General features: G+C 32.9%; 3 protein-coding genes across 3 annotated transcripts in view; all 3 read right to left on the bottom strand.

The window, feature by feature from the left end:
* Positions 1–42,293: 42,293 nt before the first annotated feature.
* Positions 42,294–44,090, bottom strand: LOC139499338 (uncharacterized). Its single transcript, XM_071288007.1, has one exon. The coding sequence runs from the start codon at positions 44,088–44,090 to the stop codon at positions 42,294–42,296; it is 1,797 nt and encodes a 598-aa protein (XP_071144108.1).
* A 6,366-nt stretch (positions 44,091–50,456) lies between these two features.
* LOC139499457 (uncharacterized) lies at positions 50,457–54,945 on the bottom strand. The gene is made up of 2 exons (XM_071288136.1): positions 54,836–54,945; positions 50,457–54,287 (listed from the first exon to the last, which is right to left on the bottom strand). The coding sequence occupies exon 2, from the start codon at positions 54,181–54,183 to the stop codon at positions 51,211–51,213; it is 2,973 nt and encodes a 990-aa protein (XP_071144237.1). The 5' UTR covers positions 54,184–54,287; positions 54,836–54,945; the 3' UTR covers positions 50,457–51,210.
* Positions 54,946–69,878: 14,933 nt separating this feature from the next.
* LOC139499337 (uncharacterized) overlaps positions 69,879–72,089 on the bottom strand; it is a 5,786-nt gene continuing 3,575 nt past the window's right edge. Inside the window, exon 4 of the mRNA XM_071288006.1 lies at positions 69,879–70,004. Within this exon, the coding sequence (XP_071144107.1) occupies positions 69,879–70,004 (126 nt within the window). The remainder of the gene's footprint in view (positions 70,005–72,089) is intronic.

The raw sequence follows: 72,089 nt of genomic DNA, 5'->3' as shown, positions 1-72,089 counted from the left end.
TGTTTTTCCTTCGCTGTTTTTTTGTTTCGCAAGATGTCGCTTTGATATTTGGAATATGATATCGAACAGGTAATACGCTTTTTGAAACCAACTCTGCTTAACTAAATACTTTCCCATATAAGAGTTATCTCCCCAAACACTGTTTTTCTTGTGGCCACTTCTACTTCGCAACCGTGAAAGATTATGACAAATTTATTTTACCAAATTGTTCGTTATATCCTCAGGATGTTCTGTTTTATTTTGACCGAAGCCGTATAGAGATTCCATATGAGAGTTAGTTCCCCTTTTGTATTTGAAATTTTGAAATGTATTTTAAACTGGAAAACCATAAGTGATAGAGACCTAGCGTCTTTTGATTTGAGATCCATGGTCCAAAAAAATGAAAATTAGGTCAAGGTCAAAGGTCAAGGTCATATTCTAAAATTTTGATTTTGGCTTATTTTCACTCATTTTCATTAACCTTATAAGATATCAACAAATTATTTTTACTAAATTGTTAGTTGCGACATGTCGTTACTTAATAATTTTGGTTGAAAGGGTGCGTAGTCAATAAACAGGAGTTTTAGCCCCTATCATATCTAAAATTATGCGTAAAGTGATATAACTTATTTACCATACATATTAGAGACCTAGGGTCTTTTGATTTGAGATCCTCAAATTGTGACCTTGAAATTGAGGTCAAGGTCAGAGGTAAATTTGACGTTCTAGATTATGACCTTTGCTTAAAATTCATATCTACATGTATACATCATAAAGCCATAGGAACTTACATTTTAGACTGATTTTTAATATTTTATTATCAAAATAGATATTTACTGGTGGAAAGACCTTCAATTGTTCTCTGAACAATTGGTTTTTAATTTTCTTTTTCTTTCTTGACAGAAGCACTAATTGTCCCTTTTTGAAATATTTTAATATTTGACAATATATTGAGTTCAGCACCTCAATATGATGTGTTGTGCACCATGTGAAGTGACCTTGATATTTGACCTTCAAGGTAAAATAAAAAGTCATGGTCAAATATATAATTCTATATGTCAGCCTAAAACAAAACATGTTTTCTCGATATGGGTGGGGGTTATGTCCCGCCCTTCATATAATGATATTGCTTTTAAGATTGATAAAAAAAAGGTTCAAAACACCATCCCACCCCAAATTGAATCTTTATTGCAGTTCCAGTTCATCAAAGGAATCATACCCTGTCCCTACATTTGATTGATGGTAATATAGCTTGAAATAATTATGTTCAAACTTAGAACTTGTGTACTAAAAGACTATTGATATAGGTGTGTATTTATGCTGAAAGTGACCGTCAAAAATGTAAGATTAATAAAAGCAAATTTAAATTATACTGTACTTAAATATTGTTTAAAAATAAAAATGCAACTAATGGTATGTCACAATTTGGTCCATTAGACCTTACTATATGGTGTGGGTTACCCAGAATGTTGCAGATCGTGTGGCGACCTATGGGTACCTATGGGTTTCCTTTCTGATTAGTTAACTTTTGAGATGAAATGTTGTATCATTGATATATACCTGATAACCATTCTTGATGTTCCCCTCAGCATTTCATTATAATTAAGGATTCATAAATGCTATTCGTTCATCTGTCCCTCTGACCATCGGTTTCGGATTGTTAACTTATTAGCATAATTAATCGTTTTCTAATTTTGATAAAATGTATGCATTAGCTTTCTAAAGATAACCGAACATGGCTGAAAAAGAGTTCTGTACGTGGAGGAAATTGACACTCAGTTGTGTTATTCGTATTGCAATACTTTTTTGAATTTAAAAAAATATATTTTGAAGGCCTCAATCAAAAAGTTCTGACACATATTGGACATGTAAAGGCCTAAGGAAGTTGTAAAAATACCTCAAAATGTGAAAGATAACTTATTATTATACCACATCACCTTGTTTGTATAGTGTTTGTACCCCCCCTTTCCCCACACACATACACTTTCCATCCACCATTTTTTTTCCAACCACCTTGGCTTAAAATAATTACTGATGTTTAGTTTGAATATAGACCCATTGGTTGCCTTCGGCTGTTTTCAGCTTTTTGACATATTTTTTCATTTCCTTTCTCAATTTTATTTACATGTTTTTATGAAAAAGTAGGATATACAACTGATGATGTGCAACGTTATATTCGTCGTAATTGTTACATTTGATGTTATTGCTGACACGTGAAGCTAAATTGAAACATTCATATTTACTAATTTGATGACAGTAAGCTTTGAAGATATAAAAAAGTAAATGAAGTTGTAAATAAAATATATATTTTTGATTTCTGATTACATTTACAATAATGCGATAAAATTGACATTAATTTCAAAAGAGATACATTTACAGTTGTTTTAAACCCTGCCCATAACACCACTTCTATGATTTTATGCTGCAGTTTTTGGGAGAGGAAAACAAAAGAAGAAAAACTTCCTGCTGGAAATTTACAATTCTTGTCCCTAGAGAAACTTTCATTGGCCTTTAATTTAATAAGTAGATAGAAAGATACCTATCACAAGTATTTGATACTAGTTTAACTGTACAGTAAGGAAATAGAACGAAGTAAAATAGGGGTTAAAATTATGATTACTTTATTTTGCGATGTTTTAAATTTTCATTCTGTTCATAGTATGATGCTATTTTTTTTTCGAGTTGAGCATAAACACCGGTTTGATACAGAAACTCAAAACAGCATAATACTTTCATCAAATCAATCTAGGGAAAACGCATGAAGATAAAAAATAAGATTGGAGTTAACAGTTCTAAAAAGTTTTCAAAAACATACAAATATGTAGTATGAAAGTTAATGAAATATGTCTCCACCCGAGACCACATGCCATAGAATGTTAACAAAAAAGGAAACCGTATTGCCTTTAAAATTGATTAAACACTCACCGCGTTAGTAAACTAAATAAGACCCCGAAAATATAAATGTAAAACAATTTTAAGGAAAACCCTCATTGGAGTCCTCCTATACATGTGTTGCTTTTAACCTCTATATCACTTGAAATATTTACAGCAGGCTTTTAAGGAATCTGTATCAGAAAGAAAAAACACCTTCTTGTTTAAGAACTGCGAACTCGTGTTAAGATGATATCTGTAATTGTTTTTATTAAAGCAAACATATTAAAATCCTGATTAACAGCGTAAAACACCTATATCAATGGACTTTTACGTTTAGTGATACATAACTTTATGAATCATCTTTCAAAACTCCTGTCTGTTACATACATTTCTCGAAACCCCACTACATTTAGACAAACATTTCTCAAAACCAAACACATTTGTTTTTATTTATACATTTTCAAAAGCCCCATTTTAATTTGAAATGTATACATGCATTTCACAACCCCCACTCCATTTTTACGTATTAACATACATTTCCCTTACCCCACTTCATTCTTACTTTGATACACACATTTCCCGAAATCCCATTCCAGTTTTACATGTATACATACATTTCCCGTAACACCACTACGTTCTTACCTTTCTACATACATTACCAGAAACACCACTTTATTCTTACTTTCAGACATACATTTCCAAAAAAACACAAGAAACAGTCCAACGAAAGCTTTATATTCCATCATTGTTATCCGATTAGCTTTATGCAACAATACACGTGTAATACACTTTGAAGTAGATTTCGTTCATGTTCAAACCAAGAACAAAGATTTGACAAAAATGCATTATGGTTATGACATACATGAGAATTCAAAGTAAAATAAGAGTTAGAAAAATGATTGTGCATTTGGGATTACTCGCCTCTTACATCTTGATTCTTGAGAAAAACAATCACCAGAAGAACAGTTGTATATATTATCGGGTTTTCTACACAGTGATATCCTAAAATATCAGCCGCGAGCCACAATGTGAACTTTATTTGCGAATGAGCGCACTCAACAAGCTGAAAATATTCCTATTGAATCGAGCGCCTGATATTCTACGATATCTATACTGGTCTGTTCACTCTCCCTAAGACAACTTACGCTTGACGAAAGCAAGCTTGATAATGTCTCCTTTCACATTGTGACGTCGCTGATAATGCCTGGTTTCGTTTTAAAGCCTTGATACGAGAATTACGGAGCGACAGAGCAGGGAGATATAGGCTTAGGGAAGGATGATAAAATAAAGTTACCAGTCACATAGACAACATAATGTGGAATTTAACCAAAACAACGGTGGCACTTTTCATGTTAGTACCAAACGTAGTGAAAATTAAGAGTGGGAACAATTAATAGAGCCTCACATAATTTAAATCATACAAGAAGAGGATATAACTTTTGAGTTGATTAATCTTTTTCCTGGTGTTATCCTTATCTATAACCGTAGAGGCTGAATATCTAAACGATGTACAGACATAACATGCATAACACACACTACAATTGAAAGGTCAAACACGTATTATACCATTACTGATGCTTAGTTTTGATGTTGACTTCTTATACTTATATGTAACTTTTAAAAAAAGAATATTCCTCTGGAGATGATAAACGTTAAATATTTCTTAATTATTACGTTTGTATATAATGGAGATATGAAGTAACACTAACATATTAACATGTTATTATTATTTTAATGCCAGTAGATTTTAACGTGTTTAAATGTTTTGAAAGAAACGAGTTTTGTTCTGAGATAACATGGAAATCTACAATTGTCTACGTAAAAATATATTCATCAACCAATTCCGGAATATTACAACAGTTAATTAATTTGATGTGCTTCAGTTTGGGACTTTGGCATTTATTCAGAGAATTTGTTTAGTTTTCCGTGGATTTAAGTATTTTGATTTTCCCCTCTTGAATAAGAGAAATCTTACCTTCCGTTCAATGAAGACACATTTATAGTGTTAACCCCTGACCACCACACCACTTCTATGATATAACGCTGTAGATATAGTAGTTGATGCTGCAGTTATAAGATGATGACTCCTAACCACTACACCACTTCTATGATTTTGCCCAGTAATTGTAGGATGATGAAAACGAGAGAAGAAAAACTTCCGGCTGGAAATTCACAAAACTTGTTTTGGAACAATTTTCATTGGACCAAATTTTAACAAAAACATAATTTTTTTTTATCATAATTATATTTATCTGTACAGTGAGAAAATCAAATTACGTGACGTCAGACTAACATATGTTACAATTATTTTTTTTTGTTTGTTTTATTTTCCTCGTACTGAAACCTGGACATGTCAAAGGATAATTTTATTTATATTTTGCTCTTAGTTTTTTTCATGGTATACATCCAACATATTTTTTAGAGAGTTGAACTTCAAATTTTTATATTACTGTTACGGAAAGTAGTAAATGTTTCTCATCAGTCAAATAAATCTATGTTCTAGCTAAATAAACTCATCATATATACCAGGACTAAATTTAGTATAAATGCCAGACGCATTAAAGACTCATTAGTGACGCTCGATTAAAAAAAAGTTAAAAAGGTCAAATATAGTACGTAGTTGAAGTGCATTGAGGACCAAAATTCCTAAAACAAATGCCAAATACGGCTTCGTAATCTATGCAGATACATATAATATTCAATTAAACAGTTTTTACAGTGTTTTGAACATAAAAGAGGGACGGAAGATACCAAAGGGACTCATAAATCGAAAATAAACTGACAACGCCATGGCTAAAAATGAAAAAGATAAACAGACAAACATTAGTACACACGTAAGACTAAGCAACAGGAACCCTACCAAAAACTAGGGATGATCTCAGGTGCTCCGGAAGGGTAAACAGATTTTGCTCCAAATGTGGCACCCGATGTGTTGCTAATGAGATAACAAATCCGAAAAATAGTCAATATTATTCCTTACCGGTCAACCAACTCGTGATGGCGTCCGTCAAATTTACGAAGGGATGATTTCGACTTCAAGATTTGGAACTCTTGGTTTAATAGCTTCCTTGTGAGCACTAACCTTCTATAAGAAAATCATGATAGGTAATGCAAGCATTGGAATATTTTATCAATTTGGAGATATATATATATATATATACCCCGTATACAGGTGCTGCTGGAATATTGCTAGTAAGAAATGAAAAGTTCACAATTTTGTCGTAAAGTTTTGTTTTTAACCGACCCTCATTGTCAATTTCTAGATGTGAGTCAAAATATGAGGCCGACTTAATTGTATCTAAAGTATCTGTTAACTCTAGTTCGATGGGATTGATGCGTTCCGCAAAGTCACCATATTTTGAATTATATAGTGAATTAACATTATCTCTATAGCGGAAAGTAGAGTTAAAGGATAGCGCTAATATTATCATTCTTTCTAAGAAGTTCCTACATGAAGTCAGTCTCATAAGAATAAAAAAAACAAGTTGGCAAGTAGAGGGTTACAATTTGTTTCCATTGGAATTTCGACAGTTTGTTGAAAAACACGTCCTTTAAACGTAACAAATGTTGTCAATCAAGAAATCAAGCATATTGATAATATCAGTTTCAGAGAATTTTTTGTTTGAATCAGAGTGATCTTTTACAGAGTAGGATTTGACCATCCCTAAAACCAGATACTTGTATCTACGTTGGTCATTTTTTTTTTTGTGAAGCAAAGCAATACCAACTCTTTCAATGTGTCTTTTAGTTTGGTTTGTGGAATACTTGTGTAAAGAGTAGAAAAGTCAATTATTTAAATACTATTATAAGATGAAAGAGAGTTAGATTGTATGTACTCTAAAAGATCTTTGGAATTTTTAAGTATCCACACCTAATTCACGCCACCTCCAGAATAGGCAGTTTCACTATAACTTTTAAGCCCGTCTTTGATTGCTGATAAAATAGATGAAAGATAAAAAAGAGTTTCCGTGGAGCACTTGGAAGACCCAGGAAAATACCGTTGTTTGTATGGACACTTATGTAGTTTAGGTATCCAATACAGTGATGGAAGAACCAGTTCTTCATCGTTGGTTGAAATTCTAAAGGAACACAGAACAGACCTATGATTATCCGGGATTTCCTCTTTGGTAAGTGTTGTGAGGGTATATGTTGAGTTTCCAGGTGAATTATCAATACATAATACGTTTATCAAGCAGGTAATGTAATGAGTTTTACACACAACAACGATGTTGTTTGGGTCTTTATCTGAGGGGACACCAATATATTTGTCATGGAGGCAGGATAAGTGTGTTGCAATAGTTGGGTCTTTAAAGATTAAAGTAGTATGGGCATTGATAGACCCATTCAGTTTCTTAATTCTGATTTGTATCAACGACCTCATTGCCTTAATTCATTCGGAAAGACTGTCTACAACATCTTTTTTGCGCTTAGCCCATTGCCTGGCATAATCCCCGACTGAATTCAACAGAATTTTTAAGTTGTATTTTTAATTAATGGATTTAGGCTCATGATATTTCGAACCTTTCAATAACACATTTCGTAGAGAAGTGTTATTAACAATGTTGAGGTCACCGGATTATATGTGAATTTGGAACTAGCGTAAGTGCAATTAGGAGGTTTAGACTTGAAGTCGTCAATATCGAGATCCTGCAAAATGGTTTGTAATTAAGAATTGTAATTACAATAGGTGTAACACCACTTATTCGGGCACGGCCAGAAAGGACATACCAGAAAGTTGTACATATATAACGCAAAATAGTTCATAACATGAGTGTAACTTTCAAAATATGTAGGATATTTAGGTATTCTTGGCATCAAAGGAAAGCTTAAGGACTGGTGATCATTGTAAAACACCTTTTGCTTTTAAATATTAAAAAATACTGCACCAAATTTTAAAAAAGGGGTACACTTTGTCTGGTTGTTAGATCTGAAGTTTCGGGAACCAGTTCTTTCTTATATGCCTTTAAAGGTATGATGATTTTTTCAGTACAAGGCACCATAAAGTGTTGTTTTGATATGCAATGATTGCCACTTTATTTGAACATAAAATGAAAGAGGTGTGCTCTTTAAAATGGAGGAATTTAACATATAAAGCAATGGGACCATGCATTAGTGGTGTACTTCTAATAGGTTTGGGATAGGTATACGAAATGATTGGCACAGACTGGTCTTTAATATAAGGAGATATTTTCGATTGAACTAATTTATGATGAAGAAAGTGGCCTAAGTTGACGCCATCGATACCTGTGTTGGCAAAGGAAAGATTCGGGAAAGATCTTTTTTTCTTTTTCATCTTTTCCAATGCGGACTGGCTGGAAAAGTCTGTGACTTGCAATATCCGAAATGAATGCTTCAAGTTTGTACTGATTCAAATGAGTGGTTGTAACAGCGGATTCCAAACATAAATTGATCAGAGAAAGACATTTTGAAAGGGTTAATGAATAAAGTTTCGTGCGAATGTGATGTATACGTAAGAGTTTTTGTATAAATGGCAGCAAGTCATTTAAAAAGACATCATGCAGAGAAGGTGATGTATAATAACGATGACCATGACTGCGTCTTCGTCGAGGAGTGAAAATATTCATCACATTCACCGAGTTACACGAAGGACTAGATTGAATATCTATCCCATCAATTGTGTCATTGCAACCATCAGGTGTCGCAGTTTTGTTTTTAAAAGCTTTTACAGATTTTAGAAACATAAACTGATGTGTCTATGAAACGCCTTTCCAACAGTGATTACATGACATACAAATATAGGTCACCATGAGGCCTTCGACAATGAGCAAATGAATAACGAGATAGTAAGCAAGCCACGGTACCAAAAATATAAATGTACAAAAATTGAAAGATAGAAGAAACCTTTTTTGAATTATGGATTAATATTTGTTTCTTACTTACTCAATATCGCATGAATTACTTAAAGTCGTCATTTAAAGATGTTGAAACAAAAACAGAAAACAAACTTCCTGATTTGAAACTGTAAGTAAACATGTTAATATAAGATATGCGCAGATTGTTTTCGAATCCTTTTTTAATTATGTTTTTTGTATGATGATATCTTTGCAATGATGACGAATAAATATGTTTAAACTAACGGAGGAACACATTTTACAGATTCCTAGATATTAAACAACTAAAAGATTAAAAAAATGATAGCTTTTACAGTGTTTAGAATCATACACAGGTGTGGTATGATTTTCAATGAAACAACTGGCCAACTCGCCAACAGTGACTATTATGTGTAATTCACCGATCAAGTATGCTATAAAAGGACCCGAAAATCAATATAGATAAGAATTGAGAGAAAAGAAAAAAAAACGTCCTTGTATTATGGATGAGTATTTTTTTCTTACCAACACAATATCGAAGGAATAACTTAAACAGTGATTTAAGGAAGCTAAAACGAACTATTCAGAGCAGTCGTTTATAGAAACTGAAACAAACTATTCATGCAGTCGTCTAAAGATACTGAAACTAATTATTTAAAGCAGCCGTTTAACGATACTGAAACGAATTATCTAAAGCAGTCGTTTAAAGAAGCTGAAGCAAAAAGAGGCAAATAAACCACCCTGGTTAACAAATTTTCAATCTCTTGTTCATATTATATATTTTTATTGTTTTTGTTAAAACAAAGAAATGAAGAGCTACTGATTAACAGTGATGTAAAACACTACATCAACAGAAATTCATAATTTACTTTATGTATTAAACGATATAAGCGAATCATCCTTTATGGTGACTTGAGTAACACCGGTATCACTCAGATTACAATTCTATCTTGACAGGTAAGTTTGTATTTAGCCTATACAATAATTGTTGTGCGTTTGGTTTTCATACATTGGCTAGAGGTATTGGTTGGGAGGGTTGCAATCTTATAAAAAGATAATTAACCCCGCCGCAATGTTGTGCCTGTCCAAATTCAGGAGCCTCTAGCCTTTGTTATGCTTGTATGATTTTAATTTAAGTTTCTTGTGTATAACTTGGAGTTTAGTATGACGTCCATTATCACTGATAAATAAAGGCAACAGTAGTATACCGCTGTTCAAAACTCATAAATCCATGGACAAAAAACAAAATCGGGGTAACAAACTAAAACCGAGGGAAACGCATTAAATATAAGAGGAGAACAACGACACAACACCGAAACGCAACACACACAGAAACGGATCAAGCATCAGACAAAACTGAACTAGTATACATATTGGTTTAGGGGTCAGCTGAAGAACGCATCCTGGTGCTGTAGTTTCTCGCTCTTGTAATTGGAATAATGAATTGGAAAATATGATTTAAGGAACGGCTTTTCTTGCAACAAAATAGATAAGTACATTGAAAGAGTTTTGCTGTTTACAAAAACAAAAGATAGTGAATCAAGAGTCATAAGTGGGGAGGATCACTAGTTGTTTGACCGTTATTAAATATTTGTTTCACAAATTACAACGGACATGTTTTAACAACAATCCCGTCCTCTTGGTCACGAATGTGATTGACATAGCTAGACTAGCCAAGTTTACACTTACAAGAGCAATATCGTTGGTACCACTTGCGGAGCAGATTGTGCTTACAATTCCGGATTACCTGAAATCGCACAATTTTTTTGTCTGTTTGTGTTGATAATGTCCTTTTTTTCTATGTTGTGTTGTTGTAGTTTTTAATCGTCTATCGGTCGTTTTCGTTTTTTGTCATGTCAATGTCATTCGGTTTTTGTTTTAAGAGTTTGACTATCCGTTTAGTATCTAACGCCTCTTTTTGTATCTACATAGACGATGGAATGTTAGCTTTTCTATTGCTAGAATGATATAATCTACTTGAGTTTTATTTGCGCAGGGGTTTTCTTGTATTTCCTATTGCCTTTCGAAATGAGAAGCATTTTCCATTTAGCTGTTTTAACCTTAAAACATATATATATAAAATGCCCTTCGATTTTTTATGTATAAAGGTGATTCTTTCAATGTGTTGTGTGCTGTTTGTTATCTGAGTTGTTTTAAGTTTAGCATTGGCTACGTGCTAAAGTGATGAGAATATTTAGACATAAGTTATGTACAACATGCTTGTGGTATCTTCATATGTTTCACCTGTTCAGTCATTTTCGATTTTTCTATTAATCGAAGGTTAACAATTTAGATATCCTTTTGTGTGTTTAGTCAGGAATTTCTTTTGTAAAGAATGAAAATAAAAACGAACAAGAAACCAAAACAATGTTTGGATTCGAAGTCAAATAAATAACTAAGTATTTTTTGGAAAATATGTCCTGATTGAGGAGTAAAGGATATATATTTTTTGATAATATGAAATGAGATGAAATATATTCTTTGAGGTATTTATGTTTGATAAACACATCACACTTTTAAAAATAATCTGGTTATCGGAATACAATTGTGTTGGCATTCATGTATGTACTAGATTTGTAGATATCTACAAGTACAAAGAAGTATCCAAATATAGCTTGTGATAATATTTATAAAGCGTATGATAAGCTAAAGCCACATACTAAGAAAAAAAAACCTTTGCAGAAATCGATTAATTATCATTATGTTTTTTAAGAGGTTACATTCATTTATTTTCATCCTGAAAGCTTACATGTCCAGTTTCGTCCACATTGTATCAATATATTATTGTACCGTGATGTAATTTAAATTTGAATTTTTAAAAACTAGCATCTATTATATAATTCAGCTCGATAACACATAAAAGACTAACACCCCATAAATAGTGCAACTTCATAGCACACGTATATTTAGTTTATCCTCAACGGTGGTAGTAATCTAGAAGACATTCTCACTGTAGTGAACTTTTGTTAGATGTTTAAAAGTCTTGACTTCCTTTTTTCGGCTGAAAGACATATACAATCATCACCTTGCAAAGCTTTATCATAACAATGAAAAGCTGAGTCTTTATCACCGGATATCTCATAACATACTCCAATTAGTGTTAATGAATTAGATACGTCACTAATTGACATATATTGTGGTAAACATAAATGACGTAATGTTTGTTGTCTGTTGTAAGTATCCCCAATATGATGATAGCATAGAAATCTGAGACAGTGAGACATCATCACCGGTGATATATCGAAAACAGTGTCTTCTACCTCCAGCTTTAGTTCTTTAGGTATTAATGATGAGTGCCGTACGTACCTGAGATTATTTACAACAGCTGTTTTCATCTTTGCATTCAATGACATTGATGAATGTACACGATGTCTATAATTATCTATATCTGATTCACTGTAGTACGATTGTCTTAAACACACCATATGGGGTAAATATATTCATATAATATATTCCGTAAGTCTGAGTGTTACATTGTACTGTTCTGTTACATAATAAAACGACGCGTATAACAACCAACCTGTCACAGCATCCCTCTGTAAACCGTCATGTAAATGTCTATGATAACTTGTGCGTATTTTATAATTTGTATTAATTTGTTTTAGTGTCGGTAATAGTTGTACAGCTTGTTGACTGATGGCTGCATAATGACTCTTACAAACACCAATAATAAATGTAGACGATTCAGAATTTTGTATAGATTCAATATATTTTAGTAATTTATATTTTTTTGTAAGATTTGACATCATTCCCGAACCATCCATCAACATATGAGAAATTCTGTAAAACAGGAAGTCTAACATTAGTATTGATTGTTCACTGGTTTCACTATATGGTGGATTACAGCTTTTTTTACAAGGATAAGAATGAAATAAATTCTGCATCAATCCACTGATCCCACTATACTTTATACTATTGAGTACACAGAGTAGTGAGTTATTGTTATATTTATTGATTTTTCCCAAGAACATGTTGTGTTCAGGTAAGAAATAGTTCGGACAGTAACAGTTGTTTACCCATGATATCAGCTTATTCAGGCAGAGGGAAAAACAAATAAACAATTTACTAGGTAATTGAAATGTGTCGATATCCACTTCCTCTGAGACCCAGATTAAAGCCGTCTTCACAAAGTAAGAACACAACAAATCTTTGACCACGTCGTTTGTGTTTACGATACGCTTTAATGTTAATTTAAGAAGACCGTAACACAAGAGTTGGGTGAAATTAAACGAATGTACAAGTTGTTTTTCTGCAACTGAGAAAGATATTCTCCATAATAAATTACAATTTGCCATAATCCTGGGTCCTATAGGTACTAATAAACAACCGTAATTTATTATCCTGTCAATTATTGCATTAGGGGGCCATTGCCTTCGATAACGCAATTTCCATGGCATGGCATGGTATGGTAAATATTTACTTCTAAGGCAGAATGCAATATCCACAGTTTGATCTTGATCTGATATGCAGGGACCGTGTGTTAAGACATTCTGCCTTTGTATATTTAACTGCTTCATACGATTTACAAAGTTAGTCGTTGATAAATATAGACCTGTTTGTGTATAGAGAATACTTTCTTTAGATACATATGCATTTGCTCTTTTTCCTGCTGCTATCAATCTGAGTCTAGTAAATCCAGGATGATCAGTATCTGTCTCCATAAATACTTCAGTACGTTGTACCGGATGTTTGATATTCCTTTCAATCTGTGTAACGTTTACCACTTCATCGAGAAGCATTATATCTACGTCACTTCCTGGTAAATCCAATCCTTCTGCTAAACTCCCACTTGATATTTTTGTTATATTTTCTTCATGTGCATTGTATATTTTATCATGTAAGATAAACAGCATTTGTCTTTTACGTATGTCTATTTCAGTACCTATTGTTCTTATAAGGTGGTTAACCAAGTGGTTTTCTATAGAATCATTTTCAGTCCAAGACAAATACTCTATAAAATAAATAAAGATATGTAAATATATTTCGCCATATTTAAATCGTATAATGACGTTCGTAAAATATAGGTACATACCCCGACATAGGTTACATAATAAAAAAATGACATCTTACAACCGATTGAACAAAACAGTATTGTTGGATATGTCACCCCTCGACCTATTACTTAATTTGAAGATGAAGAACTACCATTCGGTAGTTTATGGTAAATTTCAGTGTGATACAATGTAAATGTTATTTGAAACGGACGCTTTTCTGCTAAAAGAACATGTACTTCTATTGGCATCATTGAATAAACATGTCTCAAGCAGTACAATGTATTATGTCAAACCACTGTTTTGATTCAAATACTACCTAGCAGATGTATAATAGAGACGAAAATCTCGTTTTGAGTTTCCTTCCAAGTCGCAAATTTTAGTGATATTCAGATTAGTTTTCATGGGGAGTTTTTTTTTTATTTGTACACATATATAAGAAGATGTGGTATTAGTGTCAATGAGCCAACTTTTAATTCAAGTCACAATTTGCAAAAGTAAACTATTATAGTTTAAAATACGGTCTTCAACACATCGGACAGGAAGCCGTAAAAGACCCCAGCACATATTAGTGTAAAACCATGCAAACAAGAAAACCAACAGTCCATCTATACAAAAAAAAAGGAGAAACAGGTCATGGTGTTGTCAATTTAAAAGAAGATATTGTATGATTATAAATGAGACAACTATCCAACATAGATTAATTACGGTTGATGTTTTGAAGCTAAAGGTCGCAGTATGAGTCACCAAATGAACAGAACCTATTACAATAAGCAAGCGTTTGATGGCTTTGCCATAATAAGCGAAACAATCGATTGTTTGTGAAGAAAAAATAAACAAACACACATAAATAAATATGATGATATACAAAACAAAAAACAACGTCTGAATGATATGGTCCTGACTCTGTTTGTCTATAGCTATGACTTATGGTTCTAGACACATGTTTTTTCCATCTTATCAAATCTCAACATTATTGCTATATTTGTTCTACATCAAAATTTACGACACAACTCTCTATTTTGTGACAAAAAAAAGTAATTACCTTTATTGCAGTCTGTTCAATTATTTAAGTATTCCAGATATTCATTTGAAGCTTTGTCAGGATATCTAAGATTCATTATCCAGCTTTCGTGTGTTTTTTCTTTTATCTAAACAATCTTTATACATTCGTTCGAACTGTCTGATTGTCAATCCGAAAACATCATTTGAGATTATGATTCCTCCATCATCAGATTGGTAAATCACGGGCGTGTATTTCCGTTTTTCACGGTAAGGAAAACGTTTAACGCCATATTTCTCCCAGTATGTAATTTTGCTTGTGCTATACATATGTTGTCTGTCGTCATTTTCCCGGTTTGTATTATTTGTGTCCATAATAAATTTAAAAATAGAATTTTCCAAGATTTTAAATTATAAACTTATATGATTTTATAAGAGCAGTGTATTAATAGTTATCAAAAGTACCAGGATTAAAAGTATGCATAAGAAAAAGCCAATTGAATAAACATGGTTCTATACGTTAATGAATACAGTCATAACTTCAAAGACATAGTCCAAAACTCAACCAAACTGATCTGTTTTTAAAACAAATGTTAATTCTAAAAGCGGTATTAATCTTAATAAGGACTGACAAATGTACAATATTCAGAGATAGTCAAACAGTTTGTGCAGTATTAAGGGGCATTCAAATTATCATATTAGATTTATATCTATGTAAAAACTTTTATCCAAATTATAAAAAGTCCAAATGAAACAATTTACAGGGTATGGGGCTCCAGTATATGTAGCATCGTTTCATATGAATTTTTATCTAGATTCCAACAAATTAACTATCGAGTTACCAATGAAAACAACCGACGGTAACATATAACAATACAAACATTAACACATACATATATATAAAAATGTTAAATCACAAAAATACTGAACTCAGAGAAGAATTCAAAACGGAAAGTCTCTTATCAAATTGGAAAATCAAATCAAATGATAAAACACATTAAACGAATGGACAGTATAGATAGAAGACCTCGTGTAAATGGATTTTACTATGTTTGTTTGATTTCAATTTTAAGGTTAGAAAAAAATCACTCATCATCCATATTTCTTGGCTTATTTGAAAAAAAAATAACGATACCGGCTGCTAATCGTTAATTGTATTTCACTTTTTTTATCTTCATTGATAATTAAACGAAAAAACATCATACTTTTAAATTTTTATGCATCTCGTAGCTAGTGCCCCTTTAACAAAGGACAGATATATAATAAATGCAGTAATTCTGTCTCGCTAAATATTGATTCCTTTCGATCTTGTTCCCTTTATCATTACGAAGTTCAGATTACATAATCGTGCCATCCTAAGCACACTAAAGGTACTCGAAAATCAAAAGAACTGTTATTGTAAGGCACAGAACATTATTTGTTTTTGTGTTTGACTCTGATAAAACACAAAAATTTGTTTGATGACACGAAACTAACTGTAAACAGGTTAATAGTATGAAACATCTAGTGTGAACACAGCCTTCAGTTTGTTTAGGCATTTTAAAAATCTGACAATTAAACAAAATAGAATAAGAACCTTTGCAATAGTATGACTGTTTGTGTTGTCCCTACATCGTTGTCAATGTTGAAGAGGTTGCCTGGACTTTATTTTAGTTCATTTATATGTTTTAGAGTTAAGTGTAACATCCATTTTTACTGAACTAGTACACAATTTTGTATAGGGACCAGCTGAGGATCATCCGCGCGTGCGGGAATTTCTCGCTGCATTGAACATCCATTGGTTGCATTCGGCTGTTGTCTGCTCTTTAATCAGTTGGTTGTCTCTTTGACCTATTCCCCATTTCCATTCTCAATGTTAAATGTATAATTTGTCAACATATGACAGACGAATAGCTGCTATGCCCTACACCCGCAAAGTGTATCAATATTTGTGCCGGATATGTAACTTTGGCGAAAAAAATCGTTTAAAACAAAAAACTTCCATGTTTACCATTTACGACCAATCTGTTTGATAGCAGTGGTCTTCATCGTACTATGCACAAAAAAAAAACAGTAAGACCTGCCATCTGAACACAGAACTAAAATGAGCTAAAATAAGACATCGAAAGCATACAGATGCTATGTAAAATAAACCAGGCAATCGGAAACTCACCCGCACCAGCTTACCATGAACAGTAGCAATGAAAAAATGTATATCTTACTTTTGTTGTTCGTATACATCAGATTAAAACCTCCACGAATAAATAACAAGTAATGGTGATATCCCCTTTTCGGCAATGTGTACTAAAGCTTCAGTACACAACTTTATAAGAGAAGATTAATGCTGGGGACTTTATTATACAAGAAACGAAATGTCATGTCCAATGACTTGCTAATCTTTATCGGCAGGCATCAAGAGTTTCTAGTGAAGATGAGACAGAATAAGGAAGAGACACACGAATAAGCCATGGAATCGCATTAGCTGAGTTCATCAGCTACATTGAAGATTCCATAACCGATGAAGATTTTGCACTAGTATTCAAGATGTCGGGTTTTTGTCTAGGCGAATAAGGAATTTAGGTGTCGACATTGAAGACAGAGTTCATTGTACAAGATAACAGAAAAAACTTCTTACATTTTACAAGTATGGGTTGTTTGCCTGTGTGAGAGCTTTCACATGTTTCACTTGGATGGATAGTTGTCTCAATGACACTATACAACAACTTCTTATATATAATGCTTGCTTATTTACCTGGTATTAGAAATAAAAACAAGGGAGAGATAATTAACTTGCCTCAAAGATGATGTATGACCTCCGGTTCAGAAAGCAAGTAATGATGACTTTGACACAAACTAAATGCAGATTTATAAAGCAGTAACAATTGTTCGCAGCAACATCTTTATTGTTATATTTGGGTTTGACAATAGTTTTCCAGTGCACTGTCGGGATAATTCTGTTCCAAGATCTCTCGTAACTCTTGTAAGTATGGTGTTGTATGGACAAGATATAACAACCAACTCTTATTAGCAGGAAACACTAACGATTGCTTATATGTTAATACTCAACAGCTACAAACGAATCCTGAACGTTAACTCTCCAAAGATCCGTCATCATGCATTTAAAGAAACCCCTTACATATGCACCTTAGAATAATGGTTCACTGTCAGACAGAAAACATGAAATAAATATGTTTTTAAGTCAAATAGAGGCACTGGTAACAGAAAACCCAGAGTCCTGAGTTTTAGAAGAGGAGCGAAAGATGCCAGAGGGACAGTCATATATCGATTTCTTGATAAAGAGGACACAACTAACCTTGAGGAGAAACTAAGTGCTCAAATGTCGTTTATCCATGATGTAGCTTCTGTGGTAGAATAGTTAGGAAATCAATTTCTTGAAGACAGCAACGAGCTACTTTTTATGAATACCAATTAAAAATATAGCTCCCTCAGCAGTTGGTGGTACTATTTGTCGTACGTTGAATAGAAATAGTTAGACAGTACCAGTATGAAAAGTTTATCTAAGAGGAAACTTGGACGAGTTCTTTAAACAGGAAAATCACACCCATCCACCAGCATTCAGTCTGATTTACTTTAATACTAAGTCTTCAGAACCATTGACAAGATGTAACTATTGTAGACAATATAAAGATTGACGGTACAAGGAGACGTTGTCAAAGGCAAACATGCTAACCACAAAACTGATAGAGCTTCTCACATGTAGATAAAAACAAAACAGAGCTTATTCATTTTCTGTCAAATTAACTGATGGATGAACACATTTTCGGGAAGAGAATTATTGCTACAGTTGATACCGATGTATTAGTACTTGTTGTGTCCTGCTTTCATTTGACAAATGCAGCTGATATCTATGGGTTGCCTTAGAACTGGAAAAAACTTCAAATACATTTCGATTAATCAGTTTGCTAACTTTTTAGGACAAGAAATATCATATTCATTGCCTATTTTCCATGCATTCACTGTATTCGACACTGTGGCATCGATCGCTGGTTACGGAAACAAAACAGCATGGGATATATGAATGGCATATAAAGGCTGTCACAAAAGCATTCACCGTAATGAGAGACCAGGGTTGCGTTCAATATCGTGGCAGCTACGTAGTGCTAAGTTGATGTTTGTCTACTGAACGAGTAGCTAGCCTAGCTGCTATCAATATCTTTGTCGCAGCAAGGCTAGCTACACGTTCAATAGTCATAAATCTACATAGCCATATGTAGCCGCTACGATATTGAAGGCAACCCAGGCGAGTATTCTAAATGTCGAAACCACTATTACGCAATTATTCGAACGATTCGCTATATCTCGTGTATGATTGAACAAATATATCAGAGAAGGTCAATGATATTCAACCGTATTTTGACAACATTACTTTTTTTATTAAACATATGTATTTTGTCTCTAAATTATGTTTTCTTGTGATATTTTTGACAGGAAGTGACAAAATTTTGAATAAAATACCCCATGAATACACAATAACATTATAGTCTAAAAAACAAACTTTGGCTTCCAGTTGTGAGAATTAAAACAACATTAATCAGTTATTAAATGTATGTCCGCCATGTTGATGATAAAACCGGAAGTGGGTAAAATTTTGCTTGCCTCCATATCTAATTTTGTTTAGAATGGTGCAAACTAGGTTTCTATCAAATTTTACGCTTTTAACACAAAGTGCACAGTATTTCCTTCATTTGAGAAACATCAACAGTCGTAACCTCTACCAACCATAAAACTTCTATAATTTAAACCTGTGATTGTAGAAAGATGAAAACGAATGCTGAAAAACTTCCTTGAGGGAATTTACAAGTGGGGAAATTTTCATTAACAAAGAGATAGCATGATAATTGTCATATTAAGTGTTTAATACTAGTTCAACTTTTGTAAGGAAATAAAATGAAGTGACACAAGACTTACAATTATGTTTATTTTATATTGCAATGTTTCGATTTTCCTTGTGCTACTAAGATGATATTATATTGATGTGTTGCTTTTTGTCATGCAATTCGATATCCTTACATATAACAGTTAAAAAAAAACATATCATCAGTGAAATACAGCAATATAGGGAAAAAGCCATAGTGATAAAAAAAAATAATATAAGACTTAAAAAACATAAAAAAAGATGTGGTATCAATGTCAATGATACAACTCACCACCATCAACCTTATGTGTTAATAAGTCTGATATGATTTGAATATTAGGGAAAACATTGATATGATTGATAGAAAGGACTTCCGGTAGTTGTTCTTGAGGTCTATATTATCAATAGACGACGTTGACCGTTTGTTTTTTGTAACTAATGTTTATAAGATGGCTGCGATAATAACACAATCAGACTCGACGTTAATAAAATTCATGTTCACTCTACGTTAAGGAAGTATTCTGTGTTCTGCCTTTTTATTTTTCACTCTATTAGTTCCAGCTTTTTTTTTTGTTCATCCTAGCACCCCTAGCGTTAACCAACAAAAATATTCATATGTCAGGCCAATTCAATGACACAAATATACAATTTACGTTCGAAAGATGAGAAATTGAATCCTGATCTCCAATTCTAAATAAGTATAATGCATTTTTAAAGGAATGTATATGTGAATAAACTGGACCAAGTCACAAATAAACATAGCATTTAAGTCCTTCGAATTTTCATTTGTTTGTGAGTGATTTGGTCGACTTTATTCACAAAAAAACTCTACAAAAAATCCATTTAATCATATAATGATTTTAGCCTTCAATAATGCGAAAACCCATAATTCGTCAGTAACCTATAAAGGTCTCGAACATAAAATGTACAACCATTCAAAAAGAAAACAACTTCAATTGAAACTCTGAATAAATATTTGTTAATTACTACCTCTATATCTCATGCGTCATTTAAAGAAGTTAATGACACGAGAAAAAACTTCCTGGTTAACCTATTGTAAAGCACTTGTTCAGATGATATCTCTTATCGTTTGTATCAAGACAAACAGATTAAAATCCTGATTAACAGTATAAAACACTTGATACCAATGGACTTAACGGACACCTATCTTTATGAATCATCATTCAAAACCTTTATTCACTTTTACTGTAATTAAAATATTCCAGGAAACCACATGAAACAATCAATAAAATGTTCTACAGCTTTCCTACTAAAATTGTGAATAAAGTTATCATTGTAATGAGTATTTGATTTCTTATAACATTTACTGAAACGAGATAAATATTATCTTACTGCAATGAGGTGATCTTGAAATGTCCTTTAATGGAGATACACTAACTACAATGAGATGAACCTTACTTTTCCTTCAAAGCAGATACATTTACTGCAATGATATAAACCTTTACATTCCTTTAATGAAGATACATTTGCTGCAATGAAAAACACCTGATATTTTATTCAATTTTATGTAATGAAACAAAGCTTACCTTTTCTTCAAGAGAGAAAACACTTGTAGATAAATGTAATATTGGACTAAACTGTTTTTAACAGTTTTCAGAAACATACCAATATGTCGTATGATCATGATGATTAGGTAATGATACAATTCTCTACAAGATCCCACATGCCATAGATTATTAACACAACCAGGAAACCGCACAGCTTTTAAAATCATCAAACATTTACCGGGTTAAACTAATAATGTCCCCGAAAAAAATGTTAAACAATTTAAAGGAAAAAAAACTTTCTTGGATTCCTTTTTAAACATGTGTTTCTTATTACCTCAATATCGAAAGAATTACTAACAGCTGTTGTTTAAGGAGGCTGAATCAGAAAGAAAAATATCCTGGTTAAAGAATTATAAAGCACTTGTTGATGTTGATGATATCTTGTGTTGCATTTATTCAAACAGACAAATTAATATCCTGACTAAATTAAGTAAGTCACTTTTCTATTTTCTTGTTATTCTCAAATGTCGTGTACATTTAACGGGGTATATTTTACAAACCTCACATAATAAACAATTAAAACTAAAACAAAACCGACATCAATTTGAAGAAGACCAACGTTAATTGGTTTTTATTGTACAATTGATGTTAGACTAAAATATTCATATTCTATTATTATAATGCTGCCAAAATTATCTGCCGTAACACAATAGTGAATACAGCTATAAATAGAATGGGGTTTTCTGACAATAATAACTGTAATGGGTAAATCATACCTTACCTTCAAAGGAGATACATGCACGTACAGTCTTGATGAAATTTTATTTGGCTAATAATTTAACAAAGAGATGAAAAGATAATTAGTTTAATTGTTTAACCTTTTTAAATACTAGTTCGACTGTCAGAAACTAAAAATAAGTGATTAAGTCTTAAATATGGCTTTGGTCATTTTGCGATGTTTTTGAATTTTTTTTTTTAAGATAGCTACGCTTACAAATAAAATACTAACTAATCTAGGGAAGACGCATGAAGGTAAAATTCATATGGATTAATTATCAACGGTACCAGGATTATAACTTAATACGCCAGACGCACGATTACTCTACATAAGAATCATCAGTGACGCTCAGATTAAAATAGTTATAAAGTCAAACAAGTATAAAGTTGAAGAGCATTGAGGACACAAAATTCCAAAAACGGCTAAGGTAATATATTCCTGAGATAAGAAAATCCTTAGTTTTGAATATAGGAAATTTATTAAAATGACCATATAATTGATATGTATGTCAACACTGAAGTGCTGACTACCCAGTAGGTGATACCCTCGAAAAGCAGTGGCATCGACCCAGTAATGTAAATAGTTAACAAAGGTACCATTTTACAGTTTTTAGAAACAATAAAAAATTATGCCGTATGATTGTCAATAAGACAACTCTCCACCACAACCCATTACTTAAAACTGCAACAAATATTAATTAAAGACCACTGTACTGCAATCAAAAATTCGCAAACAGAAACAGCGTTAGTAAGCCATAAAAGGTCCCGAAAATAGAAATGTTAAACATTCAAAGATATTATTAAAAATGTTTAACGGAAGCTAAAACAGAAAGTCAAACTTCCTGGTAAGCGATTTGTAAAGCACTTGTTCCGATGCTATCTTTTATTGTTTTTATTAAAACAGAGATTGAAATTATGATTAACAGTGCAAAACACTTATATCAATGGACTTAACGAAAACCCATCTTTGCAAGTTATCCCTCGAAATCACACTCCATTTTTACTTTTATACATTTCCCGAAAACAATAGGAATGGTGAATTAGATAGAGAATAATGGCATTTGTTTTTGTTACTGACTTTACTGGCAAGAATATCAAGCGAGCTCGCTAGGGCGAGATGATATTAGAGCTGATGAAGTCAGTATCAAACCAAAAAAATACTATTTTTCTTTTTATCGGCAATCTTTTTACACTCTATGTTTTTTGTAAAGAATAAGAAGTTCAATGAAATAATAAGTAAAACTACTCTAACGCGTTCAAAACGTTTGGTTCGTTGTTTGGTTGTAAAAATGAAGCCATGTGCATTTCATTGATCAATTTAAATCGGATGGACAGGAACATGTGACGTTACTGCACTGATACATCACGTCATTGCCTTGTATTTTTGAGTACATGTATCTCTTCCTGTCCATGATATTAAAATATTAGGCAGCAAGATTAAAGGGGAAATGTTCTATTTGCCGATGAATGCTCTCTATCTTTCTCCGGTTGATTCGTATTGTTATCCAAATGTACTGCCGATCCCTTCTCCATTGTTTTGCGGAATATACTAAAGTTGATATCTTTACGACATTGACCTAATATGTTTTTTAAAGTACAACTTGAATTGATCAATTGATGGATATTTTAATTGTAACACTAAATGAACTTATGATTGTGGAAAAAAGTGTTCCATAAAAATTGACATTGCACAAAATTGAAACAGTCCATTAAATGCGTTGTATCTTATCTGTTGTACCTGATGAACGTTATGCGATTATACATGATTGTGTAATAGTGACACACTTTGTAGTACGTTTTGTTCATGTTCAAACCACAAACAGAGAAATAACTATAATGCAATATGGTATGTTTGCTAATGAGGCAAGTTGGAGTTGATCAATCTCTGTTCCTGGTATTATAATAGTAAGTAATCCACATTGTGTGATTAGCTAAACGTTGTACACACATAATAAATACTTTATCAATTGAAAACACAAACAAATATAAAACCATAACTAATGTTTAGTTTAGATGTAGGCCTTTTGTTTTTTATCACCCAATTCAAAAAATGATAAACCTCTGGAGATGATCAACGTTATACAAATATATCTTAATTATTACGTTTTGTTGTTATTGACACGTACAGTAGGACCAATATATCCATGTTTTCTTATTAATGCAATCTAATTAGGTTCTGACGTGATAGAGAAGTAAATAAAGTTGTAAATATAATGCTTTTTTTTTTATCTGAGATTAAATGACTATCCATCATATTCTACGTAAGAAAATGACCACATCAAATCATGAATATGACAATTGTTATCCATTCATTTGATATGTTTCAGTTTTTGATTTTTCCATTTATTTAGAGACTTTCTGTTATGAGTTTTCCCCTGAGTTCAGTATTTTGAAATTATTTCTGAAATGAGAGAAATCTTTCCTTTTGCTCAATAGACATGCATTACAGTTCTAACCCCTGTCTATCACACAACGTATGTGATTTAACACTTCAATTGTAGGAAAATGAAAATGAAAGAAGAAAAACTTCCTGCTGAAAATTTACAATACTCGTCCTTGAGAAATTTTCATTGATTCAAAGTTTAACAAAAAGATGTAAAGATAATCATCATAAGTGTTTGATACTAGTTGACATGCACTGCTAGGAAATACAATTAAGGAAAATCCGTCAAAAAAATGTGACAATTATAGTTTGTTTTTTAATTTTTCGATGTTTTCGATTTTTTCTCTTACTCATACGTGTACATGTCATAGGATGACTTTATTTGTAGAGAGTCGAAATCGCAAATCGGTTTATTACTGATACATATAACAGCAAAATCCAGTGTAAATTCACATTGCGATAAGACTAGTCACGGTACTTGTCTATCCCAAAAGATATATTAAAGATACCCTTACTTTCAACGTAAGCGATATAGTGAGTGTTTATAGGTAACATGTTTCAGTGACTGAAAGGGAATTTCAAACCCCATAGATATCCACTAGGTTTTTGTAAATACTTTGCAATTTAATTGCAACATGGGCAACCTAACAGTTTGAAGGATTTGTCAGTTATAACGAAAAAAATAATTTGCTTTACTGTCTGAAGCTTTCTGGTTTTGAGTTGTAGCATGACGCAGTTCTTTAATATGTCGCATACCCAATGAAAATATGATGAGGATATGATGTAAATGCACATGAGGCAATATTAATATCAATACATGGTAAAACTCAAGTATAGAAAGTTTTTATTGTTGTCCGTCATCTTCAAGTTTCATGAGGCATTCAACAATAACTAACATTTTCCATACCTAGTAGTAAGTTCAAATTGACCCTTCCCATTGGTTTGAACAGAATTCATGGTTAGATAGTATACAAAGCTACATTCCAATTTTTATTACTTTTTGTTGATATTCTTAAATTTCACCAGAAGCGAATATAATTGAAAATATAATGTCTAGGATTTTTCAACCTTACAGAGAGGAATAGTTTGATATTTCTTTGCCTTAAGATGTTTAAGATGTTTATATCTGTTATCAAACGAAGTTGGGGAAGGGATTTATTGTTTCATCTGTCCACCATCAAGTCTATCTATCTAGTTTAAGCATATTTATGAATAGTAGATTGGGAAACAAGTTATTGCAAATTATAATAATCTCTTTCCTGCGATGCGAGTGCTTCCCTTTAGCGGAATTAACATTTTTTTTACCGAAATCTACAAGGGTGTCTTTTACGTCGTTTAAGATATATGGCTGTCTTTACACGAATCAACAATGTGTTGTCCCCTTCCGAGGGATAACCATTGTTTCCCAAGACCACATACGCAAATGGTGTCAAGAGAGATCCAGAACGGGGATCGAAACAGGAGCCTTTGTGTTAGTTGTTCGATGCAATAACCACGACACTACGACTCCCCATCTATCTGTAGAAAGTATAAGTTATAGCTCATGAGATTTTGTCCATGAAATTTTGTATATAGATGTATCTTGAAAAACTAAGGGGTCCTGATAACAATTACGATTATCTTGACCTACATTTCACATATGAGTGACTGATTAAGGCTTGCATTAGAAACCACGTTTGAGATACAAGTCGTGGAGAACTAATGTTTTGGCAGTAGATGCATCTGCAATAGTCAGAATCAAGGGTCTGAAAAATATGTCATCTTGACATAAAATGCATTAATGTGGAAATGAGGTGAAAGTTTTTTTTTAGTTCATACCTGATATGAGGAATACACACATTTTTTCAGTAGATGTAACTTTGATAGTCACGACTTTCAAAATCAAGTCTTGAAAAAAATTAAGTGATATTCCATATCATCAACTCCACTTATAGATATTCCATTTCAATAATTGCACAATAGACTACTTTCGAGTTTGTCCGTCACTAAAAGCAACTCATCATTTATGCGCGCCTTTATGACGTCATTTACCAGAAAGAGGTGATTACCTTTATCCCTGCACTATCAACGTTCATCAAGCGTCTTAGTGATCGTCATTGTGCAGAACAAACTTGAAATACTATTTGTTCTGTGGATACTTAATCACAATTATCTAATTACAGCAGAGCATTATGACAATTATTATAATTCAATTTGCCGAAACTTTCGTGCAATGTAGCTTTAAAGTGTTTTAACCAATTGCTCAACATTGGAACCAAAGTGACGATGCCCCTAAACGCACAACTGATGTTCAGTAAAACCGAAGTTTTTGTCGGAAATGCATCGCACTCGAAATTTGTCTATAATATCTATCATCATTACTAATTACTAACTGGATCGGACCAGTTATGTCAATTGAGGATTAAAGTGAACTCAATATCAAGATTGTTTTTATAATATTTTGCACTTTTTACACGAAAAACGTCCATATTTCAGGCCCACAAATTTAGTGTGTCCACCAATTAACTCACTTGTATGTATTGGCTGCGAGGAGAAAGTGTTACAAAAACAAAAATCGATATTATTCAAATGTGAAATTATTACTGTTATTACAAACCTCAGAAATTACTTAAAAAAAACACTTTTCCTACAGATTTTTCATTTAAATTTGGTGACTCTTTTTGTATATTGGGATAATTCTATACTTTTTAACAAAGTTTCTGACCACAACTATATTTTTGTTTTCTTAATATTCCTGATCCTATCCTCCTTCTATGTAGCTAGATGTACAATGATCAGGAGTGTTATTTTGAATTATTGACACTAAAAGCAATTTTGAATTATTGTTTCAGAAATTAATTACAATGTAGCAATGGAAGATAAAATCACCGTACTCAACTTCTAGATAACTGTAAAATCTTTGATCTTTCACGATTGTTCATTTAAATAAGTTGAAACGCTCCAGCATTAAAACTAAATACATTGATTTTTTATTTTCCCTTTTGAAAGCATATAAACTGCATTTTATATATACATGTTTAACCCCGCCGCAATTTTACGCCTGTCCCAAGTCAGGAGCCTCTGGCCTTTATTAGTCTTGTATGATTTTTAATTTTAGTTTCTTGTGTATAATTCTGAATTTAGTATGACGTCCATTATCACTGTACTAGTAAACATATTTTTAGGGGCCAGCTGAAGGACACCTACGGTTGCGGGTATTCTCGCTACATTGAAGACCCATTGGTGGCCTTCGGCTGTTGACTGCTCTATGGTCGGGTTGTTGTCGCTTTGACACATTCCCCATTTCCTTTCTCTATTTTAAGAATGTTAATATTCATAATGGCAAATGAATAAAAACTTCTGGTAAAATGGACAGATAGACTAAGTTTGTTTAAACACTAACAACCAGTTTAGTTTTACATATAAGGTACACACTTACTAGGTTTATTTAAGAGCTTCTTCAAATGGTTTTGTGACTTTATCAAATAAATTTATGGGCAATTCTTCTAGTTCTTCTCTTGTCCATTCGTTTGATGTGTTTGAACTTTTTATTTTGCACTTCGAATGGGGTCTTACCTTTTGAATTTTTCTCACCTGTACTACAGTCGCATCAGTTTCCATTATATTGACAATAATACATGAGCAAAATGTCACAAATAGGGGTAAATAACAACACGGACCCCACCAAAAACTAGGGATGATATCAGGTGCTACGGAAGGGGAAGGAGATCCTGCTCCAAATGTGGCACATGTAGTGTTGCTCAAGTTGTTACAAAGCCGGTAAATAGTCTTATTCAGCAGGTCACATTCGTGAAAAGGGAAGGGGATATTAGTCATTACATAAGAAACATATCCGATATCATCTGTTTCACGAATATTCGATAACGTTTAACCAACTCGTGATGCTGTCCGTAATATTGTGAAAATATTATCTAGAACTTGCACATTGTGTATTGATGGTATAGACGATAAAATCTTCGCTTTTCTGTAACTAGAATGATAAATCTACGCGCATTTTCGAAGGGGTTTTCTTGTTTTACCATTGGCTTTCGAAATAATAAGCATTTTGCATTTAAGCATGTAAGACTTAAGCACTATAGATATCTAAAAAATGCCCCTCGATTGTGTTTGTATAAGGGTGATGGTCCATAAGTTATTCTTTCAATGTGTTGCTTGTTGTCTGGGGTTTTGGAATGTTTACCATTGGCTAAGTAATGTCTAAAAGTTGTGAGAATATTTAGACATAAGTTGTGTACAAAATGCTTGTGGTATTTTCATATGTTTCAACTGTTTTAAGTCATTTTCGGTTTCCCGTTAAGTATTTAGTAAGCAGATTTTAATAATTCAGTTATCCTCTTTTTGTATAAAGCCGGGGAAAACTTTTATAATGAATGAAAAAAAAAAACCATAACAACGTTGGAATTTGAAGTTAAAAGGATAAATACGTATATTTTTTAACATATGTCCTGGTTAGGGGGTAAAAGATATATGTATTTTTACAATATGATTTTATATGTAACATATGCATTCAAGTATAAGTATCTTTTAAGGACGATAGACATGATCTGGTTTGGCGGAATAAGTACTGTGAATTCATTAGTATTCGTTGGATACAAATTTCCTTGGTTGTTGAACCACGAAGTTAAATGTTCAACAAATTACAAATTTTCTAAAGAATGTTTGCCAAAACCACGAAGATGCAAGTTTTCATCAAACCACGAAAATTGCTACCCTCGAAAATAAATGAATCTACATTAAAAATGTATGACCATTGATGCACTAGACATAACGATATGAACAAGTCCACAGAAGTAATTAAATATATCTTGTTATTATATGCATATGTTGTATGATAAGAGTTAAACAAAAATACTAAGTGAATAGAAGACATTCAGCAAATACTGTCATCATCTGTTTTGAGAGATTACATTATTTTATAGTTTATTGTCAGCATAAATATAGTTATCAAAGGTACCAGGATTTCAATTAGGTATGCCAGACACGCGTTTCGTCTTCATAACACTCATCAGTGACGCTCATATCAAAATACTTATATAGCCAAACAAGAACAAAGTTGAAGAGGATATTTGAGGATCCAAAATTCATAAAAATTGGGCCAAATATGGCTAAGGTAATCTATGCCTGGGATAAAAAAATCCTTAGTTTTTCGAAAAAATCATAGTTTTGTAAACCAAAAATTTATAAAAATGACTACATTATTGATATTTATGTCAACACCGAATCATGACTACTGGGCTGGTGATACCCTCGGGGACGAAACGTTCACCAGCAGTGGCATCGACACAGTGGTGTTAATAGTTATCAAAGGTAATAGGATTATAATTTAGTACGCCAGACTTGCGTTTCGTCTACATAAGACTCATCAGTGACGCTCATATCAAAATGCAAACCTTCACATTATATTTGTCGACATTGTATCAATACATTTTGGTACCGTCATATAATTTAAATTATAAAAGACTAACATTCATTCCATAGTGCAGTCCGATAACACAATTATATTAAGTTTGACTTAAAGGTCATAGTAAGGTTCAATTAAACATTATCATTCCAGCGATAAAACTTTGGTTTAAAGGTTTAAAAGTGATGACTTCCTTTTTTCTGCAAAGCGTTATCATAACATTTAAAAACTGCATCTTTATAAACGGATATTTCATAACATACTCCAAGTACTGTATATGCATTCTGTATATGCATTAGATATTTCATTATCTGTCATGTATTGGGGTAAACATATTTGACGTAATTCCTGTTGTCTGTTGAAAGCATCACCAATATGATGATAGCATAACAATCTGAGGCAATGAGACATTATAATAGGTGATATATCGAAGTCTGTGTCTTTTACCTCAAGATTTAAGTCGTGTGGTATTAATGATGAATGTTGTGTTTACGTGACATTATCTACAACAGCTGACTTCCCCATCTTAGGAAAAAAATTTGATAGCACATACTCCGTAAGTTTGAGTGTTACATTGTACTGATCTGTTACATAAAAAAAACGACGCGTAAAACAACCAATCTGTCACAGGATCACTCTGTATACCGTTTTGTAAATGTCTATAATAATGTGTGCGTATGGTATAATTTGCTGCATATTGACTGACGGAAGCATAATGAAACTTACAAACACCGATATTAAATGTTGACGATTCATAATTTTGTAAAGATTCAATAAATGATAGAACTTTATGATACTATGCCATTAATTCCCAAGTATTCATACTAATAATAATTCTGTAAAACAGGAAGTCTAAATTTAGTGTTGAGTGTTCCCTGGTTTCACCATATGACGGACAGCAACTAATATTACAATTATAAGAATGAAATAAATTCTGCATCAATCCACTAAATCCACTATACTTTATACTATTTATTACACTGAGTAGAGATTTATTGTTATATTGAATGATCTTTCCTAAGAACATGTTGTGTTCAGGTATGAAATAGTTTGGACAGTAACAGTTGTTTACCCATGATATCAGCTTCGTCAGGCAGAGAGAAAAACAAATAAAAATTTTAGGTAATTGAAAAGTGTCAATATTCATTTCTTCTGAGACCCAGAATAAAGCCGTCTTCAGAAAGTAAGAACACAACAAATCTTTGACATCGTCGTTTGTGTTTACGATACGCTTTAATGTTAATTTAAGAAGACTGTAACATAAAAGCTGGGTTAAATTAAACGAATGGACAAGTTGTGTTTCTGCCATGGAGAAAGATATTCTGCATAATAAATTACAATTTGGCACACTCCTGGGTCCAATAGGTACAAACAAACAACCGTTATTTATTATCTGTCAATAATGACATTAGGGGGCCATTGCCGTCGATATTGTAATATCCATGGCATGACATGGTATGGTAAATATTTACTACTTAGGCAGAATGCAATATCCGTAGTTTGCTTGTCATCTGATAAGCAGGGACCGTCTGTTGAGAAATTCTTTTGCTGGTTTATTTGCTTTATAAGATTTATCAAGTTTGTCGTTGATAAGTATTGACCTGTTTGTGTATTGACAACACATTCCTGCGATATAAAGTTATTTCTTCTCCCTGCTGCTATCAATCTGAGTCTAGTAAATCCAGGATGATCAGTATCTGTCTCCATCAATACGTCAGTGCGTTGTACCGGATGTTTAATATTCCTTTCAATCTGTGTACCGTTTACTACTTCATCGACAAACATTATATCTACATCACTTCCTGGTAAATCCAATCCTTCTGCTAAACTCCCACTTGATATTTGTGTTTTATTTTCGTAATTTGCATTGTTTATTTTATCATGTAAGATAAACAGTAGTTGTCTTTTACGTATGTCTAATTCAGTACCTACTGTTCTAATAAGGTGTTTGACTAAGTCGTTTTCTATAGAATCATTTCCAGTCAAAAACAAATGCCCTATAAAAACATAAAGATACATAATTTATATATACTTAACAAATACAGGTAACTGTACTGCCTTTTAAATTAGCGAACATATATGGTGTTAATAAGATATTAGAGGCTTCTAAAATAAAAATGAAAAACAATTTATTGGAAAAACTTCCTTTGGTTCCTGGATAAACAGTTTTTGCTGACTAAATCAATATCAGATACATCACGCAAAGCACTCGTTTACGAAAGCTAAATCAGACAAAAATACTTCCTGGTTGAAGACTTGTAAAGCAGTTGTTCAGATGATATATTTTATTGTTTATATTGACACAAACAGATTAAAATACTGATAAACAATGTAAAACACTTATATACACGGACTTTTACGTTAATTGAAACACCAGTGTAAGAATATTCTTTCGATACCCCCCTTCATTCCTACTTTTATACATACATTTCCAAAAAAACATTTGACAGAGTTTCACACATTTTTTAACATCAAAAAAGAAGGATACACCTTTTTTGTTGATCATTTTTTGTTCCTGGTGTTATGTGTCTGTTTATTTAACGCATCAATGTAAATATAACGGAATTTGATGAGACTGTCAATAAAGTGAGAGGGTTAGCGCTATAAAACCAGGTTTAATCCACCATTTTCTACGTTTGAAAATGCCTGTACCAAGTCAGGAATACGACAGTTCTTTTCAATTCGTTTTTGATGCGTTTTGTTCTTTCATTTTGCCATGTGATTATGGACTTTCCAAATTGATTTTCCTCTAAGTTCAGTATTTTTGTGATTTTACTTTTTAAGTATACTGCAACGGATAATTTAAACACTATATCATTTGAAAGAGCAAACACGTATGATACCATTATTAATTAGTTTGAATGAAGACCTATTAACATGTGTTTTTATAAACATTTAAAAAAAGGATTTACCACTGGAAATATCCAACGTTATATCCGTCTTAATTGTTATATTTGATTTGTGATTGACACGTAAAGTTAGACTGAATTATTCATATTTTATTTATGTGATGACAGTAAGCTTTAACGTGATAAAATAGTCCCTGCCAACCACACCAGTTCTATGATTGAACGATGCAGTTGTAGGAAGATGAAAACAAAATAAGAAAATCTCCCTGCTGGAAACTTACAATTTCTTGTCCTTAGAGAAATTTTCATTTGTTTATAATTTCATGAATAGATGCAAAGATACTTATCATAAGTGTTACATACCAGTTCAACTGTACAGTAAGGAAATAAAATAAAGTGAAAAACGAGTTACAATTATGATTAGTTTATTTTGCAATGTTTTTAACTTTCATTGTATTCATATGCTGATGTTATTTTTGTTCAAGTTAAGCATATACATCGGTTTGATACAGTTACGAAACACAGCATAATACTTGTCATCAAATCAATCTAGGATAAATGCAGGAAGATAAAAATTAGATAGGACTAAACAGTTTTTTAACAGTTTTCAAATAATACAAATATGTAGTATGATAGTTAATGAGATAATTCACCACCTGAGACCATATGACATGGAACATTAGCAAACAAGGTAACCGTACGTCCTTTACAAATAAGCAAACATACCCCGTTAGTAAGATGTAATAGGCCTCAAAAATAAATATATAAAACAATTAAAAGGAAAACAGCCAATTGAAAAAAACATTTGTTGCGTTCCGCCTCTATATCACTTGAAATATTTATAGCTGTCATTTAATGAGTTGAGCAAAGAGAGAAAAAAACCTTCCTGATTAGAGAATTGTGAAGCACTTGTTCAAATGATATATTTTATTGTTTTAATTAAAACAAACATATATCAAAATCCTAATTAACAATGTAAAACACTTAAACCAAGAGACTTAACGGAAAAATATCTTGATAAATCATCTTTCGAAATCCCACTTCGTTCTTACTTTATACATACATTTCCCGAAAACCATACGAAGTAGTCCATTGAATGCTTTATATTGTATCGATTGTACCTGAGAAGCTTGATGCAAATGTACATGTTGCACTTTGTAAATACAGCTGTTTCTCTTTTTGGGGAGATCTTGAATATTCAAAGAAAATTAATGTTGTTTACATACTAGTTCCAAGTTATATATGCTCTCTATGTTTCATCTCACAGAGCCATAACTTGGGAATGTTACCAGTAAATTTATATGTGCATATTGTTTACATTGGAATCTGTGGTAGCCTTTCATTCGAGGTAGGGGTAGTTAAGAAAATTAGTGTTAGTTTACACTCTGAGAAGTTCAGGGCATATACACGTTGAAAATATGCCGCACAGCCCTATTATTTTGACCATTGAAAAAAATTGTGGTACATATGAACTTTCAATTGTAAGATACGATTTTTTTTTCAAAACTTCATAGTAAAAGGGGTATAGTTTTAGCCATAAAAGGAGTTGCTATGGGAAATTTCATTGTCAATATTTACAGAAATGCAACCTATATAGGGTGAAAAAGGGGAACATTCAGAATTAAACCAAACTTGCTTTATTTCACGGATTTTAAAGAAATTAACACTAGTATGAAGTTTTATAAATATTTAATGAAGATTGATAGAATCCTAGGCCTTAAATATGATGACTCAGTATAAATTCACAGTTTACAGTATGCATAGTTGACTTAAAGTCCTAGATACAAAATGTATTCATAATATTTGCATATTTGTTAGTTAAAATGTTAAGAAGTGCTTATATTTACTCTTCACAGTCACTGAAACTCATAGATCCTTCCTGGATATTATTTGTGGGGTGTTTGTGTCCTTCCTATAACCCAAAAGTAAGCCGCCACACCTAAATCTGCTTTTTTTTATCACCACGGCATAATAAATGCAAGCTAGAAAAACAAAAATATCTCAATCAAACTTACAATAGTGTGTTCTATCCTGAATATGTACTAAATATTCCAAATTGCTAGAGACAGCAGAATGGTTTAGGAAATTTGAGGCCCCAGGGACAAAATACAGAGGAAATTGTCTACCCCCTGGGTTCTGAAACAAATAATTTAAGTTGTAAATGCGATGATTTTATGATTTTTAAAATTCTTGATATAGAAAACAATAACTATGCTTGCAATTTATGCAAAAATCAGATGTTAGCAGTCATCTCTATATCATTTTAAGTGAATCTAAATCTCAGATTGGTATCTGCATATATACAACTATTGCAAATATGGCTTTGTTTGAACACTTTAGTATATATATATTAGCTAAATCATGTAAAATGTGTCAGATATATTGTTACAGATGATACTGTTGTGACAAGAATTATAAATTGACCATTTTAGGCAAAAAATGTATACTTTAATTGACAAATAGGCATACAGTAAGATGTGGACTGGACACAGAGGCTGGATTGAATACTTTATATAATCTTGAATGTTGTAATGATTGACTGCTAAACATTACATCAGGGCATATAAACGTTGAAAATATGCCGCACAGCCCTATATTTTGACCTTTGAAAAAAATTGTGGTGCACATGAACTTTCAATTGTAGGATAAGATTTTGTTCAAAACTTCATAGTAAAAGTAGTACAGTTTTAGCAATATAAGGAGTTCCTTTGGGGAAATTGCATTTTCAATATTTACAAAAATGCACAATTTACAGGTGTAACATTTTACAGAACCACCAACATAAATCATTCAAAGATTTGCTCTTGGTGTTGTCCTTTTACGGAAACAACAGTGGCTAATTGTCTAAACGTTATACACACATACTTTCCAGTTTAAATTTTCCTCGGAGTTCAGTATTTCTGTAAATTTACCTAATACTTAACACTATATCAATTGAAAGGGGAAACACGTATGATACCATTACTGACTGAGGATGCAGACTTTACTTGTTTTTATGAAACATTTAAAAAAAGATTTACCACTGGATATATTCAACGTTTTGTTTTGATGTAATGACAGTAAGCTTTAACTTGGTTAAAAAGACCCTCCACAACACTTCTATGATTTAACGATGCAATTGTAGGAAGATGAAAACAAAAATAGAAAAACTTCCTACTGGAAATTTACAATGCTTGACCCTAGATAAATTTATATTGGCTTATAATTTGATAAATATATAGAAAGATACATAAGTGATTAATACTTGTTCAAATGTACAGAAAAGAAATAAAATGAAGTGAAATACGAGTAAAAACGATGTTTTAAACTTTCATTCTGGTTAAAGGATATTTTTATAAATGTTATTTTTATTCGAGCTGTGAATATACAACGGTTTGATACAGATACGAAACAAACAGCATACTACTTTTCATTAAATCAATATAGGGAAAACGCATGAAGATAAAAATAAGATTTGACTAAACAGCTTTTTAACAGTTTTCAAAAACACACAAACATGTAGTATGCTAGTTAATGAGATAATTGAGACCACATGACATTGCACATTAACAAAATATATAACCATACGGCCTTAAAATTCAGCAAACATACCCCGTTAGTAGGTTGTAATAGAGGTTTCTCGATTTGGTACCGTACCAAGCATCGTACGAACTGGCAGCCATCATTGAACTTTTGAAATTAATTCGAATATGCCCTAAATGTCAATGAATGTTTTATGGATCTATATTTAAAGTATTTGGATGATTTTTAGCTACAACTTTGTATTACTTTCATGTAGATATGATATATATTCATAAAAAAACGATATTGTGTGTACTCGATTATGCTTTCTACAAACCGTTGGTAGTAACCGTTGCAGCGAACGGTTTGTAATTAAGACTTATTTCCTCTGAAACGGCATCGACAAAAGAAAAGACTAAACATTATGCACATTCATAGTTCATCTTATCTTTTCCTGTCATATTGATATAATAGTATAAAATAGGTAAGTTGGCATTTTCGTGGGTAGGCATTGAGAAAACATTAGGAATAAGAGCTATATTAACATATAAAACCTACCTCATGGAAAATGTATAATGTTAAAGATTAATACAAAACCTGCCCTGATAAATCATTATGAATATATATGATAAAATAGATGAACGATAAATAACTTGTGTTTACTTATTTATTAGAAGGACATCTTTCTATTCTATGTCGGAATTTAATATTGAAGATTATTTTAGTTGTTTAAATTCACTATCTATATTACCATTCTTATATTTTTCTGAAATTTGGCAAAAATCATCATTCACATGTACAATGTATGAGAAAGTTTACCAAAGTTAAAAGTACGAATAAAGGATCAAATAAATATACACTTGTAAAATATTCATTGAACACAAGTGTCTCACAGTACAATTGTATTTCATATATTTATTTGACAAATATTCGAGTCAATTAAAATCAAGAAATGAGTTTTTTTTCCATTGGCAACCGAATAGTGAATACTGATTGTTTTTTTAATTTACTTTCTAAAATACATTTCTAGAAAAAGATATCGAAGAATTCCCTTTTCTTACGTAAATGAAATCTACTCTCCTTCATCTTCTCAGAAAAAAATTCTTTGACTGCAATGATCGAAATAGATTACTTGGACAGTAAAAACCAGTTTCAGAACCATGCATGAACTACGCACTTTTGACACGTTAACAGATATAACCAACACCAGTATCGTTTTTATTTTTGAAGTAGTTTATGTTTTTTATTCTAATTATTCCAAAGTCTGGTAAAAAACAATATTTGTTTTCTATAAATACATGAATAATCAACAATAACTATAACAAACAGAAACGCAAATCTATATTTAGAATCTAAACACCGTGTTCGTTTAGGGTCTGTTTTATTCATGCATTACTAAGTTATTCCATAAAGAATCATAAACAATATGTTCTAGAAACTTGGAACTCGTTATCAAATAAATCGTTAAACTAGTTTTTTAGTAACACGCATTTCAATTCTTTTAGTTTTATCATGATGTAGAATATTAGCATTAAATGATACCTCCGAAACTCCGTTGCTTTACGTACCAACCGTACCTGATACGTAGCAAATCGGGAAACCTCTATTAGGCCACGAAAAGAAACATGTAAAACAATCAACAGGAAAACAGTCATTGGAGTCTTGGATACACATTTATTGCGGTCTACCTCTACAATACTTGAAATATTTATTTATACTGTCGTTTAAGGAGTTAAGCAAAGAGAGAGAACACAAACTTCCTTGTTAGAGAATTGTAAAGCACTTGTTCATATGATATACCTTCCAATTGTCCATCTGATGAGTTAAGCCTTTTTCAACTGATTTTTATAGTTCGTTCTTATTTTGTACTGTTATACCACTGTCCCAGGTTAGGGGGAGGATTGGAATCCCGCTAACATGTTTAACCCCGCTACATTATTCATGTATGTGCCTGTTCCAAGTCAGGAACCTGTAATTTAGTGGTTGTCGTTTGTTTATGTGTTACATATTTGTTTTTCGTTCATTTTTTTAACATAAATAAGGCCGTTAGTTTTCTCGTTTGTATTGTTTTACATTGTCTTGTCGGGGCCTTTTATAGCTGACTATGCGGTATGGGCTTTGCTCATTGTTGAAGGCCGTACGGTGACCTATAATTATAAATGTCTGTGTCATTTTGGTCTTTGATGGATAGTTGTCTCATGGGCAATCATACCACATCTTCTTATTTATACTTATTGTTTTTATTAAAACAAACCAATTCAAATCCTGATTAACAGTGTAAAACACTCAAATCAAGAGACTTAACGGAAACATATATTCATGAATCATCTTTCGAAATCCCACTCAATTCTTACTTTATACATTTATTTCAGGGAAAATCATACGACATAGTCCATTGATTGCTTTATATCTTATTGAATGTACCTGGGTTGCGTTAAATATCGTAGCGGATACATAGGCTTATGTAGATTTATGACTATTGAACGTGTAGCTAGCCTAGCTAAGATATTGAAAGAAGCTGGGCTAGCGACTCATTCAGTCGACAAAAATATCTGTAGCCACTACGATACTGAACGCAACTGTCATAAACTGGATACAAACATGACACATTTACAGGTGTTCTAGTAACACACTTTGTATAAAATTTTGTTCATGTTCAAGCCAATAATGGATAAATAACAATAATGCGATTTGCTTAGTTAGCATATGAGACAAACAGTAAAAGTCCGTTATAATAATTCAAAGTGAAATATGAGTTAAAATATGTACGTCATATTGAGATAACTTACCAACTATATGTCTTGAGTTGCATGATCATCATTATTTGTCCCTGGTCTTATCCTTTTAATAAAACCGCAGTGGCTGATTTCTAAACCTTTTACACATATACTGGCTTGTTTTGAATTTTCATCGCAGTTCAGTAATTTAGTTATTTTATTTCATACTAAATAAAGGCAACAGTAGTATACCGCTGTTCAAAACTCGTCAATCTATGAACAAAAACCAAAATCGGGGCAACAAACTAAAACTGAGGGAAACGCATTCAATATAAGAGGCACAACTTCAAAATGTAACACAGAAAGAAACGGACTAAGCATTAGACAAAATCCGATGAGAATAACAATTATCAAGCCATAACCAAATACATGAATTTGGGATAGAAAAATACCGTGACACGTCTTATAGTAATGTCAATTCACACTTAAATATATGAGAAAATGAACGACACAACGGAAACACAACGTTGAAATGTAACACACACAGAAACGAACTATAATATAACAATGGCCATATTCCTGACTTGGTACAGGACATTTTTAAAGAATAAAATGGTGGGTTGAACCTGGTTTTGTGGCATGCCAAACCTTGCATTTTTTTGGCAATCTTAAATATAACTTTAAAATGACAACAACATATTACAGGACTACAATACAAATAAATAAGACAGCATAGTAGACAAAGAAATACATGAATGATAGCTAACAAAAGGCATCAGTCAAAACGCCAGAAACGCGCCACGTCCACACAAGACTCACTATATGAATTGAAAGGACACCACGTATGATACCAATACTGACGTTTAGTTGTGATATAGACAGGTGAAGCTGAAGTAAGACTTAAATATTCGCATTTATAGTCAATGCAATGCCAGTAGATCGATCTTTATTCAGATAAAATTGAGAAAGGAAACGGGGAATGTGTCAAAGCGACAACAACCCGACCATAGAGCAGACAACAGCCGAATGCCACCAATGGGTCTTCAATGTAGCGAGAATTCCCGCACCCGTAGGTGTCCTTCAGCTGGCCCCTAAACATATGTATTCTAGTACAGTGATAATGGTCATCATACTAAACTCCGAATTATACACAAGAAACTAGGCTCCTGACTTGGGACAGGCGCAAAATTGCGGCGGGGTTAAACATGTTAATGAGATCTCAACCCTCCCCCTGTACCTCTATCCAATGTAGAAAAGTAAACGCATAACAATACGCACATTAATTTCAGTTCAAGAGAAGTCCGAGTCCGATGTCAAAAGATGTAACAAAAGAAAATAAATAAAATGACAATAATACATAAATAACAACAGACTACTAGTTAACTGACATGCCAGCTCCAGACCTCAATTAAACTGATTGAAAGATTATGTCTTCATCATATGAATATCAGGCAGAATCCCTCTCGTTAGGGGTTTAGTATACTACTATCATAAGAGATATTATAAGAACATAAACCGTGTCATGCCAATAACTGTTTTTTTTTTATATATAAATGTGTTTAGTTCAAATGCAAAGACCCTATAAGTGAATCAATATTAAAGTCAAAATATGCAATCTTTAATGACCTGACAACAGTATCGTAACTATATTCCTTCTTAATAAGTCTGTTTAGAGGTTTTGTAAGCTTTTGAGTAGAATACTGACATTTTTGTGCAAAACTTCCTTTAATATTCTTTTTTTTTAGGATTATTTGTTTCCGAAATATAAGGTAATAAGGTCAGACCGGTTCTTTTTATGATGTAGTGTAAAAAGTAAAATCACAAAAATACTGAACTTAGAGGAAAATCAATTCGGAAAGTCCATAATCACATGGCAAAAACAAATAACAAAACGCATCAAAACGAATGAACAAGAACTGTCATATTCCTGACTTGGTACAGGCATTTTCAAATGAAGAAAATGGTGGATTAAACCTGGTTTTATAACGCCAACCCTCTCAATTTGATGACAGTCTCATCAATTTCCGTTATATTTACATTGATGTTAACGCACTGGATTAAATAAGATTATGAAATGTAAACGCGAACTAATATTTTTGAGATCGATTCAAATAAAGGTCGATTAAATTTCGTACAAGTATGAATGGGGTGTTAGTTATAAAAGGCCCCAAAAATAAAAATTGAAAACAAATCAAAGAAAAAAAAAACGTCCTTGAATTATGGATGAACATTTGAACAAAGTCAATATCGCATCAATTAGTACGAGCAATCATTTGAAGAAGCTGAAACAAAAGAGAGAAACAAACTATCCGGGTTTACAAATTGTTAAGCTCTTTTTTCAGATGATATCTTTTAGTGCTTTTGATAAATTAAAAAGATGAAAAGCTACTGCTGAAAAGTGTTACACACTTACATTAACGGAAATTGAAGCATACCTTCATCTATCAAATGATATAAGCAAATCATCCTAAATACGGATAAATCGGCATGTATCATTATGTTTAAATAACATTTGTATCAAATCATCCTAAATACGGATAAATCGGCATGTATCATTATGTTTAAATAACATTTGTATCAAATCATCTAAAACACGGATAAATCGCCATGTATCATTATGTTTAAATAACATTTGTATCAAATCATCTTAAATACGGATAAATCGGCATGTATCATTATGTTTAAATAACATTTGTATCAAATCATCTTAAATACGGATAAATCGGCATGTATCATTATGTTTAAATAACATTTGTATCTAATCATCTTAAATACGGATAAATCGGCATATATCATTATGTTTAAATAACATTTGTATCAAATCATCTTAAATACGGATAAATCGGCATATATCATTATGTTTAAATAACATTTGTATCAAATCGTCTTTAATACGGATAAATCGGCATGTATCATTATGTTTAGATAACATTTGTATCATATTTGCAACTTATTATTATAAAAAAAACTTGAATGATGTAAAGTGTTTTGTAACGTCTAGAAACGGACATGTACATATGTCACATGCTTAGCGAGTACTACTTTCGATTATTATCACTATTTCATTCCCGTTGATAAGTTAAAACATATATTTATGTATAGTGGATTGGAAAACAAGTTAATGCAACTTATATTTATCCAACTCCACTTTGCGGGTGTATCCAAATATGTCTCGTCATTTATATATATATGTTGTATGGTATGTTAAACAAACATAATAAGTAAATATAAACCATTCATCAAATTCTTTCGCCTTCATGTCGTTTTGCAGAGAGTACATTATTTTATGATTTATTTCCAGCCTGATATGTACAAGTCCCTAATCAAATACATAATTGTACCGACTATAAACCGTTTAGCATATTGTTTCGCCTTCATTCCTTTTTTAAGACATTACATTATTTATATATCATTTATTTTCAACATACATACGTACATACACAGATGTATCAGGTTTCTTCGACATTGTATCAATACATTATTTGTATCTCCATATAATGTGAATTAAAAAAAGACTAACACCCCTTACATAGTCAAGTTCAATAACATAAGCATATTAATTGTGGCCTTAAAGATCATAGTATTGTTTGAGAATACATTTGCATTGCAGCGATACAACTTTGATTTAGATGTTTAAAAGTCTTGACTTCCTTTTTTCTGCTGAACTACATATACAATTATCACATTGCAAAGCGTCTTCATAATAATGAAAAGCTGCGTTATTATAACCGGCTATTTCACAACATACTCCAAATAGTGTTACACAATTAGATACTACGCTAGTGTTCACAACTTGTGGTGAACGTAAATGACGCAACGCCTGTTGTCTGTTGAAAGTATCACCAATATGATGATAGCATAGAAATCTAAGACATTGAGACATTATAATAAGTGGTATTCCAAAGAAATGGTCTTCTACCTCCAGCTCTAGTTCTTTTGGTATTAATGATGAGTGCCGTACGTACATTACCTCATCTACAACAGCTGTTTTCATCTTTGCATTCAATGACATTGATGAATGTACACGATGTCTGTAATTATTTAAATCTGCTTCACTGTAGTAATTTTTACCTAAATGCACCATATCGAGTAAATTCATTGATAGAATGTATTCTGTAAGTCTGAGTGTTACATTGTACTGTTCTGTTACATAATAAAACGACGCGTATAACAACCAACCTGTCACAGCATCCCTCTGTAAACCGTCATGTAAATGTCTATGATAACTTGTGTGTATGTTATAATTTGTATTAATTTGTTTTAGTGTCGGTAATAGTTGTGCAGCTTGTTGACTGATGGTAGCATAATGAAACTTACAAACACCGATAACAAATGAAGACGATTGAGAATTTTGTAAAGATTTAATATGTTTTAGTAATTTATATTTTTTTGTAAGATTTGACATCATTTTCGGACTATTCATCAACCTACGATAAATTCTGTAAAACAGGAAGTCTAACATTAGTATTGATTGTTCACTGGTTTCACTATATCGTGGGTAACAGCTGTTTTTACAGGGATTAGAATGAAATAAATTCTGCATCAATCCACTGATTCCCCTATATTTTATACTATTGAGTACACTGAGTAGTGAGTTATTGTTATATTTATTGATCTTTCCTAAGAACATGTTGTGTTCAGGTATGAAATAGTTCGGACAGTAACAGTTGTTTACCCATGATATCAGCTTATTCAGGCAGAGGGAAAAACAAATAAACAATTTAGGTAATTGAAAGGTGTCAATATCAACTTCCTCGGAGACCCAGAATAAAGCCGTCTTCAAAAAGTAAGAACACAACAAATCTTTGACCACGTCGTTTGTGTTTACAATACGCTTTACTGTTAATTTAAGAAGACCATAACACAAGACTTGAGTAAAATTAAACGAATGTACAAGTTGTTTTTCTGCCACTGAGAAAGATATTCTCCATAATAAATTACAATTTGCCATAATCCTGGGTCCTATAGGTACTAATAAACAACCGTAATTTATTATCCTGTCAATTATTGCATTAGGGGGCCATTGCCGTCGATAACGCAATTTCCATGGCATAGCATGGTATGGCAAATATTTACTTCTTAGGCAGAATGCAAAATCTACAGTTTGATCTGTATCTGATAAGCAGGGACCGTGTGTAGAAAAATCATTAAAAATGATTATCTGCTTCATATGATTTATAAAGTTGGTCGTTGATAAATATTGACCTGTTTGTGTATTTACAATACATTCATTAGATACAAATTGATTTGCTCTTTTCCCTACTGCTATCAATCTGAGTCTAGTAAATCCAGGATGATAAGTATCTGTCTCCATAAATACTTCAGTACGTTGTACCAGATGTTTTATATTTCTTTCAATCTGTGTTACGTTTACCACTTCATCGACAAACATTATATCTACGTCACTTCCTGGTAAATCCATTCCTTCTGCTAAACTCCCACTTGAAATTTGTGTTAAATTTTCATCATTTGCATTCAATATTTTATCATGTAAGATAAACAGTATTTGTCTTTTACGTATGTCTACTTCAGTACCTATTGTTCTTATTAGGTGGTTAACCAAGCGGTTTTCTATAGAATCATTTTCAGTCCAAGACAGATACTCTATAAAATAAAATAAAAAGATACATAGATGTGACGAAAAAGCTTGTTTAAGTATGGGGACTTAAACTAAAGTGTGTATTCTTGTGTTTGTGCTTTGTTGTTTGGTGTCTACGTTTCACACGTCCGCGGACGACAAATGCCAAGTATACTCTTTAACAGGGTAACCCTAAAAATCTCTGGTAGCGTGATTAAGGGAATCCTGGTCACATAAATAAATAAATGGATCCTGGTGTAGTCTGAACGAAGTCTTGCAAGTTAACATAAACACAAAGTCGATTAAAAGTTCAATACTGTATTACTCAAAATCCAAAGTACATGTAACAGTAATACAAGTTTACAACATCTTAACTGCAGGCTCAACAATACGGTGACATAATCCTAAATCTCCTACATATGCACCTCTCGTACACAAAATCATCTCTCCTCGTATATCGTATCTCGTCTCCCTTCTCACTATCTATTTCTCTCTTTTATACTACTCTAGTAACCTGATTACAATATGGTTAAATGACTCTGAACAAAGAAATATTCTACAGGAGCTATATTGCAGGAGCCCGGAGCCCGGAGCCCGGAGCCCGGAGCCCGGAGCTAAGGTCAATCGAAACTGAGGTCAACTGAGACACCTGCATCAACATCGTAACGGGGCACCAGCTGATTAACATGATTGATTTGACATTTAACAAGTACAATCTGATTGAAAGCGATAAAAATAGATTGTAAGGAATTACTTGATAACGTTTAATGAGAATAATTAATCTGATTACACCATGATGATTAAACCCAGTGATGCATGTAATAAACGAAAAACGTTACACAGCCCCCCTCTTAGCCCTGAATTTCCACTGTTCAGTTTTTGCACCATAACAAAATTAATAAAACTATAAAAATTACTCATCCTATAGTGATATCCTAACTATTCCTGGAACACAAAAAAAAAACTTGAGATCCAAGAGTAACTAAAAGACAAAATAAAATTTGTTCCGATTGACACCAAGCAAATAGTAGGGTCACAGGTTCCAAATTTTCATTACGACTTTAAAATAATTTTTGCGAATAAAATTAAAGTCTATATAAATAAAAACATAAGCACCTATCAAAACACGAAATATAAAAAAATATATATATTTGCTAACAAGGGCTGACAATGATTTATTTAAGTCTACAATTTCTTTTTTTTTTTTTAGATTAAAAACCTTTATAACTACAGAATAAAAAAAAATGTAGTTAATCATTTTTTTAAAGGGCTCCGTGACACCATAACAATATGTTTAGGATCTCGTGCACCAACTTGTACTTTTAAAGGGCTCCGTGACACCATAACAATATGTTTAGGGTCTCGTGCACCAAATCAAGTTTAAATTTCGACTATAAACAGTCACAGAAAACTTCTGTACAAAACAACATGATAGTTTACACAATAAATAAACAATTGTTCATAAAGTCACTTGGTTTATTCACTATCATCTTCCGTCGTTTCATTGTGTTGTTTTTTTCTTTTCATTAGGCCGTCCATGCCCGGGTGACCGACACCTGGCCTCTGGTGTCGATCTCCTTTGCGTAAATCTGTCTCTCGAGAATCTCTACGGTCCCCTTCTCGGTTCCGGAAATTCTGGTGGACGATTTTTAAACATCGGGGATCTGCCTCTTCCACGCCATCTATCACGGTTATAGAATCGCACTCGGGACTCTATACCGTTATTCCGTGGGTAATTATCAGGAACATTATTTCTGTCGACATTGTCTCTTCGTGTTCCTTCTGCTTCTGTAGTTACATCTTCATCACTATCCCAGTCTTCAACTTCAAATATCGGCCGCTGAACTGGTTTGAAATTCTTGCTAACGAGATCCTTCTCTCCAATTCTTAAGCATTCTTCCTGCATTGAATTATTTACCGCCTCCTGCAGGGTATTAGGTCTGGTTCGCTTGACAGCAAGACGAAAATCCTCTGATTGTCCGCACTTGTCAAGGAACGCTTTAATAGAGTTCTCCTCTATAATCTCAGGATTGCCCGGATGCGCTCTACGGTACAAATCCTCTATGGCCTGACCGAAATCTCTCAAAGATTCTTCCGGTTTTCTTTTTCTCAGTGTCGCCTCTGTCACATACCTTTCGTTCATCGCCGTATGTCCAAATCTCTCTTCCATCTTCCGTTTCAGGTGTTCAAAATCTCTTTGAATAATTAATGGCATCCCGTATGCAAAGGTCTCAGCTTGTCCTCTTAAAGTACTAAGTAGTACCCTACGAGCCTTTTCATTATTCCAAACATTTAGCTCGGATACATTCTCAAAGTATTGGATGAATTCATTCCAAACGTCATCGCTAACTCCGGAAAACGTTCTACGGACAGGGTATTCGTTTGCTGGTCGAATTTTTCTCACACGAAAACACCTAGTTTTCGGCATATCCGTAGTTAATTCATTTGCCCGATTATGAAAATCTGGCGATTGGATTTGTTTTGTCGATGTGTCCATGTTTTCCGATTCGTGCCCGGATAACTCCATTTCCGTGTTCCTTTGCCCGTTAAAAGGGCTATTAGGACTAGGACAGGAGTAAGAGGGCACTTCATCTGAGTCATAGGGCGTATCGCTTTCATCCATTATGGTGTGAGCTGGAGTCCTATAAATATACTTTCTACGAATGTCATCAGGTCTTCGTCTCTTCTCGGACCATGTTTGTGGAGCGTTGTCTGTTTCCTGACCATTAAGAACGAAATTCCATATTAATTTTAGAACAATTGTACAAATTAATAGTCCTATTATAACTATAAGTCCAGTCATAACGTATTCCTGAGACTTCTGTACAACCCGGTTGTTAGGAAAATAAATCCATGCTGATGCGACGAGGCCGCTACTGAGTGTAAGCAAAATAACCCATATTTGCCAAAATTTCTTCCAACCATTTCCTCCGTCTTTTTCCGTATTGCTCATCTCCTGGATAACTCTATAATGATTTTTTCTTGGGTAACAGTGCCCGATGTTCCGGCGATACCGGACCTCTGGCATAGTCTCCGTATGAATATCATTAAGAGTACGTCCAGTGGCAGGCGAATTACCTAACCCAGAATCTGCTGGGGAAACTTGATTTCTAAAGCAATTCTGCCTTACCTGAGAGAGCGTTGGAGTCTGAGTTGATGTCCTTGTTGTTCTTCTTGGTGTTTCCATTGTATAATGTCTAGCAAGTTCGTTGAAGTCACACACAGTAAATCCCACCGCTGCCACCAATGTGACGAAAAAGCTTGTTTAAGTATGGGGACTTAAACTAAAGTGTGTATTCTTGTGTTTGTGCTTTGTTGTTTGGTGTCTACGTTTCACACGTCCACGGACGACAAATGCCAAGTATACTCTTTAACAGGGTAACCCTAAAAATCTCTGGTAGCGTGATTAAGGGAATCCTGGTCACATAAATAAATAAATGGATCCTGGTGTAGTCTGAACGAAGTCTTGCAAGTTAACATAAACACAAAGTCGATTAAAAGTTCAATACTGTATTACTCAAAATCCAAAGTACATGTAACAGTAGTACAAGTTTACAACATCTTAACTGCAGGCTCAACAATACGGTGACATAATCCTAAATCTCCTACATATGCACCTCTCGTACACAAAATCGTCTATCCTCGTATATCGTATCTCGTCTCCCTTCTCACTATCTATTTCTCTCTTTTATACTACTCTAGTAACCTGATTACAATATGGTTAAATGACTCTGAACAAAGAAATATTCTACAGGAGCTATATTGCAGGAGCCCGGAGCCCGGAGCCCGGAGCCCGGAGCCCGGAGCTAAGGTCAATCGAAACTGAGGTCAACTGAGACACCTGCATCAACATCGTAACGGGGCACCAGCTGATTAACATGATTGATTTGACATTTAACAAGTACAATCTGATTGAAAGCGATAAAAATAGATTGTAAGGAATTACTTGATAACGTTTAATGAGATGAATTAATCTGATTACACCATGATGATTAAACCCAGTGATGCATGTAATAAACGAAAAACGTTACACAGATATACTTCTCCATAATTAAATCGTATAATGACGTTCGTAATATATATATAGGAACATACCCCGAGATACGTTACATAATGGCAAAAATAGCATCTTACATCCAATCGAACAAAACTTTATTGTTGGAATTTTCGACCTTGGTGAATCATCGGCCTATTACTTAACATGAAGATGAAGAAATGTCATTCGGTAGTTTAGAGAAAAAATCACTGTGATACAATGTGAGTGTTATTTGAAATGGAAGCTATTCTACACAAAAATATGTACTACTATTTGCATCATTCAATAAACATGTTTAAAGCAGTATAATGTATAATGTGGAGCAACTGTTTTGATCCAAATACTACCAAGGAGAGGTATTATATAGACGAAAATCTCGTTTTGAGTTTCCTTCCAAGTCAAAATTGTTTTTCAGATTAGTTTTCTAGATGAGTTTTTTTATTTGGACATGATAGATATAAGAAGATGTGGCATAAGTGCCAATAAGATAACTCTTAATTCAAGTCACAATTTGTAAAAGTAAACTATCATAGTTCAAAGTACGGTCTTCAACACGGAGCCTTGGCTTACATCGAGCAGGAACCTGTAAAGGACCCCAGCACATATAAGGGTTAAACCATTCAAACAAGAAAACCAACAGTCCAATCTATACAAAAAAAAACAGAAAAAAGAAAAAACAGGTCATGGCGTTGTCAAATTAAAAAAAGATGTTGTATACTTATAAATGAGACAACTATCCACCATTGATTAATTGGGGTTGATGTTTTGTAGCTATACACCGCAGTATGACTCATCAAATGAACAGAAAATATTACAAAAAGCAAGCGTTTGATGGCTTTGTCGTAATAATATTAAGCGAAACAATCGATTGTTTGTATAGAAAAATAAACAAACAAACAATAAATAGATATGATGATATACAAAGACAAAAGACAACGCCTGAATCATATGGTCCTGACTCTGTTTGTCTCTGACTTATGGTTCTAGATTAACACATGTTTTTCAAGGTTATTGCTTTATTTGTTCTACATCAAAATCCAACTCTATTTTGTGACAGAAATTAAAAAAAAAATTACCTTGATTGCAGTCTGTACAATTTTCTAAGTATTCCAGATATTCATTTGAAGCTTTGTCGGGATATCTTAGATTCATTATCCAGCTTTCGTGTGCTTTTCTTCTATTTAAACAATCTTTATACATTCGTTCAAACTGTCTGATTGTCAATCCGAAAACATCGTTTGAGATTACGATTCCTCCATCATCAGACTGGTAAACCAATGGCGTGTATTTTCGTTTTCCACGGTAAGGAAAACGTTTAACCCCATATTTCTCCCAGTATGTAATTTTGCTTGTGCTATACATATGTTGTATGTCGTCATTTTCCCGGTTTGTATGATTGGTGTCCATGCTAAATTTAAAAATAAAATTATCCAAGATTTTAAATTATAAACTTATATGATTTTATAAGAGCAGTGTATTAAAAGTATAAATAGGAGAAAAACTATTGAATACACACGGTTCTATACGTTAATCAATACAGTCATAAATTCAAAGACATAGACACATCTGTGTGTGTGTGTGTGTGTGTGTGTGTGTGTGTGTGTGTGTGTGTTAAATTTCAATGTTGTGTCGTTGTTCTCCTCTTATATTTAATGCGTTTCCCTCAGTTTAAGTTTGTTACCCCGATTTTGTTTTTTGTCAATGGTTATATGAGTTTTGAACAGCGGAAAACTACTGTTGCCTTTATAGATTAAAACTATAAAAAACTGATCCGTTATTAAAACAAGTATTAATTCTAAAAGCGTCATTAAACTCAATATAGACTGACAACTAGAAAATATGCAGAGACAGTTAACCAGTTTGTGCATTTAAATTATCATATTAGATTTATAACAATGTAAAACTTTTATCCAAATTATAAAAAAGTCATAATGATACAATTTAAAGGGTATGGGGTCCAGTATACATTGTATGTAGCTTCGTTTCGCGTGAATTTTAATCTAGACGCTAGCCAACTATTTAACTATCGAGTTGACACTGAAAACACCCAACGGTAATGTTATGGATCACAAGAAAGACTAATAAGACTTCAAATTCTTTACTTGATAAACAAACCTCCGGAGAGGGTGAAAAACTGAAAAATACAAAATAAGCAATTCTTACTAACAATTAGCATTACAAAATTTTAGCATAACAGTACACAATAAAGTATCAATGCTAAAAACACAATATTTGGTTTTAAATCATCTTTTTTCTTTTTGTCAAATGAAATGTTCAATATTCAACTTGTGTTATACAATGATTTTCATAATAGTCTAAGCAAATTCACAGTTCATAATAGATGTAATAAAATAATTCAGTTACAGTAAAAAACAGTAGCACATGTGCTTGTGGTTTACAGTAGAAAATAGTCGCCTTTTTTCACGAATCGAAGTGAGTAGTTTACAATAACAAAAATCGCAAATTAAATACTTCTCAAGAGAAAACATCTTAATCAAAGCAAAGGAAATACAAATCAGCACACTGGATTTAAGAATTAATGTAAACAAAAGGTATGATAAACAGTTCATGTAAAATGACCAAAAAGAATGTTGCAGGTCCAGATTCTGACATCATCTCTCGGAGAATTAGTTTTCCATTCATTGTAATTGGAGACGCAAACCCAATAGGGTCAAATATGCTATTAATGACCGACAATGCACCTCTGCGAGTGTACGGCTTTTTTTCTGAAGACACTTTGAATGTAAATTGATCGACAGAAATGTCCCATGAAAGTCCTAAGCTGCGTTGTACAGGAGGAGTTTCAGATCCAAGGTCCAGGTCCTTGAGGTCCGAAGATAAGTCTTCCGATGGAAAGCTTTGAAGAACGGCTTTACTATTTGACACAAATTTATGGAGTCGCAATCCACCACCATCTACAAGAGCCTTTTAAGTTCGCTTCATAAGGTCAACTGCGGACTCAACATCTGGGCATGACATCAACCCATCATCAACATAAAAGTTGTTATAAACAAAGTCCTGAATGTCATTATCTGCATTTTGCACTGCTCTCCTTAAACAATATGTGGCAACAGAGGGAGAAGGGCTATTCCCAAAAACATGTACAGTCATTCTGTAATCAATAAGAGGGCGATGAACTTCATTGTTTTCATGCCATACAAAACGCAAATAGTCTCTATGTGAATCTGTTACCTTAAAGTTGTAAAACATTTGTTCTACGTCTGCTGTCACTGCTACAGCCTCTTTACGGAATCTAAGTAAAACACCTAATAAATTGTTTGTTAGATCTGGACCTTTTATTAAGACATCATTCAATGAAGTCCCGCTAAACTTAGCTGACGAATCAAAAACAATTCTCACTTTTCCAGGTTTTTTTGGATGATATACCCCAAAAAAGGGAAGATACCAACATTCATTTCCTATGGGTAGATTTGGTGCCTTCTCAGCATGTTTGTTCACAAACATCTTATTCATGAATTGAAGTATATGCTCTTTTTTGTTAGGGTTCATGCGAAGACTACGTTCCAACGAATTAACTCTCTGCACTGCTTGTACTCTATTATTAGGCAACACAGGTCTGTCTTTGCGAAACGGAAGAGGTGCAGTCCACCGATTATCTGACCCTTGTTTCACTTTAGAATCCATCAATTCTATAAATAGTTTGTCCTCGATTGAAGGTCCAATAGTTTCATCGTAAGGTGTTCTCTCAAAGATAGATTCAGGTTTTACAGTAAAAGCATTTGCACAAGGTTGAAAATGAGAGGTGCGTCCATCTGGCAAAATAAAAGTTTTGTTTACAGTTACAGTTTCAGTTCGATGAATCTGACCGAGACAAGATTCTCCTACGATCACCCACCCTAATGGCAACTTTTGAGCATAGGGCAAGTTGTCACCTCCCAAGCGTTGATCAAGAACGTGATGGGCTTGAATCACATCTCTACCAATAAGTAATTCAATTTTGATATTCTGGTCAATGGGTGGTATGTGCGACGCTATGTTGTTAAGATGATCATGACTAGCTGCCACTTCGGGTGATGGTATCTCATCACGGTTGTTTGGTATGTCGTTGCATTCAATTAGTGATGGAATGTTTATAGAAGCACTATGATCTAACGCTTCAATTGTATAATGTCTTGCTACTCTACCCATTGTAGATACTTTGCCTGAGCATGATGATAATGTAAAATTTATATGTTCAGCATTCTCATTAAATATATCGAAAAACTTTGATGTACCTAATGAATGAGTACTTTGATCATCTATGATTGCATATACTTTCTGAGCCATGTGTGTTTTATTTTTTGGATAAACATAAATTGGCAAAATCTTAGCACAAGACTTGCTACTACTTAACGGATTTCCACAAATCTTTGTACAAATAGCTGATACATGTGATAGGTTATTAAGCTCCCCTTCGTGAATCTTCTCACTTTCACAGTCATTTACAGATTGAGAGCCGTTATATGGATCTATGTTTTGGTCTTGTTGGTAAATGTGTAAAGCTGTTGGATGATTTGAACTTTTACAAATATTACAATGTATATTTTCTCTACAGCTTCTTTGTAAATGTTTCTGAAGACTGCAGCAACGAAAGCAAAGCCTGTTTTTCTTTAACAAGTCCATACGTTCAGTCATTGGCTTTTGACGGAAAGCTCTACATTCGTTGAGATCGTGATTTGTGCCATGAATAGGACAAACTTGCTTTTCATCTATTGTGTATACATCAGTTTTTCTAGTAGATACACGCAAATTAGATTGCATACTAGCAGGATTAGAAGTTTTATTTGTCTGCGGAGCAAACTGAAAACTCGGATCTGTACGCCATTTTGCCATGTCATAAGTAAAGTCAACAAAGAATGAGAATGGCGGGTACAACATATTGTGCCTTTTCTTGTATTTAATAGCTTCTGTTGACCATTTTTCCTGTAAGTTATGAGGAAGACAATTTACGATCTGATTAACGCCAGTTGAGGAGTCATAATAAGCGAGAACTTGTGAATATTGTGGATTGTTTTTAACAAATTGGATTTCACATAATATGTCATATAGTTCATACAGGCGTTCATAATCTTTGGCAGTATTGCTTAACTTCGGAAAGTTAGCAAGTTTGGTTTTTAAGCATTGCTCAATCAATTCTGGACTTCCATACTGAACATCCAATCGGTCCCAAATTTTGTGTAAACCACCAACATGATCACTAGCACTGGCAGCTTTGATACTTTCTGCTTGTCTTGCTGAATCTGGACCAAGCCATTTTATGAGAAGATCCAACTCTTCTGAAGGAGTCACACTAAGTTCTTTCATAACATCTTTAAATGTCTCTTTCCAAGATAGGAACTGAAATGGGCTATCATTGTATTTGATAAGTCGTGATAAAACAATATCCTTCCGAGCCATCATCTTTGTGATCAAATTACACAGTTCCATTTGTGAATTATTGTTGTTAACATTAGGAGGCACATATGGTGTAGATGTATTTGCATATGCGCTAAGTTGTGGAGATTGCTTTTCTGGTGTATTCACTATTGCAATTGGTTTTGTATCTGGTATATGTAGATTTTGAACATATTCTTTTGTTCGTTCTTTTTGAAATTCAGATACAGAGTCTAGATCGTCATCCTCTCCTACCATGGACTCATTTTCCAATATCCTGATCTCTGACTCCAACACCTCAGTCTCTTCTTTAATCTGAAGGATACTTAATTCTGCCTCTAGGGCTGCCTTTTGTCTTATAAGACTAGCCTGTTTTGCACTGTATTTAACCTTCGTCTCTAATTGTGCTTTTTTTCTTAATATATCAGATTTACTTAACAAGTGACTGTGATTTGAAACTGAACGACTCGGTTTTATCTGAGTGAAGTCTATCTGTTCATGCTGTTTTAGTTCTCGGTAGGTTGCCATTGTCACAACTGGTCGAAGCTTTTTCACTGTTATGGATCACAAGAAAGACTAATAAGACTTCAAATTCTTTACTTGATAAACAAACCTCCGGAGAGGGTGAAAAACTGAAAAATACAAAATAAGCAATTCTTACTAACAATTAGCATTACAAAATTTTAGCATAACAGTACACAATAAAGTATCAATGCTAAAAACACAATATTTGGTTTTAAATCATCTTTTTTCTTTTTGTCAAATGAAATGTTCAATATTCAACTTGTGTTATACAATGATTGTCATAATAGTCTAAGCAAATTCACAGTTCATAATAGATGTAATAAAATAATTCAGTTACAGTAAAAAACAGTAGCACATGTGCTTGTGGTTTACAGTAGAAAATAGTCGCCCTTTTTCACGAATCGAAGTGAGTAGTTTACAATAACAAAAATCGCAAATTAAATACTTCTCAAGAGAAAACATCTTAATCAAAGCAAAGGAAATACAAATCAGCACACTGGATTTAAGAATTAATGTAAACAAAAGGTATGATAAACAGTTCATGTAAAATGACCAAAAAGAATGTTTGTCAACTGTTTAAGACGACTTGAAATAATATACTTGTCAGAAAAGGTTTATACATATGTAAAGAAAAATATGCTTCATTTTAACTTACGCTTTGGTGTCGTGAAGTTACAAATTTCATGAGAAATTGTACGAAATTTTGCGTGAACACATTTTCCAAACGTGCCGGATATAAAAATAAGTGTATATAACAAGAAGATAAAAAACAAACACGTGAACTCCGTTTCATTTCCGAAAACACGACAGGTAATTCATTTAATTCTGGATGTAACGCATATTTTGATTTGCTGACGTTATTTTGTTATCAGCCCATAGACATAATTTAGTTTTGTGATCGTGGCGTCATCAACGTTTTTTCATGGTTTTCTACGGTTTAAAATTGAATTTAGAATTAATATGATAAGAAATGACTGTAATATTTTTTCTGTCTATTCGAAATAACATAAACAATGTGGTGCACACTTTTAAATAACCCGCTACGCGCGTTATTCAGTGTAAACCGCATGTTATATGTTATTTCGTCATAGACGGAAAACATTATAGTCATTCCTTAAATAAAAATGAACATAATTATATAAAAAAGTGAAATCACAAAAATACTGAACACCGAGGAGAATTCACAGCGGAAAGTCGTTAATCAAATAGAAAAATCAAATGTTAAAAATCATTAAACGAATGGACAGCATAGATATAAGACCTCCTGCAAATGGAATTTTATCATGTCTGTTTGACTTCAATTTTGAGGTCAGAATAAATCACTCATCATCTATATATCTTAGCTTGTGTGGGGAGGGGGGAATAAAAAATACTGGCTGCTAATTGTAAATTGTATTTTACTTTTTCACTTTCATTAATGATTAAACAAAAACGCAAACTTTTAATTGTTATGCATCTCGTAGCTAGTGCCCCTTTAACGAAGGACATATATATGACAAATGCAGTTATTCTATGTTGCTTACTAACTTATTCTTTTCGGTATTTTTCCCTTTATTATTACAGAGTTACTGACTATTGTTCTGATTATCGTGCCACCCTAAGCACGCAAAAAGTACTTCAACATAAGAAGAACTGTTTTTGAAAGCACAGCACATCATTTGTTTTACTACCAATTGTGTTTGACTCTGATAAAACACAAATGATATTTAAAAAAAAACCGGAACAAAAATTCGTTTGATAAACACAAAGTTAATTTCGGGTTCCTTATTTTAATGGAAATACATCTTTTTTCACTTTCCTAATGAAACTGCTACTTTTTTTTCTATCGAAACAAATTGAATCAATTAAAAAAACAAGTATGCCTCCTTGCCCTGTAATGTTAAACCAATAATAACATGAAACTTATTGTAAACAGGTGAAGAGTATGAGTTATCTAGGGAGAACAGAGCATTCATTTTGTTAAGGCATTGTAAAGATCTGACATTTGCAAATTAAGAATACGAGCCTTTGCAATGGAAATACTGGTTGGTTTGTTTAAACATCGTTGTCAATGAAATAGAATTTGATGTGACTGTCATACAAGTGAGATAATTAGCTAGCGTTAAAACCAGGTTTAATCCACCGCGTTTTACAAATATTGATACTATTTATATTTAATATTTAAAAAGTAAACAACAAAATTCCAAACTCCAAGTAAATTTCAAAACGGAAAGTCCCTTATAAAAAGGCAAAATCCAAAAAACAAACGACTGGAACACGACTGTCACAGTCTTGACTAGGTACAGACGTGTATAAATGGTGGGTTTCATCTGGTTTCTAGATACACAAGCCTCTCAATTGTACGACAGTATAAAAGAGGAATCTTTAGAGACGAATATTTTTATATTGATATCAGCGGCCATTCTTTATTTAGTTTTAATCAAGTCGGACACATTATTAGTGCTTTGAACCAAGGTGTTAAATTTCAAAAAGTACACGTCTTTTAAAGTTGTGTGGATTTATTAAGAAGAAGACGAGTGTTTTTCGTCTTTTGACTTCCATGTTTTATACATGCATTCGTCAACCCCTAACAGATCCCACACCTAAATAAAATGTCACAATTGAAAAAAGGAACACCATCAGTGAAATTACGGTAAATATTCAATAGATATTGAGATAAAAAGCAACAACTGTATATACAGGATCCAAATGATATTATGGTTGAGTTGATATTTTTCACTAAAACTTATATCATGTATATCATGAAATTGAATACGATTATATCCGAAAAGTTACACATGAAATTGTAAATAAAATATGTGTGTTTAATTATTGATAACATTAACTGCAATGAGGTAAACTTTGCCCTTCCTTCATTTGAGATACTTAAACAATCGTAACCCTACCCGCCATACAAACTTCTATAATTTAAACCAGTGATTGTAGAAAGATGAACACGAAAAATGAAAAACTTCCTTGAGGAAATTTACGACTGGGGAAACTTTCATTGCCTAATAATTTCACAAAGAGATAGAATGATAATTATCATAAGTAGTTCAACTTTTCAGTAAGGAAATACAATGAAGTGACACTTACACTTATGTTTATTTTATTCTGCAATGTTTCGATTTTCTATGTGCTAATAAGATGGTATTATATTTATTTTGGTTCTTGATGTTTTGCTTTTTGTCATGCAATTCGATACCCCTACATATAACAGTAAAAAAAACATGTCATCATTAAAATACAGCAAAATAGGGGAAAAGCCACAGAGATAAAAAAAAATATTAGACTTTTGAAAAACAAAAAAAAAGATGTGGTATCAATGTCAATGTGTCAACTCATTACCATCAACCGTATGTGTTAATAAATCTGATATGATTTGCTTATAAGGGAAACCGTTGATATGATTGATCGAAAGGACTTCCGGTAGTTATTCTTGACGTCGAATTTTTTGATAGACGACGTTGACCATTTTTTTGTTTCGTGACTAATGTATACAAGACGGCTGCGATACTAACCCAACATCAGACTCGACGTTAATAAATTTCATTTACACTCCGCATTAAGGGAGTAATCTGTGTGCTGCCTTTTTATTGTTCACTCTATTCGTGCTAGCTTTTGTTTTAGTTTCTCCTAGCACCCCTAGCATTAACCAACAAATATATATATTCATGCGTCAGGCTAATTCAATGACACAAATATACAATTTGCGCTCGAAAGAGGAGAAATTGAATCCTGATCTCCAATTCTAAATAATCATAAGGATTAAATGCATTTTTAAAAGAATGTATGTGTGTATAAACTGGACCAAGTCACACATAAACATGGCGTAAAATAAGTCCTTCGGATTTGCATTTGTTTGTGAGTGATTTGGTCGAGTTTATACACAAATAAACTCTACAAAAATCCATTTATCATATGATGATTAGCCTTCAACAATGCGAAAACCAATAATTCGTCAGTAACCTATAAAGGTCTGGAACATAAAATGTACAACCATTTAAAAAGGAAGCGATTTCATTCGAACCCTGAGTAAATATTTGTTGATTACTACATCTATATCACAAGAGTCATTTCAAGAAGTTGATGAAACGAGAAAAAACTTCCTGGTTAACATATTGTAAAGTACTTGTTCAGATGATATCTCTTATTGTGTGTATCAAGACAAACAGATTAAAATCCTGATTAACAGTATAACACACTTATACCAATGGACTAAAAGAGGGACGAAAGACACCAAAGGGACAGTCAAACTCGTAAATCTAAAACAAACTGACAACGCCATGGCTAAAAATGAAAAAGACAAACAGAAAAACAATAGTACACATGACACAACATAGAAAACTAAAGAATAAACAACACGAACCCCACCAAAAACTAGGGGTGATCTCAGGTGCTCCGGAAGGGTAAGCAGATCCTGCTCCACATGCGGCACCCGTCGTGTTGCTTATGTGATTACAAATCCGGTAAATAGTCTAATTCGGTAGGTCACATTCATGAAAGGGAAGGGGATTGTAGTTAGGACGTAAGGAACATATCCGATATCATTTGTGAAACGGTTATTCCATAACGGTCAACCAACTCGTGATGGCGTCCGTAAAATTTACGAAGGGATGATTTCAACTTCACCATTTGGAACTCTTGGTTTAATAGCTTCCTTGTGAGCAGTAACCCTCTATCAAGAAAATCATGATAGGAAATGCAAGCACGGGAATATCGTATCAATTGGGAGATATATACCCCGTATGCAGGTGCTGCTGGAATGTTGCTACTTAGAAATGGAAAGTTCACAATTGGAAAGCTGAAATCATCTCTTTTGTCGTAAAGTTTTGTCTTCAACCGACCCTCATTGTCAATTTCTAGATGTAAGTCAAGATATGAAGCCGACTTAACTGTATCTGTAGTATCCTTTATCTCCAATTCGATGGGATAGATGCGATCCACATAGTCACCAAATTTTGAATGGTTTAGTGAAAGAACGTCATCTATATAGCGGAAAGTAGAGTTAAAGGATATTGCTAACTTCTTATCTTTCTTCCTAAGAAGTTCCTGCATGAAGTCAGCCTCATAATAATAAAGAAACAAGTCAGCAAGTAGAGGGGCACAGTTTGTTCCCATTGGGATGCCGACAGTCTGTTGAAAAACACGTCCTCCGAACGTAACAAATATGTTGTCAATCAAGAAATCAAGCATCTTGATAATATCGGTTTCAGAGAATTTTTTGTTTGAATCAGAATGGTTCTTTACAAAGTATGATTTATCCCTCCCTAAGACAAGATACTTGTATCTACGTTGGCCATTCTTTTTTATGAAGCAAAGTAATACCAACTCTTTTAATTTGTCTTTTAGTTTGGAATGTGGAATACTTGTGTAAAGAGAAGAAAAGTCAAATGTTTTAATACTGTTACAAGATGAAAGAGAGTTAGATTGTATGTACTCTAAAAGATCTTTGGAATTTTTAAGTATCCACATCTGATTCACGCCACCTCTAGAATAGGCAGTTTCACAATAACTTTGAAGCCCGTCTTTGATTGCTGATAAAATGGATGTTAATAATTTAGAAAGGGGTTTCGTGGAGCACTTGGAAGACCCAGCAATATACCGTTGTTTGTAAGGACACTTATGTAGTTTAGGTATCCAATACAGTGATGGAAGATCCAGTTCTTCATCTTTGGTTGAAATACCAAAGGAACAAAGAACAGACCTATGATTATCCAGGATTTCCTCTTTGGTAAGTGTCGTGAGGGTATATGTTGGGTTTCCAAGTGAATTGTCTATACCTAATTCGTTTATCAAGCAATTAATGTAATGACTTTTACAGATAAAAACGATGTTATTTGGGGCTTTGTCTGCGGGGACAACAACATATTCATCATGGAGGTCAGATAGGTGTTTAGCAACATTTGGATCTTTGAAGATTGACGTAGCATGGGCATTGATGGACCCATTCAGTTTCTTAATTCTGATTTGTATTAACGACCTCACTGCCTTAATCCATTCGGATAGAGTGTCTACGTCTTCCTTCTCGCGCTTAGCCCATTGCCTGGCATAATCCTCGACTGAATCCATCAAAATTTTAAAGTTGTGTTTCCAATTGATGGATTTAGGCTCACGATATTTCGGACCTTTCGATAACACGTTTCGTAGAGAAGTGTTATTAACAATGTTAAGGTCACCGGTAATAACGTGGCCAGCAGGATTATATGTGAATTGGGAACTAGCACAAGTGCAATCAGGAGGTTTAGACTTGAAGTCGTCAATATCGAGATCCTGCAAAACGCGTTTGTAATTGAAAATTTTAGTTGCAATAGGTTTGGTATAGGTATAAGAAATTATTGGTACAGACTGGTCTTTGAAATAAGGAGGTATTTTCGATTGAACTAATTTATGATGAAACGGACTCCTATCTTTATCAATCATCGTTCAAAAACCTTTATTTAGTCTTACTGCAATCAAAAGTTTCAAGAAAACCACATGAAACAATCAATAGAAGGTTCTACAGCTGTCCTGCTAAAATAGGGAATAAAATTAAAATTGCAATGTATTTGATTTCCTATAACATTTACTATAACAAGATAAATATTAGCTTACTGCAATGGAGATACAGATACTGCAATGAAGTAAACTTGACATGTCCTTCAATAGAGATACATTGACTGCAATGAGATAAATCAAACATTTCGTGCAATGGAGATACATTTAATGCAATGATATCAACTTTTACCTTCCCATAATGTAGATACATTTACTGCAATGAAATACATTTTACATTTTATTCAATTGTCCGTAATGAAGCAAAGCTTACCTTTTCTTCAATAGAGATACATACACTTCTATGATCTAAACCTGGCATTCCCCTGAAAGCAGATTCATTTACTGCAATAAGATTAATCATTCCTTCCTTTAAAGGAGATACATTTACTGCAATGAGATAGATCTTAAATTTCCTTCAAATGAGATATAATTAATGCAATAGGATGAATATGACCTTGCCTTCCATGGAGATACATTTACAACGATGAGATAAACCTTACCTTTCCTGCAATGTAAACACATTTACTGCAATGGAGACAAATTCGTCACCTCTGCCCATCACACTAATTATATGATTGTATAGCTGTAGTTCTATGAAAATATAAACGAAAGAAGAAATATTTTCCGCAGGATGTTGATAATTCTTGTCCAAGAGAAATTTTCATTAGCTGATAATTTAACAAAAAAGATAAAAATATAATTATTATATGTGTTTAACACTAATTCAACTATACAGTAAGGAAGTAAAATGAAGTGAACTAAGAAAAAAAATTATGATTTGAATTATTTCACCATGTTTCCGATTTATTCTATACTCCTAGGATGACATATTTCTATATTTTTTTTTCGTTTTTTTGGGGTTTTTTTTTTCTTATCCTATGCATCATCTTTTATATTTTCATAGAGTTTAACATATACACATGTTTGTTACAGAAACGTACAACAGCAAACTACTTATCATCTGACAAATAAATCATGTCTTCGAATTTTATTATTTTTAAGATAGATACGCATACAAGCAAAATACTTACTAATCTAAGGAAAACACATGAAGATAAAATTTATATCGGATTAGTTATCAAAGGTACCAGAGTTATAACTTAATACCCAAGACGCACGATTCGTCTACATAAGACTCATCAGTGACACTCAGATTAAAATAGTTATAAAGTCAAACAAGTACAAAGTTAATGAGCATTGATGACACATAATTCCAAAAAGTTGTGCCAAATACGGCTAAGGTAATCTTAACGTGGGATAAGAAAATCCAATGATTTTTGAATAATTTGAAGTTTTGTCGATAGGAAATGTATTAAAATGACCATATACTTGATATTCATGTCAACACTGAAGTGCTGATTACTGGGTTGGTGATACTGTCAAAAAACTGTGGCACCGACCCAGTAAGGTAAATATTTAACAAAGGTACCGTTTTACAGTTTTAAGAAACACTAAAAAATGATGCCGTATGATTGTCAATACGACAACTCTCCACCACAACCCCTTACTTAAAACTGCAACAAATATGAATTTAAGATAAAAAAAAATCGCAAATAAAACAGCGTTAGTAAGCCATAAGAGGTCCCGAAAATAGAAATGTAAAACATTCAAAAATATTATTAAAACTGTTTTACTGAAGCTGAAACAGAAAGACAAACTTCCTGGTAAGCGATTTGTAAAGCACTTGTTCCGATGCTATCTTTCATTGTTTTTATTAAAACAAAAAGATTGAAATCATATTAACAGTGCAAAACACTTAACGAAACTTAATTTAACAATAACTTAACAATGAACTCAACGAAATCCCATCTTTATGAATCATCCCTCGAAATCAAACTAAATTTTTACTTTAATACATACATTACCCGTAAACAATACAAAATAGTGAATAAGATTTAGAATAATGGCATTTTTTGTTTTTGTTACTGGCTTTATTGGCAAGAATATCTCCAATATATCTTAACTCTATGTTTTTGTCAAGAATAAGAAGTAAAATTAAATAATAAGTAACACTACTTTTACGCGTTTAAAACGTTGGGTTCGTTGTTTGGTTGCAGGCATGAAGTCACGTGCTTTTCATTAATAAATTAAATCGAATGGACAAGAACATGTGACGTTACTGCACTGATACATGACGTCATTGCCTATTATTTTCGAGTATCACGAGTATCAAGTCCTGTTTATGATATTGAAATGTAAGCCAGCAAGATCAAATGTTCAAATTGCCGATAAATGCTCTCTATCTTCTTCTGGTAGATTCGTATCATTATCCAAATTTACTGCCGAGCCCTTTCCAAGTGTTTTGCGGAATATAATAAAGTTGATAAATCTAAGACATTGACATAATATATACTTTTTTAAGAACAACTTAGATTAATCAATTGATAGATATTTGAATTGTAACACAAATTTCAAACTTATGTTCATCCCTAAATGAACCTATGATTGTGGTAAAAATTGTTTCCTGATGAAATTGACTTTGCACAAAATATAGCTGTGTTACTATACTTAGAAAATAAACACAATAAGTTCCAGTATAGATTTAAAAAAAAGAGGCTATGTTGCATTTTTGCCTATTAAACAAACAGTTAATAGCCTTTGACATACTGCATTATAATTCAAAGTGAAATAAGAGTCAAAAGAAAAAAGTACAATTTAGAATATTCACCACAAATATTGTTAAAAAAAAGTGTTTGGAATTTCCCTCTTGGGGTACCATTTTAGGGTATTTCTCTTTGAATGAGTCCAGGTGGTAAGATATTGACATTTTAAGGAATTAGAAAGGGAAAATAAACTTAATTAATAACATTTGATAAACATGGTATATAAATTACCAATTTGAAGACATAACAAGTTTAAATTCATAAAATTTTGACCATTGTTACTACACGTTGTCATGGTTGTGACGTGAACTGGTTGATAAAACACAGAGGTTCCGGTTAGTAGGCGGGGCTTATAGGTTAGTTGAGGTCATTGACGTATTAAGCTAACGTTTATACGTATAGCTTTATCTGTATATTAAAATAGCTGATTGCAGTATACATCAATATCTTATTCATGTAATGACAGTAAGCTTTAACGTGATAAATAAGTAAATAAAGTGGTAATGGAAATCTGTTTTTGATTCTGATAACATTAACTGCATTGATATAATTCTTACCTTTTCGTGAACTGAGATAGACAAACAGCAATGAGATAAACATTGTACCTTCTTAAATGAGGACACATTTGCGATGAAATACACCTACCCTTTTCTGCAATGAGGATACATTTACTACAATGAGATCCTTCTTACCTTTTTTGCAATGGATATAAATCAACAGTCTTAACCTCTACCCACGACACCACTTATATGATATTAAGCTGTAATTCTTTGAAAATGAAAACGAAAGAAGAAATACTTCCCGCGGGAAATTTACAATTCTAGTCCTTGAGAAATGTTCATTAGCTCATAATTTAACAAATATATAAAAAGATAACTATCATAAGTGTTTAACACTAATTCAACTGTACATTTAGGAAGTAAAATGAAGAGAAATAGGAATTTCATTAATGTGTTGTTTTATTTTGCGATGTTTTTAGGATGGTATAATTTTTATTTTAGTTGAGCATATAAATACAGGCAACAGTAGTATACCGCTGTTCGAAATTCATAAATCCGGGTTACAAACTAAAACTGAGGGAAATACATCAAATATAAGAGGAGAAAAACGTCACAACAGAAACACAACATTATAATATAACACACTCAAACGAACTATAATATATTATTAGCCATTTTCCTGACTTGACGCAGGACATTTTAATTAAAAAAAATGGTGGTTTGAACCTGGTTTTGTGAAATGTCAAACCTCCCGTTTGTTACAGATACGTACAACAGCAAAATACTTTTCCTTAGACATCAAATGAATTTAGGGGGAAAACGCATGTAGATAAATCATAATATTGAAAGCAACAATTGTTTTTAAAAGATTTTAGAAACAAACAAATATTTGGTTTGATAGTTAATGAGATAATTTTCTACCGGGGACAACATGACACAAATCATTAACAAATACAGGTAACCGTACGCAATTAATTTAAATTAGCAAACATAAATCGTGTTCATAAGCTATTAGCATTGATTAGAGGCCCCGAAAATAAAACGAAATCAATTTATTGGAAAAACTGCCTGTGATTCCTAGATAAACAGTTTTTGCTGACTTATTCAATATTGAATAAATTGCGTAAGGCAGTCGTTTACGGAAGCTGAATCAGAAGAACAAAACTTCATGGTTGAAGAGTTGTAGAACACTTGTTCATATGATATCTTTTACAAAACAAACATATGAAAATCCTGATTATATCTTGGACGATTACGTTGATTAAAACACGAATATAAGAATATTCTTTCAAAACCCCACCCCATTCTTACTTTTTTACATACATTTACAAAATAACTAACATGAAACAGTCCTATCAATGCTTTATATATTATCATTGGTACCTGATAAGCTTTATGCAAAAGTACATGTGTAATAGTGATACACTCTGCATTAAATTTTTTCATATTCAAAAAAATAACAAAGAATTTCCAACAGTGTAATATGGTTTGTTTGCCATTGAAATACATGAAAATTCAAAGTAAAATAAGAGTAAACAAAATTATTGTACAATTAGGATTTATCGCTTTCCACATCCTACTTTTCTAGAAAAACGACCAACAGAAGAAAACACATGTATCGACGGTACATATAAACAAGATATGGTGGAAGTTAACGGTGATAATTTTCAATTTTCCTGTTAGTACCTAACGCAGTGAAAATTGAGAAGTGGTAAATTTGACATAGCTTAACACATGAAACACAGTGTACTAATCGAAAGTAAGCTGCATAGTACACATAACACGTTCTGAATAAATTGGAAGGGCAAACACGTATTATACCATTACAGATGTAAAGTTTTGATGTAGACTTTTAATTTTTTTTTATGAAACATTTAAAAACAATGATATATCTCTGGAGAAGTTTAATGTGATATATATCTTAATTATAACGTTTGATTGTGATTGACACGTGACGTAACACTAACATGTTAACATGTTATTATTATTTCAATGTCAGTAGTCTTTAACGTGATTAAAAAGTGAATGATGTTTTAAAAGAAAAACGAGTTTTTGTTCTGAGATAACATGACAATATCCTATTTCTACGTAAAAATATATTCATCAAACCATTACCGGAATATGCCAACTGTTATCCATTAATTTGATGTGCTTCAGTTTTGGACCTTTGCATTTATTTAGAGAACTACTGTTTTAGTTTTCCGTGGATTTCAGTATTTTGATTTCCCCCTCTTGAAGAAGAGAAATCTTACCTTCCGTTCAGTGGAGACACATTTACAGTCTTAACCCCTGACCACCACACCATTTTTATGATATAACGCTGTAGATATAGTATTTGATGCTGTAATTGTAGAATGATGACTCCTAACCACTACACCACTTCTATGATTTTGCCCAGTAATTGTAGGATGATGAAAACGAGAGAAGAAAAACTTCCGGTTGGAAATTCACAAGACTTGTCTTGGAATAATTTTCATTGGACCAAATTTTATCAAAAAGATGACAAGATAATTATTATAAGTGTTCAACTGTACAGTAAGGAAATCAAATTACGTGACATCAGACTAACATATGTTACAATTATGTTTTTGTTTTTTTTTAATTTTCCCTGAACTGAAACCTGTACATGTCATAAGATGATTTTATTTATATTTTGCTTTAATTTTTTGTCATGGTATACATCACAAATATGTTTTTTTAGAGATTTAAATTTATAAACTGTTTTATTACCGATACGTATGACAGCTTCTCATCAGTCAAATAAATCTATGTTCTAGGTAAATAAACTCATAGATACCAGGACTAAATTTAGTGTATACGCCAGACGCGCGTTTCGTCTACAAAAGACTCATCAGTGACGCTCGAATCCAAAAAAGTTAAAATGGCCAAAAAAAGTACGAAGTTGAAGAGCATTGAGGACGAAAATTCCTAACCAAACACAGCTTAGGTAATCTGAGGTAGATACATGCAGATACATATAATATTCGATTAAAAGTTTTTACTTTGAACATAAAAGAGGGACGCAAGATACCAAAGTGACAGTCAAACTCATAAATCGAAAATAAACCGACAACGCCATTGCTAAAAATGAAAAAGACAAATAGACAAACACTAGTACTCATGTTAGACTAAGCAACACGAACCCAACCAAAAACTAGAGGTGATCTCAGGTGCTCCGGAAAGGTAAGAAGATTCTGCTCCACATGTGACACCCGTTATGTTCCTTATGTGATAACAAATCCGATAAATAGTCCATAGTATTCCATACCGGTCAACCAACTCGTGATGGCGTCCGTCAAATTTAAGGAGATATTTTAACGAAACTCTCACACACCTTTTTCACAGCTGTAACATTATAATGGTTTATTTGGGAACACATTTTGATGCGCTCAAAAAATATAATGTACTTGATAACACAGTGTATATTCCATTGAGCGAAGAGCTTATCATACTAGGAATGTACGATTACAACAAAAAGTACAATGTCATAACTAATACGATTATGAATACAGTTAAATGGATTATTTGGAAATGTAGGAATATAATCAAATATCAGTCTAAAAGTTTTACTTCCAGTCAATTGATATCATATGCAAAACGAGAACTGGGCAGTTTAAATGAATCTATGGACAAATCATTATCTTCCAAAAAAGAACAATTTGCAGCTGAAATAAAACTTATAATAAATCTTATACATTAGTAAGTGACTTAATAATTTGTACTTACTTTCCTTTCCTTTTTAAAACATAATACATCCAACGATAGAAATATAAAATACACGCATTTACAAGGTCGAGCATGTGACCTATAAAATCACTGACCGACACATAACAATGTAATCCAGGTGTTAAAAGTGCAAAAAAATAAATGTCAATTGTAAGTAAAGGTAAATTATTGTGTAGATTGTAATGTGTTTTTGGGGACTTTTAATGTATTTTATTTACTGTAGAATATTATGAATATTTTATACGCAAACTCAATCTGTGTAATTAATATGAATGTATAACTTATGTATGGAAAAAATGTAGAATAGATTTTTTTTATAATAGAGTCCACCATTTATCCCTGGAAGTTGGATCATTGTAAACACAGGGCCCTTGTGTATACTTCCCTGGGTTATACCAGGTAAATTATATTCAGGTGATTTTCAATAAATTTGTTTCAAAGTCTTAAAAAAAAAAATTAAGGAGGGATGATTTCGACTTCAACATTTGGAACTCTTGGTTTAATAGCTTCCTTGTGAGAAGTAACCCTCTATCAAGAAAATTATGATATGAAATGCAAGCACGGGAATATCGTACCAATTGGGAGATATATACCCTGTATGCAGGGGTTGTTTGAATGTTGCTAATAAGAAAGGGAAAGTTCACAATTGGAAAGCTGAAATCATCTCTTTTGTCGTTTTGTTTTCAACCGACCCTTATTGTCAATTTCTAGATTTAAATCAAGATTGGAGGCCGACTTAACTGTATCTGTAGTATCCTTTATCTTTAGATAGTTACGTTCCACATAGTCACCAAATTTTGAATTATTTACTGAAAGAACATCATCTCTATAGCGGAAAGTAGAGTAAAAGGATATCGCTAACTTCTTATCATTCTTTCTAAGAAGTTCCTGCATGAAGTCAGTCTCATATTAATAAGGAAACAAGTAGGCAAGTAGAGGGGCACAATTTGTCCCCACTGGAATGCCGACAATTTGTTGAAAAACACGTCCTCCAAACGTAACAAATGTTGTCAATCAAGAAATCAAGCAATTTGTATTATCAGTTTTAGAGAATTTTTTGTTTGAATTAGAGTGATCCTAAACAGAGTAGGATTTGACCCTCCCTAAGACAAGATAATTGTATCTACGTTGGCCATTCTTTCTTATGAAGCAAAGCAATGCCAACTCTTTCAATTTGTCTTTTAGTTTGGATTGTGGAATACTTGTGTAAAGAGTAGAAAAGTCAAATGTTTAAATACTATTACAAGATGAAAGAGAGTTAGATTTTGTGTTTGGGGCTTTATCTGAGGGGACAACACAATTTTTGTCATGGAAGTAGAATAAGTGTTTTGCAACATTTAAGTCTTGAAAGATTGATAGACCCATTCAGTTTCTTAATTCTGATTTGTATCAACGACCTCAGTGCCTTAATCCATTCGGAAAGAGTGTCTACAACTTCCTTTTCGCGCTAAGCCCATTGCCTGGCATAATCCCCGACTGACTTCATCAAAGTGTTAAAGTTGTATTTCCAATCAACTTAATATAAAAAAAAAGTTTAAATTATGTTTAATGTTTTGTAACGTCTTGAAATGGAAATGATTCACATGATTTACGATTACAAATTTCGATTATTATAACGGAGACAAGTCAAGAGCAGTGACAATTAAACTGTCCGATTTATAATATCCCAATACGTTATATTTGCTACATCAAATGAATTGTAATAACATTAGATAAAATTTGTTGAGGAGAAATCAGTAATAAAAGAGGGACGAAAGATACCAGAGGGAGAGTCAAGCTTATAGATATAAGATTAACTGACAACGCCATGGCTAAAAAAAAACAACAAAAAAACAAGACAAATAATTGTACAGAAGACACAAGATAACTAAAGACTAAGCAACAGGAGCCCCATAAAATATTAGGGCGATGCTCCGGAAGAGTAATCTGATCCTGCTCCACATGTGGCACCCGGCCTGTTGCTTTTGTTATTACAAATCCGGTTAATAGTCTATTTCGGTATGTCATATTCGTGAAAAGGGAAAGGGTATTGTTGTTACGATATAAGGCACATATCCGATAACATCTGTGAAAAATCAATACTTCGGTATTGACATGATTAAACAAACTTTTCTGCAATTGTCCGTTTATAGATTTTGAAATTATTTAGAAACTAAGGTTATAACTCCCTCAGGCAAAGTTGACTTTAGATAAATTTGGCTATTTATTGTAGGCATTTTCGTCAAATGGCTCTTCAACGCTTCGGTACTTTGGATTTCAAATATATAGCTTTGAGCGTTCCTGGTAAAGGTGAACCAAGAAAGGCGCTTCGAACGCATACAATTATTAAACTTGTTGTTTTCAGTTTTTTATTTCATAACGGTCTACCAACTCGTAATGGTGTCCGTAAATTGTACGAATGAATGATTTTAACTTCACCATTTGAAACTCTTGGTTTGATAGCTTCCCTCTCAAGTTTATCCTTGTAAGTAGCAATACTCTATCAAGGAAATCATGATAGGACATACAATCCTGGACATATCGTATCATTTGGGAGATATATACTTCATATACAGGCCCTGCTGCAATTTTGCTACAAAGAAATGGAAAGTTCATAATTGGGAAGCTAAAATTTCTCTTTTGTCGTAAGGTTTTGTTAACAACTGAATTAATGTATATAACTATGCGCAAGTCTTGTTTTAGTATTAGTATTGTCATCTGATAAAGTCAAGCCGATTATAAGATACACAGTTTTCTCTGCTTTCAAATCTTTATGTATGAACCCGTCGAACTGGAACTTATCAATTATCGGTAATATTCTTTTTTTGGAAATCAAAAGGTCCAGGAATGGAGTATTTTTTAATCAACAGCATTGTCCTAAATTAGTTATAAATAAAGTTGAATTCTTTGATTCGTTGTTTTACGCCATGCCCGCTAAAAAAATATACGCCTTAATTTTAGTCCAAAATTTTAGTATTTGTATTGTTATCTTAGAGAGTCTTACTGATTAAAATACTACAATAGGTAGTAATTTGACAATCGGAGGCGGATTTAGGGGGAGGTCTAGCTCCCCCCTTTTTGAGAAAAAAATTGGTTGCTTACATAGGGAAACACTGAAGCGTGACTAAATCGGGCCCTCTCGCAGCCAGTGGGCCTCCACTTATGAAAATTTCTGGATCCGCAACTGACAGTATAGTAGTGTCAACCCTGTGATTATGACCCGTGTATATATAGCATATTAATCCTGAATACACCGTTTGATGGTGCGCCTGTCAGTTGCGGAACGTACAGATAAGGTAACAAGTAACAGGTGCATATACTATTGGTATCGGTATCGAACTCGACCCGGAACTTGTTAATTATTGGCAATATTAATTTCGTGGAAAACAAATGGGCCTGAAGTGGTGTAATTTTTAATCTACATCTTTATACTGTATAAGTTATTTATAAACTGTTGTCATTCGGTTTTTATCTTTAGAGTTTGACTATCCGTTTATTATCTAACGCCTCTATTGTCATCTACATAGACGATGGAATGTTAGCTTTTCTATTTTGAGCCAGATTTCTATATCAAGAATGATAAAATCTACTTGAGTTTTATTTGCGCAGGTTTTTTTTGTATTTCCTATTGCCTTTCGAAATGAGAAGCATTTTCCATATAACTGTTTTAAACTTAAAACACACAGGGGCCAGCTGAAGGACGCCTCCGGGTGCGGGAATATCTCGCTACATTGAAGACCTGTTGGTGACCTTCTGCTGTTGTTTTTTTATTTGGTCGGGTTGTCTCTTTGACACATTCCCCATTTCCATTCTCAATTTTATATATAATATGCCCTTCGATTGTTTATGTGTAATGGTGATTCTTTCAATGTGTTGTGTGCTGTTGTTTTTCATGTTTGTTATCATTTGAGTTTTTAAAGTTTAGCATTGGCTACGTGCTAAAGTGATGAGAATATTTAGACATAAGTTATGTACAACATGCTTTTGGTATCTTCATATGTTTCAACTGTTCAGTCATTTTCGATTTTCCTATTAATCGAAGGTTGACAATTTAGATATCATTTTTAGTGTATAGTCAGGGATTACTTTTGTAATGAATGAAAAAAAGCACCAAGAAACCAAAACAAGGTTTGGATTCGAAGTCAAATAAATAACTAAGTATTTGTTTTAAAAATATGTCCTGATTGAGGAGTGAAGGATAAATGTTTTTTTATCATGTGAAATAAGATGAAATATATTCTTTGAAGTACATGTATTTATGTTTGATAAACACGTCACACTTTTAAAAATAATCTGGTTATCGGAATACAATTGTGTTGGCATTCATGTATGTACTAGATTTGTAGATATCAACAAGTAGAAAGAATTATCCAAATATATTTTGTGATAATATTTATATAGCGTATGATAAGCTAAAGAAACATACTAAGAAAACAGAAACCTTTGCGGAAATTAATTAATTACCATTATGTTTTTTAAGAGGTAACATCAATGTATTTTCATCCTAAAAACATACATATCGAGTTTCGTCCACATTGTATCAATACATTATTGTACCGTGATGTAATTTAAATTTGAATTGTTA

The sequence above is a fragment of the Mytilus edulis genome, chromosome 12, assembly GCF_963676685.1.
Source record: "Mytilus edulis chromosome 12, xbMytEdul2.2, whole genome shotgun sequence".
Lineage (NCBI taxonomy): Eukaryota > Metazoa > Mollusca > Bivalvia > Mytilida > Mytilidae > Mytilus > Mytilus edulis.
This window is presented reverse-complemented; position numbering and strand designations above follow the sequence as displayed.

Excerpts from the sequence above, each read along its gene's own strand:
- LOC139499338 (XM_071288007.1), bottom strand. The coding sequence starts at position 44,090 with ATGGATTTACCAGGAAGTGACGTAGATATAATGTTTGTCGATGAAGTG.
- LOC139499457 (XM_071288136.1), bottom strand. The coding sequence starts at position 54,183 with ATGGCAACCTACCGAGAACTAAAACAGCATGAACAGATAGACTTCACT.